The sequence below is a fragment of the Rhipicephalus microplus genome, chromosome 2 (assembly GCF_043290135.1).
Source record: "Rhipicephalus microplus isolate Deutch F79 chromosome 2, USDA_Rmic, whole genome shotgun sequence".
NCBI classification, from domain to species: Eukaryota; Metazoa; Arthropoda; class Arachnida; order Ixodida; family Ixodidae; genus Rhipicephalus; species Rhipicephalus microplus.
The window spans coordinates 83019552-83091640 of NC_134701.1; the positions used below are offsets into that span (position 1 = coordinate 83019552).

General features: G+C 44.0%; 1 long non-coding RNA gene and 4 other non-coding genes across 5 annotated transcripts; 4 read left to right on the forward strand and 1 right to left on the reverse strand.

Moving 5' to 3' along the window:
• Positions 1-12538: 12538 nt before the first annotated feature.
• TRNAG-GCC (transfer RNA glycine (anticodon GCC)) lies at positions 12539-12609 on the forward strand. Its single transcript has one exon. It is a non-coding gene; the product is annotated as a tRNA-Gly (tRNA).
• Positions 12610-13350: 741 nt separating this feature from the next.
• On the forward strand, positions 13351-13421 carry TRNAG-GCC (transfer RNA glycine (anticodon GCC)). Its single transcript has one exon. It is a non-coding gene; the product is annotated as a tRNA-Gly (tRNA).
• An 11370-nt stretch (positions 13422-24791) lies between these two features.
• On the forward strand, positions 24792-24862 carry TRNAG-GCC (transfer RNA glycine (anticodon GCC)). The gene has a single exon. It is a non-coding gene; the product is annotated as a tRNA-Gly (tRNA).
• Positions 24863-33194: 8332 nt separating this feature from the next.
• Positions 33195-35839, reverse strand: LOC142785092 (uncharacterized). Its single transcript, XR_012888847.1, has 3 exons — positions 35694-35839; positions 33686-34464; positions 33195-33469 (listed from the first exon to the last, which is right to left on the reverse strand). It is a non-coding gene; the product is annotated as an uncharacterized LOC142785092 (long non-coding RNA).
• Positions 35840-36156: 317 nt separating this feature from the next.
• Positions 36157-36227, forward strand: TRNAG-GCC (transfer RNA glycine (anticodon GCC)). Its single transcript has one exon. It is a non-coding gene; the product is annotated as a tRNA-Gly (tRNA).
• Positions 36228-72089: the final 35862 nt, after the last annotated feature.

Below are 72089 nucleotides of genomic sequence, written 5' to 3' on the forward strand. Positions count from 1 at the left end.
CACATCTACGATGATGTTTATGAATGTTTTGCTATGGTCATCTCGTAAGCAGCTACGCCCAAATATGCGTGCGGAACTGCCTTGTAGCAATTTATCAGCCTCGAAAAACCTGTTCGATGAAGTTTGCAGGCTAGAGAAAGTTCCTCGTTTACGCCGTGTCGGTCCACAAACTTCCGTTAAGCACAGCCATTTGTTTTTCGTTCCGTTTCTAAAACGAATTACTATAAGACCAAGGTGCCTTTCATGCTCGAGAGAAATTAGGCCGTGGTAATTCAAGGCCGCGATGAGCCGATGGCAGAAAAGGCAATAAGGAGAAAGCGCGCCAACAACCGCCGTAATTTTCGGCTCTAACGAGTGCCGCAACGCAATGTGCAGGATTTATTAGCCACAAACGTCGGTCCTCACGGCTCTCGGTGCATCCCGGGGTATGTTTGCTTGAAAAAAAAGACGGCTGCGCGTAAAGGAGAGGCAGTATATTATAATGCGAGGCAGCAGACAGATTGAGGCAACGAACAAATGAACGCGTGTACATCTCTCGCTGGTCGGTCGAGCCGGCACCAAGCAGTCAGCGTTTCTGTGTCTCGAGCGCAATCGTTGTCAACGCTGTGGGTGAGGAAAAAAGAAAGGAAAAAGGCCCGGGGCCTGTGGCCACCTAGCGTCATCGGGACGGAGAACCTGTACACGATCTATGCGGCCATAGAGCGCGCACGCGCGCGTTTGGCGCCGCGCTTTTGTGTCCAAGGTTGCCTAAGTGATTTCCGAGGCGAGCGGCCAAGAATACCACCGGGCGTCTTACGTCTATTCGGCGCGCTAATTGATACACGCGCGCGCAAGTGTGTGTAGTTTATAGGGATCCCGCAGGCGCAGACCACACGCATGTATTCGGTCATGATAAGGACGCGACATAAAAGCGCGCGACGCTAGAATTACACGACTCGACGGGACCACGTCACGCACTGCACTGTCTCAGCTACTACGAGCGGCACACTTGTACACCTTTGGAGGTTAAAGCTGAGATCAGTGCTGTGAAATGGGCGCGCGCGTGGAAACTGTAGCCGGTACACGAAGGAAGCATAAATGAAGCGAATCTGTGTCACTGCTTCACAAGTACATCTATGCGTGTCGATTCTGGCCAATGTTTCACGGGTTCCAATAAAACGGAAGCAGGACAATCTATGTTGCACTCCAGGGCAGACATTGCGGCGCATACTCATTGAAAACATTCGGCCACTCGTATACGCTGCGGATAGGCACAAGTATCTGGAGCGCCATGGAAATATATTGCCAGAACTTGGAGGTAATTAATTCTTCGTGCCTAACCGACCCATTTTGCCCACGGACACAGCGTGCTTGTCGAGGACAAGTATCGTACCCTTCCGGACATCTTGAATAAGTGGAGACTAGACAGATTTCCCCAAAACTTCTGAAACACGAATAAGATTTAATCGATGGTATTGTCGCGAAGTTGCATAGCTAAGTTAGCAGGTAACCCTTCGTATGCAACATCAGTTACTGTTTTCAACTTCAGTGACTTGGCTCTTTGGCAATGTGTAAACTTATTTGCACCAGTGACGTAGTTTTCTGATTCGTCTGAACTTGTCCGTCTGTACTGACGATGGTGTCTATTTCGACAAATTGGTAATCATTTATTGCTATACCTAATAGCGCCCCGCTTACCAGGTGGGGATATCACTGTACAAACACAGTTTCTGCAGTTGATGCATTTCTGTCCTCATCTTCCAGGCACTGCACAAAAACATATAAATAAACTTTGAACTCCCAACATCAATTGTCTCCATGATGGTGCTCTGTTTTTAGGCCCAATTGGTGGATACCACACTGTCTGTCATCACAAACAGCTGGCATAACGGATGTTTCTTGTTAACGTTCTAATGGGAGCCACCGTTACTGTTTGTTTAATACAATATTGCCCCATCCACTTACAACTGCTTCGGGTTCATTTGCATGGTTGTTTCAGAAAAGCTACTCCTCAAGAAACTGTGACATGCCGCCCCAGAAAATAGGGGCAACGTAGGTGAAATTTTCACAACTGGTGTGTTTTATTTATAATTATTCTTTCACAGTTTTCTTGATAAAAGTGCAGCAGAGACCCGAGTCAGAAGAAGTTCTTCTGTGCAACCGGAATACGTGAACAGCTGAAAGATAAACACTGTATTCTGTTTACCCCTTCGTCGGTTTAATTCATTGAACCGCATATTACCGTGAACCTTCATTGCCAAAACCGGCCATACAATAAGCAAACTGGTTGTAATTGTGATTTTGGAATCAGTATGGACATCGCATCCATTCCTGAACGCCTTTGTCAGTAATGAGGAAAGGGTTGTTTGGGGCCCGGAAACTGCCACTCCTGAAGAACTATTCAGGCAAATCCCAAAGAGAGTGACAATGACCTAAACATTACCAGAAAGGAGATAGGAACTCACATAGCTGATGGATATTTTGAACGAAAAAGCTTTTAATGAAAACCCTAATGACACAACCAGCACCATTCCATTGGACGTTGTTTCTATACAATCTGAAAAAAAGAAACTGAGTAATGCTGCAAATTTTGCAAGGTTAGACCTGAGGGAAAGTTCCAACAGCTAGGCTAATCCTAATTTGCAGGAATGTCTTGCAAGAAAAATTGCGTGGTACAATTTGCGTAACCAACAACGCAAGTTTAGACTTCATCGGTACACGGAACTCTACGAGTGTCTGGAGCCAACGGTGACTTCACAAGCCAGAGCTAGCGCAATCACATGACGCTGCAACCTTTAGTTTCTGTGAACACTGCTTCCGCAAGAGGTGGCGATAAGATTGCCTTCTTTTAGTTCAAGCAACCACCAGTGCTCCATAATTAAGCCTCCAGAAGAGCACTAAGTTGGGTAGTGGGTTGGCGATGCTTCCCTTATAATTTAACCAATTTAACTGCGTCAGTACCAACTCGCACAAAGAGAAAGTGGAAGAAAGATGTCCACAGGCTGGGAACTAAATCTTAATTGAGTGAAAGATTGCAAATGTAGAGTGAACATGAAGAGCCTCCACGAACTTATTGCCGAAAAATTCTCACCTTAACGCTTCAGTCACTAAGTCACAGTCTTATAATCGCGGGCTTCAATCTCCCTTCAGCCATTGGGCCACAGTCACGAAATTCAGTTCCGCTGGGGCCGGTACATAAAAAGAGGTAGAAGCTTGGGGGTGTGGTTACATTTTGCTAGGAAAACGCTGCCGTTTGAAAGAACAGTTTCCTATATCTCTTATACATATCATTGCTAAACTATATTTGGTGCCATAATTCGTACAACATGTCGATATCCATCGCTAAAATGAGTCAAATCTTAACGCCGACTGTGAAGTGAAATTTCGGTTTCACTATTATGTTTCAGAACAAGGTGACAATGTGATTCTTCACAGAGACAATGCCGCAAGCCAGTCTGGCTTGTGTAGCTGACGAACATACTTGATTTGGGGCGAATACATTTATGAGCGGGCCGCAGCCAAGAGCCTCGCGGGCAGTTTGTTTGAGACCCCATTTCAAGACACTGCCCTTCCAAGTCGGAAAGCAGGAATGACGAGTCGCTAACACACCCAAACGTTTTCCTAATTGCTAAGGCCCCCTACAGCTCTCGTGTATTGTGGTCTTTAAGACGATGCAAAGCCTTCGACACTTACAGAAGTGGGTACCCAGCGTTTTTTTGTCCCCTTATCACATTTGCGTGCTGTGCTTCTTCACGCACGGATATACACCGTATGAATGAAAAGAATGCCAGTGTCGCTGCAGAAATCGAACCCTAGTATTCTGCGTAGATATCAAGTAGTCTACCTCAGCTCTGTGTGTTTAGAAAAAAGTAATAATTTAGAGTAAAGGTACCCGACTATGGGAGAGCAAAACGCTGTCCCGCACCTCGACACTTCTCGTCAAAGAAATCCTTACGTTCGTGAAACATCACGTGTGGTTGCAGTGCTGGCTATAGAAATTAATAAACATTGCAAATGTACTCTTATTATACAGGTTAACGTCAGGTGCAGTTAGGTGTTATCCGCGATAGTTGATTCAAGTAGCACTGTCCAGTGCTATCATCCTGGAGAGCACCAGAACTTCGCATCATCTTACCACTTTTATTGTTGCTAATATCCACGTTGCTGTTGGCATCGCTAAGCAACTGTAAAGAAGCGGTTGTGTAAAACATATGCAGCTCTTTAACGCATGTCTGTGCGTGCATCTGTACACATATTTATCGCCACTTCGTAACGTCTCCCTGAATAAATCATCGCAACACAGTCACCTTCCATCCGCATGCTTCACATCACATCGATTCTGAAGGTACGTGGCGTCTGCCGATTTTTTCCTGGGTCAGATTTTGTCGTAAATACATGGTACCCACAAATAGAAACTTTTCCTTGAGATTATCTATGCATAATAAACTAAATATTTGTCAGAGGGAGACGCATGTCAGAGGCCAAAGTTTATAGCGACATTTTAGAAAAAATATAGACTACAGTATTATTAGCAATGCACGACCATAAACAATCATTCTATCATCTGGCAGAAAATTCTTATTCGGAGAAATTATTCAATCAATCAATCAATGTTTCTTTATTACCATCAGAAATGTACATTGTGAGTAAGTGCGCAGGAGGAGGCCCCAAGGTAGTAATCCACAGGCGGGAATCCCATGTTAATACAATGGAAATCTAAAATATGAATAACGAAAGAGCAAGTCACAGAACATTTCGAACTTTTTTTTTACAAAACAAAGCAAGTTAATAAAAATTAGCAAAATGCAGCAGTTATATGTTTAATAGAGACTTTTTTCAATTTTCTCCTAAAAACATGAATGTGCATTAGGTCTTTTACATCATGTTATAAAGAATTCCATAATAAAATTGATGAAAAAAACAATGCTCATTTTTCCATAATTAGTGCGAACTTTAGGCACTAAGAGGTTATGGGCGACCGCGAATCTAATATTACTGGAATTATCCAACAAGGTAATAGAAAATATGTCGATAGTGAGAGCAGTGGAAAACTTTGAAAAAAAACACACACAAATTATAAATGTACATTTGGGAGGTGGGTAATACGTCAAGCTGGCAAAAAATCGCATGTGATGGCGCTTGACGTGAAGCAAAAGTTATGAGTCGAATCGCTTGTTTTTGCAATACCTGTAACGGCCAAATGTGCACCTAATATGAATTACCCCATGATGTAATGCAATAACTGAGATGACTGTGTATGAATGAATAATACAATGCCTTCAGAGTTTTGATGGTAAAACACATTCGTGACTTGACCAATGCCCTGATACCGTACAAAATCTTTTTACAAACAGAATTGATACGTTGCTGAAATTTCAGATGTGTGTCCATTATAACTCCTAAAAATGAGGTATGATCACTTAAAGAAATAACTACTGAGTTCACATAAAGGAAAGGAATGAATGCTAGTTTTTTGTTTGGTGAATCAAAAAGCATAACACAGGTTTTGAAAGGAATAATCAACAATCTATTGTTGTTGCATGAGTCAACAAGACAATTACGGTCAGCTTGAAGTCTTGACACGAGAGTCGCTAAATCCAAGTGATGAGAAAAGAGAGTCGTGTCATAAGCGTAATGTAAACAAGAAGAATAATTAAGGCAACGTGGTAAATCATTTATGAATAATAAAAATAATAACGGACCCAATATTGAACCTTGCGGAACACCTCTTGTAATGGGGTTGGGATTGGATGTAAAATTTTCGACCAAGACCACCTGAAACCTGTTAAGAAGAAAGCTCTGTAATAGCGTTAATGCGGGACCATGCAGTTATGCCATAGTACTGGAGTTAGCGAAATAGGATGAAATAATCAATTCTGTCAAATGCTTTAGTAAAGTCGACGAAGACAAATTTTGCGATGTTACCATTATCAATGAATGATATGATTATGTCATTGAAACATGAAATTGCAGTATCAGTGGAAAGACCAGCCCTAAAACAAGCTGACAAGGAGAAAGTATGTTAAATTTGCTTAAATATTTAGATATTCACATTTCAATTAGTTTTCCCCAAACTTTATCCAGGGAGAGAAAGACAGATAGTGGCCTGTAATTGCACATGCTGAGGGGATCACCTTTTTTTAAATACTGGTACTACCTTCGCAACATTTAATTTATCCGGGAAAACACAGTTCTTTAAACAGCGGTTAAAAAAGTGGCCTAATATTGGCGCTACAAGAGATCTTACAAGTTTATTGTGCTTTGAATGGATGTTGTCTAACCCAGCTCCGGTAGCTTTTAATCCAGAAATAACTGAGGAAATTTCAGAAGCACATGTAGGAAGAAGAAACATCGACTGAGGGCTGTGAGAAAACGGAGGTACATCGTCTGAGGAGAAGGGGACTGCAAGGCTAGTGGAAAAGTGTAAATTAAAGACGTTGGCCACGTCACTGGCCGCAGTGAGGGTGACGTTGTCGACACGAATAGAGGTCGCTTTTCTGCGCGACTCAGTGGAATTAAAAAATTCTTTTAAAAGCTGCCATTTTTTCCCTGAGTTATGTCCACAATTCTGTAGTTCTTGCTCATAATAACTTGGTTTAACCTTTCTCAAAAGTGTACCTAATGGGCTGGAGTAAGTTTTATAGCGTGATTTCAAGCATGAAATAAAAGGCTGACGTTTCGTCTTGTTTATATAGGTTCTCTTTTTTGCGAAGAGATCGTATCAGTGATTTTGATAACCAAGGGCACCTGGGAGCGAAGTAGCGTCTGTTAGATGATTGCAATGTAGTTCAACGCTCAACTGCTGAATAAATAGCGTCGTAGAACCTGGTCAAGGCCTCTTTAGGATCGTTTGCGGCATATACACTGGACCAATCTTCATCGGCAATGCGCATGCAGTACTTGTCCGAATCAAAGCGATACTTTTGACGTATTATGTTGCTACAAGTGATGACCTGTTCAAAATATAGGAATACAGGAAAGTGATCTGGGATGTCACTCTCAATGACACCAGCATGACTGACGTCATCAATGTTTGTGAGGATGTGATTGATTCATGACTGTGAGCCATTATCAGAACAGCGTGTTGGTACAAATATTAGCGATTTAAACCCAAAACTATAAAAACAAGTCTTATACTTGAAAGCAGAATGGCTAGAGGAATCTAGTAAATCAAGGTTCATATCGCCCATAATTATTATATTCTTGCGCTCAGCAGTAAGTTTATCAAGCAAGCGATGAAGCGCATTACAAAAAGCATATGGGTCACTGGAAGGGGATTGATAGACAGTAGCAAGAATAGTTTTTGTAACTAAAACGTAACTTGAAAACAGGAACTTCAGCAAAACTTTGGGCTAATCTTGTAATTTGAAAAAAAAAAGACAAGCCTTGCCTATAGGAGCAAAGGACACCGCTGGAGATCGAAGTGCGGCTGTCACTCTGACGTAGTAAACGACATCACGTTACTCACCTATGCCCTCGTCAGTGCAGCGCGCTTGCTTTCCACCCCGAGTCAGTTTTTTTCTAATTTGCAGTTTTTATATGCAAATACATACGCTCGTCGCCGCAAAGCCAGACGCATTCGAGTGTGCCTAAGAGGGCCACTCACTAGGCTCCCTGATTCCAGAGAAAGAGCACAATATTTTTTCTTAATGATTCTCGTTCTTCTTGGCACACTACTGTGACGAAGACAGTAGTTTCCGTGACGTCTACGGTGTCCATGCTCTGACTCATTGATATGCGCGAAATGACACATGTGATTTGTCTCCTACACTGCTTTGTCAGGCAGGCACCCATTCATTCTACTTTGTTTCGTATGAATATCGTGCACAAGCAACCAATCAAACGTCATTTTTTGTGTGCTTACAACTGCGCAAGCGGCGATAACAGCGTGCAGCCGAGAAGCGCGAAAGCCCGACAGGCTGTGGCGCTTAGTGCTGATATCGCTCCCAGGCATTCAAGAACTAAGGGGCGAGAAGCATGCATCGTGTGTATGAATGAGAGAAGAAAATCACCCCCTCGTCTTTTTACGCAGGGTCGTGAGTGGTCCTTTAATGTGAATGAGCCCTTCAAAAACGTCGCAGCACCGACACAGTTGACTGACAAAACTGAAATATATGAAACGATTCGGAATTCAACCTCAGTTGTGCATCTTACTCAGCGGTCAGTTTTTTGCGTTTGTGCGTTAACATGTGTGAAATTGGAGATAATATGTTCGGTATGTATGATGGTGTACTACGCGGATATGCAGGCATAACAATTGGTTGCACTTATTTGCACCAGGCTTAAATGAACAATTTTTGAAACATAAAATTCCAACAACTATTCTGTTGGGCCCTTGTATATATGTTTAACCGTACGCTTGTGGTGCTTTCTGTCGCAACCGTATATCAGTGGCACTCTTTCTTGACGTAAAGGGTGCATATGATAATGTAGCTCACGATTCCATCCTCACTTCTCTCGCAGCAATGGGCATTGGTGGACGAAGGTTTCAATGGATAAAAGAGTATATAACTGGCAGGGGTTTCTTTGCGCAAACAGATGAGGGTAAAACTGCTGAACATTACACGTACTACGGAGTACCTCAGGGGGGTGTTTTAAGCCCCACATTGTTCAATGTTGTCCTCATTGGTCTGGTGAAGGTTCTGCCAAAGTCGTTGTGCCTATTCATATACACCGATGATATTTGTCTCTGGAGTGCTGCAGTTACTCGCCCTCAGGTGCGTGCACGAATATAGTGGGCAGCAACCCTAACAACAGCCTACCTTCAGAAACAAGGCCTAACTATATCAACTGTGCGTTTACACCCAAATCAACGACGCCATACCCTGTTTACATCAATGGGCAGAGTGTCAAATATGCACGTATGCATCGTTTCCTGGGCATAATAATCGACAGAAGTCTCTAGTGGAGCCCACATTGTGCGTACTTGAAGAAGAGACTGCTATCTATTGTGCATATAATGAAATTCATGTGCGGGAAAGCATGGGGAACTTCTGTGACCTCCTTGCTACAGCTGTACAGGGCCCTATTTCTGGGTCTATTGGTCTACAGCTTGCCGGTACTGACTAACACTTGCAAATCCAATACTTATTCATTGGAGAGTTTGCAGGGTCAAGCGCTGCGTATCTGCATATGACTGCCTCGATGCGCTTCTACTTATGCCACAATCGTGCTTGCCAAAGACCATCCGGTCAGGACATATAGAGCTGTGGATTGCCTCAGAGCGCACATTCGACATGCTAGCCATGTCCCCGACCACCACTTGGCCCTTCTACCCTCCGGAAGACCACGTGCTACGTTTTCAGACGTCATAGCCAAGCGCCTAAACAGCATACCATTAGGATATACGGCAGTTACGAGAAGGGCATGTCCTTTGTGGTGCCTCGACCAGCCGCAAGTACGTCTTGAAATTCCGGGTATTAAAACGAAGAGCAATCACTCCAGAGTAGCATTGAAGCAAGCAACACTGCTATTATTACATGAGTTGTACTTGGACCGAACGCAGATATACACTGATGGGTCCGTCTCATCCAGCAGCTCATCAGGTGCCGCTGTAATTCCGGCTGCAACAATGACATTCAAATTTAAGTTGTCGCATATGACTACATCTACGGCATCAGAGCTTGCTGCTATAAGGGCTGCTTTACAATATCTCGTTCAAGAGCGTCCAGGAAAATGAGTCATATTCTGTGATTCAGAGGCAGCGCTTCAGAGTTTGCAGTCTGCCATGCGTAGGAGGAATCATGAACAATTGGTACATGAAATAAGACATTGCCATCATGAAGCTCTGGCACGAGGGCATGATAATATATATCAATGGCTGCGTGGACATATCGGTATTACCGGAAATCATGCAGCCGATGATGCAGCCCACTCAGCCCATGAAGAAACCCATGTGGTCCCGATTCCTCTATCAATGAATGATGCAGCAAGACAACTTTACCTGCTGACTCGAGATCTTACACGCACGTTCTTGTCGTCTACCAGCTTCCAAAGGTGTCAATTATATGAACTGGATCCTTCGCTCAAGATAAGGCTACCATCACAACTTTCTCGCTCCGATGCGACACTCTTATTCCGCCTTTGGTTGGGTGTTGCATTCACAAAGGTGTACTTCTTTCGCACTGGTATGGCAGACACCTCTACATGTGATTACTGCGGAGCTGAAGAGACCATTGAACACGTCCTGTGCAGCTCCGCTTTCTACGACACACAGCGATGCCCTCCGGATGGTTTTGAATCAACTTGACTCCAGAATATTTTGTGTGCAGAAGATTCTAGGACCTTGAGCATTTGCCTCAGTTGTGCAGAAAGCGACTAAAGCACTGCTACTTTACCTAAAGTCAACAAACCTGAGCGACCGCCTGTAGACCGTGTGTGCTCCTCTGAGTGTGCTCGTGATTGTGTGTACCTTCTTATCTCTCTACAACCTCTTTTCTCCCCTTCATGCCTTCCCCAGTGCAGGGTAGCAAACCGGAAGGGCGTCTGGTTTACCTCCCTGCGTTTCCTTGCATCTTTATCTCTCTCTCTTGTGGTGGTTTCTACTTCTTGGCCTGGTGTGAGTTTCCGTACATACGCTCACACCAAGAAGCAGCGGGATGCATGTTCCATTAAGCCGAGAAGGCTAAAACAATCCAGGAATGATTATTGCGTGTGCGGCAAGCACGTTCGCGAAAATATGTCGCTCGTTCTCTGTCTTGTGTATCTGGTGTTGCACTGTAAACAAGTTCAGGACGGGTCTCAACCGACTGGCCCTACTTATCGTCTTACTGAAATATTTTGTGAAGTGCGTTGGTGTATAAATCATGTGAGTGTGACGTGGGACTTTCGGGGAATGTACTCATAGTAATCAACGACGTTTATTCACACCAGGCCGAAAGGCCTTTTCCAGCCATCTGCAGCTCAGGATCACTGAAAACAAGATACGATAATAATAATAATAATAATAATAATAATAATAATAATAATAATAATAATAATAATAATAATAATAATAATAATAATAATAATAATAATAATAATAATAATAATAATAATAATAATAATAATAATAATAATAATAATAATTATATTACAGAAAGTGATTGTTGCAACGTTCGCACGTCACATCACGTCAGTGAATACACCCTGCAGAGAGAAGCGCGTGTAGTTAAATCAAGGAATAAAGAAACAAATTATATGTGGGTGGAGTTTCACCTATTGAAATATATGTCTTATAAATAATCGTTCACAAATAATCCTGGTGAAAGCAACAGACAACAAAAACCATGGTTGTTGTGAAGAGTAATGTTATTGCAAGCAAAACACTCTAGACACCTTTATGAAAGCTCAAGCGAACTGATTAACTAATGACAAAGCATCCTTTCCCTTCGGTCACTAGAGACCGCTCTCAAAACTATACGGTGAGGTGGTGCTGTGAATTCTGCATGGCAGTTCGTACTGATCAAAATGTTACGTCTCGGCCGCGCACTTTCCGCGCAAAAGCAAAAGACAGGTGTGCGCCATCGTGCTTGCCTCATTAAACGTGAACGTTCACGCAATGTGAAAATCTTTCGATTTGCAGCTATAATACAAACGCAGCTGACAATAGTGAAGCGAGAACATCCACGGAAGAACAGCCTGAATCATGGGAGTTGTAGAACACTTCACACCGCTGGTACCAAGTGATGTTCTTTTATACGTCACAGAAAAATTCCGGCAAATGACGCTACGGTATTTCTTCGACTCCAATATCTCCTATTTGATGTTACGTTTCTCAAAATATACTAGTTTCAGTTTTCGTTTATTACGATTCAACTTACAAGAAATGGGACAAAAAAACGCAGATGACGGTTCCTAAGTCATTGACTGCAAATGGGACCATAGGTTAAAAACAGACGCTGGCTGTGCAGTAGAGAGTATTTGTTCCACATTTATGAGGAACACAGGATAATAACTGCATGCAGTGGCTCTTAGAAAAACATGCTTGAGCCCACTCACGCTTGCTCAGGGCATGAGCATGGGCAACAAAAGAGAATATATATATATATATATATATATATATATATATATATATATATATATATATATATGTGTATATATATATATACATATATATATATATATGTATATATATATTTCAGAAGTACTGCATATATATATATATATATATATATATATATATATATATATATATATATATATATATATATATATATATATATATATATATATATATATAGCTGGCATATGTATATTAAAAATCCTTTCGCCGGCTGGGCAGCCAGCGGGAGGACCACGTGCCGTGTCTCCGAGACACCTGGCACAGACGGTCATTATTACAATAATACGACGAAGCAACGTGACTGCGAATGCACTATTGTTTCTGAACAATCGAACTGACTGCCTCAGTATAAGAAGCTCCGCAAAAGCGTTTTTTGTGAATATTCCAAGGCTCTTACGGAGATCGAGCACTCGGTGCGGCGCGTGACCTAGATGAAACTAAATGTTGCGCTATACTACGTTCTGAATCAAGCCATCCCTTAAGACATCGGCGTCAGTCAAATAAAGAAAAAAAAAAGCGTCGGTGGTTCAGTGGTAGAATACTCGCCTGCCACGCGGGTGGCCCGGGTTCGATTCCCGGCCGACGCATGTTTTCTTTTAAATTTCTCTTTTGAGACATTCCGATTTTGAACAATATCTTGGCTGAGTAGTGCATACATAGGGTCATAAAACAGAAAAAAATAAGAAGGAAAAACTAATCAATGAGTTTGTTTCCACATGTGTTTTGAAGAATCAAGCAAAACCAAAATGCTACCGACGTTATAATTTCGAATATAATTTTCGTTTATAATTTCGTTATAATTTCGTTATAGTTGCGAATTCTCGAATCACACATAGAATCAATTTGCATGGGTAAAAAAAAAGAAACACACGTGGAACTTAACAAGGCACACTTGAGAAGGCTTCGTGCTACAGCTGTGATTGATTCGAATTGCGATAGTGAATTTTGTCTCATTTTGATCGTACAATCTGTCCTAAGTATTATCTTTTTGCTTAAAAAATACTACTTTAAACATTTGACAAGTGCCGTCAATGTAGATTGAGTATGCGACCTTCTCAATTGGCAGCGCAACTAGACAAATACGCAAAAAAGGTGTGACTAGCCGATCTTGTGGTGACTTTATATTAGTTCAATAAATAATTTTAGATGACATACACCATTTCGATGAGTTATAGCAGGTAAGCCACTTTGCGAGATCGAGTAAATGTTAAACTTGGCCGTACGTATTGTTGACAGAATCTGACAGAGAATCCGACGCCGGTTCAGTGACCTAAATTAAGCCTGTGGACGGGCAGTGACCGAGGCAATCCTTGGCGGCCTGGACAACGGCGTCGGTGGTTCAGTGGTAGAATACTCGCCTGCCACGCGGGTGGCCCGGGTTCGATTCCCGGCCGACGCACTCTTTTCTATTTTTTTATTTTTTTCAGTACTTACGGCGTAAAACGAAACGTGCATGAAGAAAACCTGAATCATAACTCAAGGTAGCTGGTGACTATTTCACTCAAAGGGACAAACATACGAAGATTTGGGCTGTGCTTTTGCGAGAGTTATGATGCGTCACTATTTACTTGGCATGATCGGCAAGATCGCGATTTGAGTACGGGCTGTTGTCGCTGCATTGTATAACACACGCGGAATGCGATGGCACTGCATTAAACTAAAATATATGTTTCCTTTAAAAACACTCACCTCGTACAATTTATCATGGTGCCACATACTGAAGTGTTTTTGTAGCCCGGCCGTTGCTATAGAGCGCGTGAAACCTCCTTGATTCTTTTATGTTCCCCAATGTCTCGTCAATTAAGGACTTTTGAAATCACATAGGAGGAGGTCGGAAAACTTACAAATCAGTTTGTTAGGGACATTGACAATGATAGCATTGTAAGCGATTTATTTATTATTTAAAAAAACAAACAGAATATTTGTAAAGGCGGTGACGTTTACTGGTATTTTTATAACACAGAAAAACGTAGAGCGCCGTCATATATGTATGTTGCTGATGAACAAAGTTGTGCTAAACGCAGAGTGTACTTCAACCTCACAACTCATTGGATGTCTTTTCTGTTTAACTTTTTGGGCGTAATTTTCTCACTTCGCTGTCACAGCAGTTGAATACATGCATGTATGAAAGTTGTCCCAAAGATATTCGGTGCAGATAACGTCATAAAAGATCAAAGAAGTGGTGAAATGAGTGATTCTTTACTAGGCTTCTGCACAGAGTGTGAATAATTTTACGCATGATTTTATCCTTCACGTGTGAGTTGCATGACGACCAATATGTTTTTGGTAGTCTGATGAGTAAACATGTCTATTACTAACCCCCCCACCTTAGACCAAGTGATCATGTCATAATGACGCTATCATAATGTAACAACAATGAATCCATCGGACGCCTCAAAAAAAGAATACGTGGGTTTCTGTACCACATCATTCACGTGCTGCGTTTCGCTCAATGTCACCATGCGGCGACACACTTAGGCAAGCCCGTTGTCTTTGAGGACTAGAGGCTGAAGGTGTTGCGGTTTCTGTCGACATGTTGTGAGAAGCCAGGGTGCTGATAGCTATGTTTGAAACGCAAATGCTCCGTTGGTTTGTGTAATCATTTGTGTTTAGGTTCTAATCGTTTGTTCTTTGCTCGGTATAAAGGTTACGTGTACAGCGAAACATCTCGCTAAATATTACCAACGTCAGTTTTCTGTGTGCGGTATAGAAATATATGTAGAGGGGGGGGGGGTATAATATTTTTGTAAAGTTGTAGCAGACTATAGTGTTCTGAACAATGCACCACAACAAAAAATTATTCTAACCAGACACATTTTGAAACTATAACACGTCTCACACAATGAATAAAAAATACTCTGTAGAACGCGGCTTCGATACCACACAGGGCTCGAAGCATTACTGGCCCGTGGCTTACTCAACACGCGGGGTTGATGATATAGCTGAAGTAGTGGTTCAGAACAGCAGTTGCCGAAATATGTAAGTATGTAAAAGATTTCTTAGTACATGGGGCATCGGCTGTACGCTTTCCTGTTGCGGTCGACGGACGCTGCAAAACGGCTCCACTTGTGGTTTTTGTCGGCACGTGCTGCATTGCAGTATTACCTTGGCAAACATCACCTGAGCTACCTGGCCTACGTGAAAGTGCGCTACAGTGATCCGGTGCCTAAGGTCCGTGGGTGATATAGAGACCTCACGGGTGTCCTCTATAGCTTGTGCTATCTGTCAGAGAAAAACTATAAAAGGAACTGCTGAGCATGACCTCCGGGATGGTGGGCGTGCGGCGCGTTCCTCTCCGGCTGGGCCTGTAGCTTCGCTCTCCAGCAAAACCAACGAGTTTCGCCCCGCACGCCCGGGTACCACGAGGGACGAATTCGCTGTGGATTCCGGTGGTGGCTGATACTGCGGCAGAAAGCAGAGGGCACGAGATCACAGCGTGCGCTTTTTTTTTTGCATACGAACAAAAATTTCCGTCAAAAACTACTGATTGCACTGAAGACAGGCATTTATTTTATATTTCTGCATTTATTTTGGTGCAGTTTACAAAGAAAACTCTGTCGACTGCTAAATTGTTCTGTTATGTATTAGTGTAAGCAGGTATCAGTTATGTTTTGACAGAATTACTTTTGTGTCATTACAGTTCGTTTTGTCTCGGTTTTAAATACCTCAATTGTATAATGCATTCATTCTTTATGGAGACGTGTATGAGCAAAAACTGGGCTAATTATCGACGTTGAAGCATATTGCGCTCCTATTGTGACGTATCATTTTACCATTTTATCCTGTATGGGTATTTATGAGGTGGTTGGTCAACAAAAGTATAGTTACTCTCTCGATAACGGATTGCCCTGGTCATGTCACTGAATTAAGGTCATAGTAATTTTGCAAGAAAATTGTAGAAGACCTTGATTAGACAATATACACTTACTGCCCACGTCATTAACAGTGAAAGGGCTGATTTGACGTTGTCTACTTGTCCTTCATCTCTATTTCGATTATGTTTTGGTATCACAATGGCACTGTGAGTATCGTAATCATTTATTGTACTCTCAAAGGAGCACACGTGCAAAATAGCGTCTTTCTGAAGAAAACTGAGTATTCGTCGAGGTAGAGTACTCATTAAAGGAAAATTCGGATTGTCATTGCTATGTAACGCACAAGTTTTCATACAAGATAACCAAACTATGAACTTGTATTGTATTCTCCTTGAGCAAGCAAAATATTTTGGCGTTCATTCTTACATTGCCCAACTTATTCACTGCACGCCGTAAAACTCACAGTGCGAATTGGTAATCATATGTGACAAAAACGTCCCTGTAACCAGCCCGTGGTCGTCGCAGAACCGACGACGTACTTCAGTTAAGGCGTTGTCCTCCCTGTCGCTTGCTACTGTGGCAAGGTGTATGTAAACTGGTAGCGTTACTTCCATAGAAACCCGTTTGCTCATTATTTGGCGGCTCGTTGCCATTGTAGCCATCTGCGTATGAGAGGACAACTAATAGCAAACAAAAAGTAAAAATGAAACATGACGTCGAAACCAAACGTGGTAGCGACGTCCTGCATTTGGCCTGCATGGCGCGAAATTTATTTTTTTAGATTGCTGACCTCTTATGCGCCCTTGCTCGCTGACTGCGTGCGCGAGAGAAAAAAAAGACGAACAAAAATTATTAAGGAAGCAGGTATACGCTATTAGCGAAATAGCGTATACTAGCAACATGCACTGTCAACTTTGCGGATGAATAAAGTGTGAAATCACGAGCATAATAGTAGAATAAGTGAAAAGTCACGTTGTCCAATCACAGAAACCACTGAAGTGAGACAGCAGCCTTGAGAATATCACTTTGACAGCCGTAAAGTACAGCGTCCTTTTGTTTCACGTGTCGCATTCACCGTCACCAAAGTCTGAGTGCCAGCGAAGGCAGTCAGTTGTGACAGAAGCGGCAATTTACACATTCATTTTCAGAGCTAGTCAAGCTCTAAAATGTCAGGCTAATCAACCACACATAGGCAAATAAACTACAAAACTTTGTAAATGAATTTCAAATATTTCTTCGCAAAGCTCACTTCGCTTGCCTGCCCCGCCGCGGTGGTCTAGTGGCTAAGGTACTCGGCTGCTGACCCGCAGGGCGCGGGTTCGAATCCCGGCTGCGGCGGCTGCATTTCCGATGGAGGCGGAAATGTTGTAGGCCCGTGTGCTCAGATTTGGGTGCACGTTAAAGAACCCCAGGTGGTCTAAATTTCCGGAGCCCTCCACTACGGCGTCTCTCATAATCATATAGTGGTTTTGGGACGTTAAACCCCACATATCATCATCACTTCGCTTGCCAGAATTATTGGCAACACTGTCTGGGTGACGTCATGTTTGGCATGTCAACGGAAGTGACGCAGCTGATGCCAACTTTACTTTGGCCGCGACAGCATTTATTGTGGTGGCCACGAGGTGATGGCGGAGGTGTTTGGCACGGGTATTGCAGAGGAAAGCTTTCTTACTTCCTGAGTGGTGTTTGGCCAGTGCTTTGAAACCTCCCCGCCCATGTGAGCGATGCCTCGCTAGCCTGGCCATGTGCCGAACTGAACACAAGCCCAGATAGCAGATTTTATGGACACAGCCTCCTTCTTCCCCCATTTAGGACCTTCTACCAAAAAAAAATTAGGCAATCAGCCATTTAAGCAACTGCAAGATGACGTGTAAAGCAAATGTATAGTGAACTTTGGCATACATAAAAATACGACTATTTGAAAAAAGATATTGTATCAAGTTTTGCTTTTGGTTCTTTGTCGTCTCCTCCCCTAGTCACGCTTCAGTTGTCAGTGGTCGAGAGCTGATGCCAGTGGCAATGGTTTCGACTCCTTGATCAGAGTTTCGTGACCTGTGTAATTTGACCTTGACTGCGGCGCGACGGCAGGTAGTTGTAAACAGCAACTGATGAAACTTCCCGGGTGAGTGCGAAGCGTTGTTTGCTATGCGAGCGCGGCTTTCGCGCCAGCGGGGATTAGATCAGCACGCTTGCGAGAATTCATGAAACGGTGTTACAATGAAAAGCATTGCTACTTGCTTTTTGTTGTAGAAAGGACAGAACACTATTTTTCCACAAAGACTGATCATACATATGATGAACGACGTCCTTTCAATGACCTTGCAATAACTGTCACAAGCTCTATTAGAGGCCTATGAACATACCATAATCGAGTTTATAATTAGCAACAATGTAATCGCCACAGGTGCATTTATGGGAAGAAAGTGCAGCACAGCAGCTGTTGTGCCACGCGGCAGTCTCGCGGGCTCGGAGGAAGGATTCCAACTAATCATGAGTGAGATTTGCCCCTTATACCAGCCACGGTGGCCTATAGTGGGTTATGGCGCTCGACTGCCCACCCGAGGTTCACGGGACCGAACCGAGGCTACCACGGCCGTGCTTTTGATTGAGGCGAAAATTCCCGAAGCCCGTTTATTTAGATTCAGGTGCATGGTAAAGACCCCTAGGTGGTGAACTTTCAGGGGTATCACAATCATAGCATGGTTTTGACACGTTAAACCCGACAAGTTATCATTTTAGCTTTGCCTCATATTAATATTAAAGTATACACAATACGGATTACTCTTTAGCAAAATTGCGTGGTGTGTGGAGTACCACAGCAGCTTTTCACATGAGTGGTGTTTCAGTGTGCTATTTCTTGAAAGTACTGAATAAGCATGAAGACACGCAGGAATTTGTCCTAACTTTACTGCTCTATGCGAATGAGCCACTGAATATACGGTAGGACAATAATCAAAAGAAGGTATATGCAAAATAAATAAAGATTTCAATTTGTTGACAGCTTTGTGTATGCTTTGCTTGTGTATATTTCTTTAATATACAGTATCGCAGGCTTATTTCAGTAATTATGATCTGGTGAAGACTACTGCCACACTGCACAATATAAGAATTATGTATAGTGATTAGTGTAACGAAGTGGCTCTTCTTTCGACATTAAAACGTGATTACCGGTCACTTGCTCTGCGATAAAAAAGTGCGCGACCCTTCCAACCTACCAATGGGCTTGACCAGCAGGGCTCTCAACAGCAACAAATAACAAAACGAATGCGTTTTATTAATCTCATATTAAATGTTGTGGACAATGAATGAATGTTACAACGCTAAAATAAACAGCGCATAGCAACTATTGAATCCGTAGTTTTACTCTGAAACATGAAGCAGTAGCTACACTTCTTCGACTCTTGCTTCAGAGCTTGACGTTTTCAGTTGTTGCTGTTTGCACTGATGTACATGTTAGGTATCATTGCGTTGACTGTAATATTGCTCGATTAACCTTATTCCTAAATGTGCTGTTTTTTGGGCGAGCTGAAAATTCCTACTTGGAAGAGTAGCTCTTCATGGAAATGCCAAGGCTCGACCAGGAACAGCCTTGCTGCTAAAAAACGACTCTCAATAGAGAGTTTCTTGTACATCTATTTTGAAACACAACGCCTATCGTAATACAGCGCTAATTGAGAGGTTAATGGAGCGCTAATGCATAGTTCTTTGTGTAGTTTTAAGGCCCGTGCTATGTTTTCTGTATTGTCGTTTTTGTGTAGTCGTTGGCGTAGTTAATAATCCTACGCTAAATCCTACAATAAGGTCGTTATTGTATAGATTTTGGTATAATTACAACTCTACACCTAATACGTAGAGTCGTTCGCTACGCGGAGCCTGGTGGATTGCGTCGTACGGGCAACACAGCTATCCCCTCGACATTCGCTGTGAAGGCCGAGCAGCATACCCGTAGCATAAGGTGCTCCATCATTTTCTTCAATAACTGGTAAATATCACAGCTCTGCCGCAAATGCGAAGCGATGAACGTCACAGTAACAAATTGGAAGTTCACGCACAGAATAGCAAGCAGATTGAAACATTGCCCGCGTTTCTCTCGCACAAATGACGCACAAAACGTTCACACGGGCACAGATGAACGCGAATAAACGTCCTAGTTGTTACTTCGCTGGCTCTGAAAAGCGCGCCTTTTTCACAAACGGACACTGTGAAGCAATTGAGGTGACCTTTGTACGCCCAGTGACCACAACAGAATCATACCGGTAAAAGTCCAAAGCCAGCCAAGACTTACGATCCTCCCCACCACGAGATATGGGCGCGAGTGAGCATAAGGCCACCTCCTCTCTGCGGGGCAAAGTACGCGTGAGAGAGGAGAGCACGCGCCGCCGCGTTGTGACGATGTGGCGACGAACGCTCATTGCACCATCTTGCTGGTAATGCTAAAGCACAATTGTTCCCGCCCCCCCTTCCCGAGATGCCCATTACCAGCAGTAAGTGGTAGATATGAATAGCTAGCCTTTTGAATGGTGAAGAACGAGCTCATCAGTGGATCAGTAACGCCTCACATTCACGTCTCAGGGGTCCCGCGTTCAATTTCGTGGGCCGGAGACTTTTTCTGCGTTATTTTTCTTTCTTGCGTTTTCATATATATATAAATATATATATATATATATATATATATATATGTATATATATATATATATATACATATGTATACACTGTATATATATATATATATATATATATATATATATATATATATATATATATATATATATATATATATATATATATATATATATATATATATATATATACATATACACTGTATACACTGTATATATATATATATATATATATATATATATATATATATATATATATATATATATATATATATATATATATATGTATATATATATATATATATATATATATATATATATATATATATATATATATATATATATATATATATATATATATACAGTGTATACAGTGTATATGTATATATATATATATTATTTTTCTTTCTTGCGTTTTCATATATATATAAATATATATATATATATATATATATATATATATATATGTATATATATATATATATATATATGTATATATATATATATATATATACATATACACTGTATACACTGTATATATATATATATATATATATATATATATATATATATATATATACAGTGACTGACAGTGACGTTGACACCAGCGGCAAAACCCAGCCAGATTGTCCGTAAAATTTCTATCGCAAAAAAAAAACAAAAAAAACACCTGATCATGTAGGCATCTAGTGGTAAATAGTTTTTGATAGTTCTCTGCAGAGTGTCCCAAAAGAAAACACCTTGCCAACAATCCAGAAAAATGTTCGATTGTTTCAGGTTTAAGACAGAGAATAGTGCGTTGCCCATGGTACAAACAGACGCTTTTCGTGCATTAAAGTTATAACTTCTAAACTTCCTGTATAGAGCTTAAAGAAACATGATTTTTACCTAGATGGGACAGCCATCTTTTTATTCGGTCCCGTACATTTTTGGCCGCGTCCAAGAGGATACAAACTTTTGTAAATTGGAACCAGTAAAACAATGTCAAAAAGGTCTCTATACTACTTTTTTCGTTTTACATCCGCTAAATGCTTGCTAGGAAAACGTGCCAATAAAGTTTGCATGCACCTACGACTTCTCTTAGATAACAATAAAGCGCCCCATACACGTACCCCGAGGTGACAATGAGTGCGCGTAGAACAATTTCAACCTTCAGGTGAATAACTGCATGTAGAAACAGATTCCTTGTGTCCCGCATAAACATAAAACGACTTACGACCTGCCTTAAAAACAAGTGTGACAGACTGAGACCACCAAACCGAACACGGCGAAAAATATTAGTGAAACCTTGTGAATTTACAGCAAATAACTCCCTCTGCTTTGAATTTCAATGAAAGTAACCTTCATGCTTCACAAACGAACACGTGTTTACATGCTTCACAATACAACATGAAAAAAATTCGGCAAATCCCACGTACCTGGATATCGACGTTATGAGAAGCATGTGGAGGGAAGGTGACCGTGTTTCAATTTTATATTCAGTGACATTCGTTTATTCGTTTATTAGTACCTAAAGGGTCACGAGGGACATTACATGAGGGGTGGGCAAAAAACGATGTCATAAAATGACGCTAAATATATGTACATAAGTTGCACACACAGACACATGTTGAAGAGTTGCAGATGTATATATAACCATCTTTGCACTTGCGTGAAGATGCCAGCTGGGACATGCGCATTAGCCACACGAGAAGCTGATATGAAGCGTTTATCTTCGCAAGGATGCTGGGCCTGGACATACATAAATAAACATAACTTTACATAAGTTACGTAAATTAACTTCAGCGCGTGGCAACTAACAACAATTTACGTTAACCCGACGTGACGGCCGTATTAAAGGAGTACATACGTAACGTTTGTAAAATTGGGTAGGCAGCACTGCAACCACTATTCACGTTTCATGAAGATTAGCGTCTATTTGAAAATTAGTTCCGAGGCCTGGTGTAGCTCTTTCGTAAAATGCTTCCTTGCCACGCAGAATGCTTGGGTTTGATTCCAACTGGGACCCTTACGTTTATTCTTTGCATTCGTTGGGTCGACGCTACCGATGTCGGTTATTTCTTAACGCGAGCGCATTAAAATTGGTCATGCGTGTTCTCATCGTTCTTGGGTAGATACTAAGTGTCAATCACCAGTGGCACATACCCGCATACCAGCGGCCCTTATCCTTCCGTGGGTATGTGCCACTGTCTGTCGGGAAGTGTTTGACGACGTACGCGACGGAATTCATGTCTTGACCAGCGTGTCACATTCGTCAAAACATCTTACCCTTTCATGCTATATTTTGCTTCACGGCAAGTTGAGGAGGTGACCACGAGAGCACCCAAACGTAAGCGGCTAGATAGATAGATAGATAGATAGATAGATAGATAGATAGATAGATAGATAGATAGATAGATAGATAGATAGATAGATAGATAGATAGATAGATAGATAGATAGATAGATAGATAGATAGATAGATAGATAGATAGATAGATAGATAGATAGATAGATAGATAGATACGCTCAATGTCGCCGAAGTTCGCTAAGAAATGCGAAGGAAATGCTTCGCATTTCTTACGGCCGTAGTAATGAGTAGTACAAGCGTACCTTGTCATCAGGCTCCAGAACATAAGATTATCATAATGACTTCATTGTTTAAAGCCAGTCGCCCACAACGAAAGGCACACACGCTACTGCACCTTTAAGGCCACATAGTGGGTGCATAGCAAGTTCAAAAATATGTCATTCACGAAGTGTTTTAAGTACACACCCTGAACAGGATATCGCTATTGCGTTTAAATCTTACAGGATCCCACAATTTTATTCCCCTCCTTCTAAAAGAGATGGGCCGTGCAAACGGACTAAAAATGAAATTCACGACACCACCTCCATGTTGCCATGTTTCCACTTCCTGTTCCTTTTGGAATGAATACGTACCAACTAGTTCAACTATGTTTAATTTTTGTTTTATTCCTCTCTCAGGTGGGCTTCAGATTGGCCTCCACCACCTTATCCGAGACCGAGACCCTGTCGGTACGTTTAAAAATAAACGATACTGCATTTCCTTGGGTCTCTTATATTTAAATATATTACCTGAGTAAAGTAATCCCAAAGAATGTTAGCGGACTCCAGAATAAATGAGACGATTGTTTTGAATGCTATAACCTTGGTGTGCTGTGCTTGTTTTATTTGTTTTTAGTTTATGTACAAGTTGTGTGGACAGTGAGATTTCTTTTTAGATAATATATATGGGATTGATTTTGTGTGGACAAGTAATATCTGTGCGCGAATTATATATTTTTGCACAAGTTGAAAGTTTATTCTCAATAATGTATCGCAACGAGCAGTTGTGCTGACCAGCACAATTTATAAATGGGTAAATATCTTGAATGGTGAAAACACTGGGTATAACATTATTGCTTCAATACCACTGGAATAACACACTGTAAATACCACGTAGGGTGTGAACTCGTACTGGCAAGTGGCTCAATTGAAACGCCACCTTTTTCGCAATGCTCGAATTAAGTATGCAAGACGTCTAGAGCTGGATGACCAACTATGGTGACCCCCTTACGTATATCTGTGTAGTCTATGTTATGCGCAGCAATGTACCATTTTAAGCGTGTTGCTGTGGCACAGATTCAACGCCTGGTGAAGTTACAGACAGACGTGTGACAAGTAGGCACAGATTTTGTTGGGAGTCTGCACCTGCGAGTCCCACATATGTTTGTTATGCTTCATCTCCAGTTCTAAAGAATACATAAGTAGCCACTGGAGAATTATGCAAAATCTATTGAAAATGGCTCAATAGATTTAGGAACATAGCGATGTGATAATTTGGGAGGAATTCCATGATAACATCCCCCATCTCTAGCTGCATCCGAACAGACTATCTTGTTTTCTTACGCAAAGAGAGGAAAATTGCGTAAAGATACTAAATGAAAGAAGTTTAACATAGTACTATCCCTTACGAATAGCTCCACTGGGACATGCTTCAATCTTCATATGGACATTTCATGCTAATCATGTTCCAACCGCATGGTACAACGCACTGCATGGTGAGCTCGACAACTAATAATTCTGAAGCGGAAGCTATACGCCTTGACGAATAGTGTACAGAATTTCGAAAGGCCGACAATGTGTGCGACGTACCAGTGTTTATCGCGCCTTGAATGCACTATTCTTTCTGAACAATTTATCTTACCGCCCAGGTATATTTCGCACCGTAAAATTGTTTGTCTCCACTTACAATGGCATTCTGAAAACGCGCAGCCGTCGCGTTGGGAGGAACTAGATTAAGCTAGATGTTGCGCAATAACACGTTCAACTTGGAAAGCGCTGTACGTAGGCGTCGGTGGTTCAGTGGTAGAATACTCGCCTGCCACGCGGGTGGCCCGGGTTCGATTCCCGGCCGACGCACTCTCTCTGTTCAATTTTTATATTTTTTTGCGGGAGCCATTCTTTAAGCTTCATCATCAGGCCATTCTCGGCCACCTAACAACAAGCCCTTGAGGAAAATTGTTATTCATTACTTCAGGCGCTGGTTGACAATGCCACTCTAAATAAATGAATTTATGAAGTTTATATACGAAACTTTGGGCCCTCCTTTATTATTTTCATGAGGCATTTGTAATGCATGGTTACGTAAGTTGATACATGGCGTAACAGGTTAGGCTTTGACGTGGCACTGTGGTGCTTCAATATTTCAAAACAGGAATACAGAAAAGTATCATTAATTTATTTTTCGCTGCAGAACTTTGTGATACGGAGTAGCCGAGGCAATACGCACCTCAATCTCTCCACAGCAAAACAGTTAAAACAGAACAGAACAGACCAGGAATACAGAAAAGAACGCAGAATATATTAAAAAGAGAAAAAAATCTATAATACAAATTGAAACATCAAATAAAATGTCTCCAACTGTCCGAATGCCCATCTGTCTCAAATTATGTATTGCAGTGTATCACCAGATTATAACCAGTGCATATAGTGGAGTACTAGGGGTCATTAATCGGTCCCTCCTTTCTTTCGCATCGTTTTATTCGCCTATCTTTCTCTCTATTTATAATGTAGCCAACCCGACGTTTTCAACGTAAGTTTTACTGCTTTCTCTTATTTTTAATTTTCTGTCTTCCTTCAGATAAGGACTAGAACATTAGTGATTCGGCATATGCGCAGTGCATCCTGGCACGGAGGCTAGCCAATCGGTGCCAAATTGAATGCGAAAGAGTTTCACTACACACTTTTGGCTCAATTTCGGAAAGAGAGAAATAACATTATTGATAATAAAGCTTTGGCAATCCCGAAAAATTACGTGATTCTGAGTATACAATAATATATTTCACTTAAGTAAATAAATCATGAACTTGATTGCAAGAGTATTGTCCATAAAATAGAAACTTTACCATGAGATAACCAACAAACTACGTTGCCAACAATTGTAATCCATTGTAAATTACATTACTTTGCCACGTAAAAATGAGCGCCGATCTACATTGGTTCTTTTTATTAACACACTGAAGAAAAAAAAAACAGCAAGAAGAGTATACGAACACAGAGTTGCAGAAAACCATTAAGTTATTTTTCATCTTGTATTATTTATTTATTTTTGTCGTTTTCAAACATTTATGTATTTTCTGCTTCTCTGTGTTATTTCATCTTTTTGTTTGAAGTGCAGGTTTCTTAATTAAACATTTCCCTCAATTAGTTGAGCAAGTTATGATCTCCGAAGAAGGAGAAATTTTCTTTTTCGTGTGATGGTGTTCACTTCTTAAAGTGAACAGCTGTTTTTGGAGCGTCAGCGCTACATATTAACTCCAATTTTTTTTCATGAGATGACGCTTACAAAGGCTACCTAATCGCTGTGGTTTTAAGAGCATTGCCCAGTTTGCGTGCATTGGGGAACTTACTAACTGCCTTGACGCTGATGTAGAAATAGCGCTGCGATGTTACGGACATCAATCACAGCAAAGTAGACGAAGAAAGTGCTTAATAGCGCAAACGACAGAAGAGGATAGAAGAGACAAGAACAGAGTGCTGAACTAACAACCAAATTTTATTGCAATTGACAACTGCAATATATAGGAAAACAATATCTGCGCATAACCATGCAACATCAGCAAAATCGGACATACATGTGCCAAACTTTCTATTTAATAAACAGCCAGTCATATCAGGGGACCTTAGATAATGATAACGAAATTCACAGTGTGCAGAAAAATTGAAGGTACGCTAACACAGGAAGCACCAAATTGTTGAATGTAGAAGGCTTCGCTAATCTCGCGCTCGCGCTGATTTTTATATCGCCCCATAATCATACACTTGTCAAAAATTGGCTGGCAGCCACACTTTTTACAATGGTCCACCAAGTGGCTGGGAACAGAGCCTTTTAGAAAGTAAGCGTGCTCCCTCAAGCGATCATCAATGCATCGGCCTGTTTGGCCAGTGTAACAGAGCCCGCATGTAAACAATACCTTGTATACAATCGCTAAAACACATTCAACATAGCGCGCAGCGTGTTTCTTAGTCCATTCTTCTTTCTTAGGTCCTTCAATATTAACTCTGCGACATAGCCCAGCGATCTTGTCGCGTGCGCAGAACACAACTCGTACACCTATTTTGCCAGCAACCTTCTTTAGCCTATGGGAAACCTCGTGTACGTAGGGAATAACAGCCATGCTGGAATGTGATTTGTTTAGTAGGCAGTTGCTTTGTCCCTTCTCAGGCACTCTTAGTGACGTAAGGAGAGTCTCGGCGATTGACGTTAGCAGGGGATTAGGAAAACCTGCTTGTTGAAGGCGACGAACTTAGAAAAACTACATTATATTTGGTGGTGACAAGAGCAAGTTAGAGCTGCCTTTAGTCAAGAAAAAGCGATGCCACAGAATCGAAATTTGGGCTAGTTGGATATGCACGGTATAACTGTCGGTTCAAGCGCACGAATAAACAGAAAGGAAGCGAGGACAAGTGCGTTGTTTTTTGATAGCCTGTTTATATATTCTTCTCTTTCTCATAACCAGTTTAGCTGCGAGAAAGCGCTTGTCCGCTCTTCCTTTCTGTTTATTCGTGCACTTGAACCGACAGGTATACCAAGCGATGCCACGCTTGACTAGCTTAGACCGGGCGGACGTAAAAAGAAGAAGGCTTTTCTTTGAGCGTGGCTTGTACCGCCAACAGACATGGTTAACCAAAAAAAGCATGGTGGTATTTTTTGCTTGCCCAGGTGGCATTTTGCAACCCAGGCGCAACATTTTGCAACCAAGGTGGCATTTTTAGCTTGCCGGATGGCCCAAAGCTGGTCGGCCAGCTCATAGCTGGTGAGTGCCGCCTCCCAGTGGTACCGCAGCGGACGCTTCCGATCCGCAATAGTGGTTGCAGCCGCGGCGGTGGCCTGCCCCTGCCCTCGCGCGGTGGTAGCAGCAGCAATTGGCCTTCTAGTTCATCTCTGCTTAACATGCGTCGCGAAGGGAGCGCGAAATTTTATTTACAACATGCATAAAGTACATTGTAAAAAATCAGCTTAGAAAAAAAGCTGTTAGCATACAGTAGAAGCTAGGGAGCCGGTAGTAGGCAACAGCAGCAGTGCAGACATGAGCAGTAAGTAGAAACAATGTGTTTCGTTGTTGTAGCTTAATTATTGCAACACGTTCTTCTTTGGTTATATACACAGACACACACACACACACACACACACACACACACACACACACACACACACACACACACACACACATATATATATATATATATATATATATATATATATATATATATATATATATATATATATATATATATATATGCGTGCTCAGTTTTAACAGGACAAAATACGTGTGAATAATATGACCGCCAAAAAAGTATTTTTCTGCTACAATGCAAAAATGAGTATGAAAAGATGCAGCAGTGAAAAAAAGAAAAAAAGAGCATGCATGTTATGAATACATTGTAAACAATTTCAAGCTTTACGCATAAATTTGAAATTATTCAAAGAGAACGACATCAAGCAAATGCGTCCATGATAATTACGTTTCTGTATTTATGCGTTTTGTAATTGATTTAAATGGTTGGGTACATTATAGCTCTGGTTTTGAGAGTACTAGTTTGTTAGATGGCGCTTTACTAACCACTTTTCGTATGATCGTATAATTTGGGTGTTGGGTCTTCTGCGAGAGCTGGGAAATAGTTTACAAAGTGCGCATTCTATTTATCAGCTAAATGCAGCTGATCTAGGAGGTAGTATGCGTAAATATCTTAGTCAGCAATATTTATGTTTTTTTGAAACAGCGCTATTGTGCGATGTAAGCAATAAACCTTATTGATACAACAAATAGCTTTCATTTCAAGCAGAAATAGGCTGTTATTATTCTGTTTTGCAGCTTTAGCCCATACTAAGATTTATTATCTTATATGTGATCGGAAAAAGGAATCGTGAAGTTAGAACATTACACAAGGCGAGAACATATGACGGCGTTTAAAAAAAAACGAAAAGTGCAGCATACCCCTTATTTAAAATGAGGTCTATGTGTGAGTTCCACAGTATCTGTCTCGAAAACACAACACTCTAGGTTTTGTGTTCCTGCGCCACATCAAGACAGTGGCAGCCTATGTCTAAATCTGTGTAAAACACACAATTGTTTTTAGCAGCGAAAACAAGAGCTTTTGATTTTTTGACGTTGATTTGTAGACTGTTGCACCAGAACCACTCGTGTACTTTGGACAGCACATTATTTGCTTGTGTGAACACGTCTGGTTGGGTATCAGATGAGACAAACAGGCTATTGTCATCTGCGTACAAAACAAAACCTGTCGAATTCTCAATAAAATATGTGTCATTCATGTATGCGTTAAATGAAAAGGACTCCAAGATGCTTTTTTGGGGCACACCACTCAGTAATTGGCGGAAAGTTGACGCCTATCTATTTACAACTAGAACTATTATTCGCCTACCTAGCTCTTTCATGGAAGGATTTTAACTTCATTGAACACTGCTGCAGCCCCATGTATAGTAGTAACATTTACTAGAGTTCAAAAGCAGCTCCCGTCTTGTGTAGGAAAAATTTTGTCTGTAATACTTCTTCAATTTTGTGCTTTGGAAATTAACAATCGTTGAGCTTCTACGCAGTGGATCTCAGGTGCATAATTACTCTTACGCACTGAAATATTATAATAATGACGCCGAACACCCCTTTCATAAGCCGTTAGGACGTCTTGTGCCTGCAAGTGATTTTACAGGGAAGTGAACAAGCAAATAAAAGAAAACTTGAAGCATACACTGAACAAGTGGTCTCGAAAAATCAGTTTCAGAGAAGTTCATGGCAATCGCTTTCTTTAATATTTCACCTAGCTACTTACAAATATGTTTATTCGCAACTGATTTTTGCACAGCATTCGCTGCCCGCATGCAACGTCTTGTGATTTTAGCCCACCCAAGCCTTCGGGTGGCTTATAATCGTTTATGACGAATAGTTTTGACGCAAGATGTTTCGCTCAGTATATACTGGTCCAGACGATAGAACTATTTAAGAGCGTTTTCGCAGGACAAGTGCGATAATCAAGACGGTGGAGGAATTTGTATTTTAGCATACTTTGAAAAACTTGTGTCAGACTACGAATCCTTCTGTCTCACACTGTTTTTTACATGCGTTAGTTCTTGTACTGTATAGGTTTACATTAGTCCTACGGCTATAGATAGAACTATCACAAAGGAACTTTTTTTTTATGAGGACTGCGTGTAATAATTATTGCAATATCTTTCAGACACTCTTAAAACTAATGTAATCATAGTTACTGACAATACCATTGTCATTTGAACCTTCATGTGATAAAAGTGCAGTCAGCAGCCGTTATGTCACGCAGTAGCCCCACGGCCTCGCAGGAAGAATTCTCGCAAAAAAGAGCTTTGTGCCCTGTACATGCAAGGGTAGTTTATTGGTTAGAATGCTCGACTGCTAACCCACGCGTTGCAGGATTGAATTCTGACTGCGGAGGTCCTATTTTTGATCACAGTGAAAATGACCTAATCTCGTATACGAAGATTCAGGTGCTAATTAAAGAACGACTTGTGGGCTAAATTTCCTGAGCCCTCTACAACGGCGATTTTTATAATCAAAATGTGGTTCTGGGGCATTTAAGCCCCATCAAGTATATTATACACATTGTTACACGTTTATTCTTCCGAGCATCGTTCATCCGGATCGCACGCGTGGTTTGGTTTAACGGCGATCGACTGGTATTCCATACATCATCACAGCTTTGAAAACTATTTTGCGATGCCTTACATTTTCATAGAGAAATGATGGCTTTACCTTCTGGTGCAGTTTCGTATTAAAATTAAGAACCACTTCTCTAATGAAGCACGCCAGCATTCCCTTTTGCTCAGCATGGCAACAGCTCGTGGGCTCCGTTTCACTTTTTGAGCACCTGTACGTCACTCTCAGCACGGTTTTACTGAAGGCCAGTGAAAAGTGCCTCAGCTGCCAGCCCATGTCACCGCATTTCTTATGTAGAGGTTGTTGACGAAGTTTCGCTGACAGACTTAGCATTCGTTCTTGCCTAGACGTTCCTGCCCTTGGCCTAGTGTACCAATGGCATCCTTTTCAACGAATCGGTAACGCAGGTTTGAAAGCAGCGCTTGCCTGTGTCCAAGACAAGGTTCACATTGAACTGACATCAAGTTGTCGGCTTCCTGTAAATCTTGTGCGGAGAAGATTAGGGTCGACAATGTTGTTGCTTCCTGCCTCGTGTTTTCTTCTTACAGCGGTTGAGTGAGTGCTTTCCCAGCCACTCTGAATAGCGGACGCGCGTGTATAGCCTTGCACGCCAAGCTGCCTTCTGATGTTTTCGTTGTTCGCGAAACCGTAACGTGGGACCGTTCGCGTACACAAGAACCAATTAGAACTAGCCAGGCACCTTCTGTCATTCATCCAGCTACTTGGGAAACTCCGCATACGGTTGCACACTGAATTTTTTTCGAATGAATTTCAGTGTTCTCTGGAACTCGATAATCGCGAAGACAGCTAGTGGAACGTGAGAAAGGCTGACGCAGTAAGAACAGCGCCTATATGACCAGCTGATGGCAGAGGGACGTACAGTATACTAACGAAGTGAAATGCCTAAATATCGGACTCACAAGCTCCGACACTTGATGGCCCGCTCTATTTCTGCCAAATCCCGCCATTGTGAACTCGGCTCGTAAATACTTAAAGAATTTGCGATGTTTGTAGTGCCAATGTCACTTCTTGAAGAAACTTCTTGGGCCCATGACTGAATACTTCCGCCAAGACGGTAGATATTAATCAAGAGTGCCGTATGAGTTCGCCAAAACGCAATTTAATACTTGACAAAGCCCTGTGATCAGTCCGTCTTATTCTATGCATCAAGAGTTTCATATGCGTAGTGGATATACACGAACATAATCGGAAGCACATGGATTGAGATGATGCTGAATTGAATAACTGAGAGACAAAAAAGTGTCAGACCTACTTCATATCCAGCGCCCGTCTATATGTCGGCTATGAAATGTTGCCTCCTCACGACTTCGTTGTAACGCTCGATGGTCTATTCCGCTACGGCGAAACATCCTTGGTGTAGCGGTATCTACGAAGACCATTTCTTTGCGAAGCTCTTTATTTTTGTGTTTACTCTGCTTTGCCTTCTCTTTGTGTCGTGCACGTGGAGCATATTTTTGGGTAATGCTGTTACTTAGAGCTTAATTAGTGTGTCTCCGGGAATGTCACCTTTGGTGCCACAATGTGTGTGATAAGTGATGGATACTTTATACGTTTAGAGACAACAGCAAAGCATTCTATAACTGAAATCAGAAAATTTTAACTAGAAAACTAGATGACAATGGTATCTGTGGCATCGCCAGCTATTATAGATTGTGCCTTTCTACACAGACTCAGTGCATTGCCATTAAAGAGCTCTGCTAGTTATATCGGGAAAATAAAGCAGGAGTACCGCAAGGTAGCGTATAAGGACCGACTTATTTAATGTCTGCAAGTGATATCACTCAAAGTGTTAGGAATGCACCCATTGTTCTGTGCGCTCATAATGCATGTTTGTGTGGCTCTGACCAAGAACTTGATAATATTTTGAAGAAATCTCACATTATTCTTTCTAATATATCAGTATTATCTCCTTATAACACGTTAGGAATAAAAAGCTAAGAATCAAAGGCATATTATGAGGAGCTAGAGGCAAGCAGTCTTGTTTCAACTTAAAATTATTCTTTGAATTTCTGGATAAACCAAAATTTTGGGCGATACGTTTTCAGAACATCTTATTGAACACTTCACGTTGAACTAGTCAAAAATTATTGTCATCTGACGCAAGTGTGCTGTCTCGCTGTTGGCACATTTTTCCGGGGAGAGTGAAATTGCATATTACTTATTTCAATCGCATCTTAACTGTTCTGCGCTTGTGTGGGTGATCCCCACAATAGGTAGTATTTGTGCATTTGTTCAACTTCAAAAACGCACGTTTCGATATATAGCGAGTGTACAAATTTTTTCATTGTTGCGCCACTTTTCCAAAGCCTAATATATTTCGCGTGGAACGTTTTCACGAATACCGACTTTTTTATTGATTTTGTTTTGGCTCCAACAACGTCGTATCTTTCCTAAAATATACATCAAGATTTTCACACGAAAAACCTTACTCGCGCACTCGTGGCCAAGACATTGTGATTGATGTCATACAGGCGCACAAATTATTTCATACTGTCACTGAAACATATAACGGCAACCGTTGCTCAATAAAATGGAAACAGAAGATTTATTCCAAACACTTTGGCACACAAAATTTACGGAATACTTTTGCAAACATAAATGGAGGTGTAAACAAAACAGTTCTCACAATTTCCAATTTACGTCTTTTTATTTTTCTCCCGATCAATCTTTCAATAATAATTGTGGGTTTGACGTCCGAAAACCACCAAATGATTATGAGAGGTGCAATAGTAAAGCGCTTCAGAAATTTCGGCCACCTGGTCTTCTGCAAAGTGCACCAAAACGTAGGCACACAGACCTCAAGCATTTTGATTGATTGATTTGTGGGGTTTAACGTCCCAAAACCACCATATGATTATGAGAGACGCCGTAGTGGAGGGCTCCGGAAATTTTGACCACCTGGGGTTCTTTAACGTGCACCCAAATCTGAGCACACGGGCCTCGACATTTCCGCCTCCATCGGAAATGCAGCTGCCGCAGCCGGGATTTGAACCCGCGACCTGCGGGTCAGCACCTCAAGCATTTTCGCCTTCATTGAAAATCGAGCTGCCGTGGCCGGCATTCGATCTCCTGACCTCCGGGTCAGCAGCCGAGTGCCTTAGATAGACCTCTGTGGTGGGTTCTGTATTTCAATAAACAGCCATGTTTATAATAGTGATTTTAGTAGTGTTGTAAATACCACTGGTTTTTTGTGTAAAACAAGGTATTTTGACATTTTCTCTCACTGAATGTATTACATTTCCATATTTACAAATATATTGTGTTACATTTAAATTCTGCATTTTGCCTGAATACTTGCTGAACATGTGTATGTATGCTAGTTTTGATGTTACATTCGTCATGTGAAGGGCCATCGGGCTCTTTTGAGCTATGAAATGCAGCTTTTCGCCTAAAACTTTCCCATGCATTTCGTTAGAAAATCAAAACATTCTGTTCTTCAGTTGTTCTTATGCGCTGTATCTATTGAACTTTGTCTTAGATTGACGCTCATAATATGCAATACGTTTCACGTGTACCAGCCAAAAATTTTTTAAATAATTTTTTCAAAAAGCTTGTAACCATTTTCTTTTTTATCTTTTCTGTATACGTGACGAAAACTTTTCCGAGCGAAACCTTGTGAGTTCCGCATAACACGCAAAATAATCTTGTCAGGGACAACACAAGGCCTTTAGGACCAGTAGTGGCACTGAAATCTTGCTTCTGTCTTTCCAGTGGCCATTTGTGGAATGCCACAGCAGGCCCTGCATTGTAGTTAAGAGAGATGCAGCATTTTATGGTTGCTCCAAAGGGAACCTGAAAAATACACAGGGTGAAGAGTTGAAGGTCCCCCAGTAAGCGTGCCGCTATTAAACGTTTCTGATGTGACTCTCTGTGTTTCCGAAGTAACACAGAGTAGTGAAAGCATTAGCAGCCATTAGCGTAAGTTGCTTCCGGAAGCATGACGTGCCTTTAACTTTGTAAGGTCTTCCGGCTGGATACGGCACGTTCACGCGAGGAATTTCTCAGACCCCCACCAAGCAAGAGCGGAAGGTAAGGATACATGATCAACAATGTAGTGGCTGGTTGTGGTGGACCTCAGCGACTCATTGTGTATGCATACCAAAGCAAGGATGTCGGCCCTTGAAGGTCAATGCACCATCATGGGTAGGATTTATGACGAATATTTGCGTTACATCGCAACAATTGAGTCACGCATCATGAGAAAAAAAAGGAGTAAGAGGAAACCTCGCCATTGATTACCTTTTATTCAGGCCTTCAGTGTGTGAGATGAATGTGTCCGCCAATGTCTATTCAAACCTACGCGAGTGCCTCATATTTTTATAGCGTCCTTCGAAGTCCAGGATATATACAGATATGGTTATACACCTTGGTATCAAAGCAAGGAATGCTTTGTCGGCGCAAGAACTTGTTTGATGACCACGCACAAAGACGCACTTTCCAAATTCATCATCATTACCAATGATGATGAACCTAAAGAAGGAAGGTCAAGTTTGTGCATGTGCTGTCAAAAATTTGTCGGGCACCTGCAACAACCTAATAGAAAGATTTCTTAACGATGTTGAAGACCAGGAAAATAGTCAAACTTGCCCTTCCATATTCAAATAAGAATACACAAAAGTTCAAGCAATGTGTTTATTTTGCTTCTTACTCAATTGTATTTATCCCAGAGAGAAAAGTGACATTGGGGCACGGTACACTGAACTCGCCTCCTTTGTTAAAATTATGAAGCCCACGAGTTTGATAACTGCTTTTCACAGTGACGATACCAAGAAGCAGTGGTGGTCTAATTACTGTCCGTATCCCACAAATACCAAATCTATATATGGGGCAGCGTAACTTAGGTCAGCAAAACACGAATCATTATTATGAAAACTTTTCATGGTAGCGTTTACTAGTAGCTTACGGCTCATCTCAACCCTGGGTAAGGCGCACACACAAACACGAAAAAACAGAAACAAACGCTAACATGGCAGGCTCCTACTCGCAACTGCCGTTTATTGAAAAAAGAAGCAAATACTTACATATCGCTTCTGTCACAGACCTCGATAGTGAAACAGTCTGAAACTAAAACAGTCTCAAATGCATCCAGTCTTCAAGAGATTCAATGCGTAGTAGTGCGATTACCCGCTTTACTGAGAGGCGTCATTGTAATTTACCTCAGATCCTCAGATCAATTGTTCCCAAGTCAACGCTGTACAATGAACAATTGGCGTAGAGAAATTTGAAGGGCCCACATTTTCCATGTTGTAGCAACGTGTGCTACTCTGTGAATGCAGTGTTCTTTGTTTTGCCGCCTCGGTGTATTTTGCGCTGCAGAAGCAATTGTCGCGGCCTACCACGGCGCCAAGAGAACGAGCATTCAACGCTGCGAATGACCTATATAAAGGTGGACGTTGCGCAATCACACGATCAGCTTTGCATGCGCTAGACGTTGGCGTCGGTGGTTCAGTGTGTAAACAGGCAATAAAGAAAGAGAAAAAAAAAGCGTCGGTGGTTCAGTGGTAGAATACTCGCCTGCCACGCGGGTGGCCCGGGTTCGATTCCCGGCCGACGCAGTTTTTTTGTTTTTCGTAAAGCCACCTATTCTTTGCCACAATTTTGTTATCACTCACAGTGTTGTAACACTAAACATGCGTGGCGAACTTCAGTTATCGATAAAGATGGTAAACGAGCTTGCCCCAAAATGCAAAGAAAGACACTCAGGTTCGGGCTGCTGTCGTTGAAGAATATTACGCCATACATACGTGACATGACAGCTCAGTGACTTTAGTATAGCATTGTCCAGCTCGAAGGTTGAAAAATACACCAAAATCATTTTAAAAATTAACAGTTTCAAATATACATTTGAATACTAAGAAGCCAAAAAAAAAAAACACGAAAGTTCCGCCATAACCATGTGTCATACATATCTTTCTGAAATTATTTACCTCAATTTTGCCATATGAAACCTGCGCAGAGCGGCACCCTTATTTTGTATTAGGCAGCATTCGAATCGTTAGCACTTCTTGAAACTTACATTCTTTTTTTCTCTTTTTATTGTTCTCCTTTTGCTATATTAGAGAGTGGGAGATACACTTTTCTAGTTAACCTTCATGAGTTCTGACTTTTTGTTTGATTCCTTGCTTTCTAAATCCAAAAGATTAACATAAATTATTCACCAAATCTTCACAGCGTCCCCGGCATCGAGGCTGCTCAATCTGTCACAATACGAATGCAAATTACGTGTAAGAGATCCTTTGCATTCATCTTTTGCACCATTCAATGTATCATTACTCGTCTCTGAAACAAATAAATTCAATGAATGATATTCTTTTTTCTCCTTACTCAATAGTACTGATGAGTGTATGCTACTAAGAGCTCACACACTAGATTTATTTTTTTTGCAAGATGTACTGTAAACAAAGTAATACCCCCTTTATTATTTCTCCCTCGACGAGCTCTTGTGCTGTGTGACTTCGACATTTATGAGTGGTTCCACTTCTTACAGCTTCCCTTGAAAGAGAGCTTTTTTTGTCATGGGTAATTATTAGGTATTATTACCGTAACGTCAGCGTTGAAACACCCAGTATACAATGATCAATATGTTTAAAAAATGTTTATGAAAAATGCCGAAAACGCTTTAACGTGGTCACGCAGTAGGTGTTATTACGAACAGTGTTGTTTTTTGCACATACATTATTGTTTTAATCCCAGTTTGTCAATATCTGCGATAAAATGACACGGCTACCACCCTTGTAGTGTCAGCGGCATCGCTTTTGGCTTGAATATTGCCTAGTGGCACATTTCACATTCCCAGTTTCATTACCTAATTTGTTGCAATTTCTCTAGTGAGTTTTACTCACTCAAACAGCACTTCAGTGAGTGAATCATCAAGGCCAACATTGTTGGAAAGGACTTGCAAAACTAGCAGCTTATTTTAGGTTCTAACAGGATCACATGGACAACTCTATGCTGCTCAGATAAATTTGTAATGTGACGAAAATATTGCAATGCCAGTGTTTTTTGGCGCTTCTTGAAAACGACCACATCGAGACTAGTGTCACATAAAGTTCAAAACCTATCTAGTCTCACCAACTAATATTTGGAAATCGCACCACATATGCCGAAAATTACTTGGTTTAAAAATACTATGGACCATCTCACCGAACGCTGATGGGATGCGAAGCAGCAGAGGTGGTCACGGCACTGACCCGTTTGAAACGGGCGTCGACTCGGGTGCAGGAAGAACAGTTTTAAGCGAAGCTCTGTGTAGCAATTTATTTATTTATTTATTTATTTATTTATTTATTTATTTATTTATTTATTTATTTATTTATTTATTTATTTATTTATCCCCAGGCTCAACAGACATTACAGAGGGGAGTGCTAAAAATGCAATAACGAAACAAGTTTGTAAGTACCAGAGGCAATACAATGTTCCTGGTTATACAACAACAGATTAAAACAGAAAAAAAGAAAAAAATTAAAATGGGAAATATTTATTTCGCGTATAGCAAAATAGAAAGATACAATCTTTTTTAAAGGATAAAAATAACTTTTCTAAGTATACAAAAAGCATTGCTACACTTCAGTTGAACAGCTACAACATATACTAGTAACAGTGAAATCTTATTTATATAAGTGTTCAAGATGAAAACTACTACCACATACTCAAAAAAATTGGTTAATAAAGTCGCAAATGCGTCACGATCTGAAATCGTTACAAACGATTCGGGATGGCAATTCCAATCGCGTGATGTGCGTGGTACGTATGATTGTCGAAATGACTCTGTTTGAGACGTTGAGATTCCAACTTTATGAGCCTGATCTAAACGACGAGTAACGTAATGCAGCGGAAGGATTTGTGAATCGCGTGAGTATGAGTGGTGATAAACTCTATGAGAAAGGGTTAAGTGGAGCATATTACGGCGAGAAGCAAGTGAAGGTAACTGAAGGTTAGATTTCATTAGTGTGATGCTCCTGTTTAGATTTTAATTAGCAGTTATGAAGCGAACAGAGTTATTTTGTACCATTTCTAATGCATGCACCAGACTATTGTGGTATGAATCCCACATTGATGCCACATATTCAATTTCAGTATGAACTAGTATTTTATACAGCATTAGTTTGACAGAAGAATGTAATTTTTTGAAGTTACGATAAAGATATCCGACCATGCGATCAGCGTTACAAACAACATATTTAATATGAGTATTCCATGTTAGGTCGATACTGATAAGGGCTCCGAGGTACTTGTATGAGTTGACACTGTCTAATTGTGTGTTATGAAGGTTTTAAGTAGGAAAAGTGGTGATATTCCTTGACACGCGCATTATTTACATTTTTGACTGTTTAATTCCATGAGCCATGTGTTAAGGAGAGCAGTAAGGTCCCATTGAAGAAGGGCAACGTAGTAAGGTCCCGTTATTTCACGAAAAATCCCGCAATCATTGGCAAAAAAAATGAACAGATGAAGTGACGAAAAATGACACATCCATATTATAGATTAGAAAAAGAAGTTGACCAAGAACGGAGCCCCACGAGAATGTATAGCACCTTCCTTGGAATTACTTTCATTAGTCGAGACAAATTGTGAGCGGTTAGTGAGGAAACTTTCAATTCAGGTTACAAGGCAGGGGTTAATGTTAAGTTCTCTATTTATAAATGAGCAGTTTGTGGCATGCCTTGTCAAAAGCTTTAGAAAAATCGAGGAAAATGCAGTCGGCGAGCAAACTGTTGTCAGGAATGGTGTTTAGTTTATGTACAAAGGGGTTAATTGAGTTTTACAAGAGTATGATTTGCGAAATACATATTGCGATTGAGTGAAAAATGAGTGTGACTCTAAATTATTTGCAAGGTAAGAAGTTAAAATGTGTTCTAATATTTCACACGGTATACTAGTGAGAGAAACAGTATGTAGTTTAAAGGAGAATGTCCATTACCTGATTTGTGGATTGGAACTACCTTCCCGACTTTCCGTTCAGATGGCAGAGCACCATCGTTTAGAGACTGTTGAAAATTTTTACTTAGTATTATGTATGAATAACAAACAGCATTTTGGAGGAATTTGACGTGTATTTGATCGCTACGCGGTGCCGATGATGGTTTCAGTGGCCTAAAAATGCTTGCAACATCATCGTAGCTGAAAATGACAGGAAAGATATAATCGGGCTTTAGGGTTTCACATGGGGAGCGTTGGTGGTGGCGGGTAAAGAAACATAATGATTGCACAGCGCAAGACTACAAGTAATTACGACGTAACTGCTCGTTGTTGATTCCCAATCACCAACTAGCACAAGCATCTCCTTATCAGGTAAAGTAAACGTTTTTGAAAAAAAAGTTTTTCAGAGCATTGGTCGGTCGGTATAGCGTTACCGCTAAGATCGGTAAGTATTGTAATATTGAGGATTGATCACGCTTCAAAATTGTTTTAGGTTTGGACTTCAATATTTTAGGTAATTAGTTGCTTAGAAGACGATATTTGACAACGTTTAGGGCCTTCACCTATTCATCAGCGCACTGCTTGTAAGCTGACCAACAAGCCCTGTTATTACTAAGTTTAGCCAACATTAAAATACGTCTTTTTAGTAACCAAGCGTTTAGGCTAGTCAATAAACCACGTTTATTTTTTAAGTTGAAGCAGATCGCGTAAGCAGAAATGTACTTATCTGTTAGTTCAATAACCTTAGCAAGTAATATGCTGCAGTTCGACTGAATGTTGAGATAGACTAAATCACTCAAGAAATCATCAAAAAATACAGCAAGTTCATTGTTGATGGTAAGAAACTTGGCCTTGTTGTAATCTAGTAGTGTCTTAGTTGTTTTAACCGCTTTGGGTTGCGCAAGGCAAGCTTTAAACGAGAGAAGGCTATCATCACTTATTCCAGGCAGGTATGCCACATCAGAAACAAGATCGGGTTGCGTGGTCAATACAACATCGAGCTTATTTGAAACAAATGGTGTTATCCTTGTTTGCTCTACAATCAACTGTGCTAGATAAAATGTACTGCACAGTTTTAAGAAGTCTTGCGCCATAGTCTGTACATGAGTTTGGGTACACTGTGACGGGATCATATTTCGATAAGATATTAGGAATATTGAAATCACCAAGAAGGAAAATTTGCTGTGTGGTGTAATCGTGAAAATACTATTATTTGCATAATGCAAATCACACACAAACGTTGTAGTGAAACTTTGGGGTGATAACAAACACCCAAAATTATTTTTTGGTAGGCTAGTGGTACAAATGCCCATACAATCTCCAAACTTGATGCAGTTTGAATGCAGTCTGAAAGCCACCTATTATTTATTGCCAAAATCATGGCATGACCAGAACGATTAATGTGGTCACAATGGTAAATAGAGAAACCTGGTGAGTTGGCCAATGAATAAAGGTCCCCGCTTGCTGGCTGAGGCCACGTTTCTGTCAATGCGATTATACCCGGTTCGTATGTATCAAGTGCTGAAACCAACAAAAGGCCGTTTGTTGATAATGTTTTTGATATTAGTAAAAAGAAAGGATATATTGAGTGGTTCTTGTTTGCCGACGATGTCGCTTTCCTATTTCACCACATGATTGGACTGCCCGGTACCAGGTGCGCACTGCGAAACATGTTTTGTGTCGCCGGCCGTAGCAGTGTGTGGTCGTAATGATTCGACTTCTTTTACACATTGGCTTATCGAGTCGTAGATGTACTGCTCTTTGTTCATGAATAACTTTATGTAACGCACTTCATATGTGTTTACGCCAAGTTGATTTCCAGCAAACTCGAATACATTTCGTCTCACATCACGTGTTATTTCCCAGAAACAATCGGTCACACTCATATCTTTCTCTTGAAGGGCTACTCGCGCAGAAAGCACTTTTTCTTTAAATTTGAAGTCTGAAAACTTAACAGTTATTGGCCGACATTTGGTTGGTGCGTACGAACCCTACCAATGAGCCCGCTCGATGGCGTTGTCTGGTAGCGCATCGAGCGTGCTTGTTAGGATGGACTTTATCTTGGATTTTAATTGTTGCCACGATTCTTGAAAGTCTGGAATACCTTGAGAGATCACGTTATTGGGCCGGGCCTTAGTACGCTTGTCAGGGCCCGGATTAGCATCAATATCACCAGAGGGAAGTAACGGGTAAACAAGCGAAAAACAGTTGTATGCAATGTCGGCAAGTACTTCGTGGCACGGAAGCACAATCAAACTTTGGTTATCACTTTTCTTAGCATACAGGGTGCATGGTTTACACACCTGTAAAATGCAGAAACGTGGAATTTCCAGCATGCTGTCTCGGTACATGCCTCCCTGCCCACTGAAGAAGCTATTGCAGCGCCACCCACTTAAGTCCAGTGCTGGTAGGGACGTCATCATCGAAAAAGGCCATGCACAGATGGTTGGGGTGATGATGCTTGCATCAGAGTTTGCTATCTTTCCGTGCTGGGAGTAAGACGGCTGGTAACGACGACTGTAGAGCGGAAGCAGCCACACAACTATGGAACACGACGGAACTTCCAAAGCTGGCTGCAGCCCCAGGAGTAAACGTTTGTTTGAAACGCAAAGACGCGGGAGGCACGACGCGTTGCAGACGCTTGCGCTCGGCTTCCTTGGCTTGCTTCTCATTGGTGTTACCCAAGCGCCGTCTGTATTCTTGAACGCGATCGGTGTTCTTGACTCGCACGTCGTCGATGTCGCTGGTCTTCCACTGCCGACAGTTTCGTTCGGCTTCCCTGGTTCACGCCTCGTCGGTGTTGGCATCGCCATTCGCGAACGCGATCAATTTCGCTAACCCTAGCAACGCCGGCGACATCCAGGAAAGGTTATGCGCACAACCGCGGGAAGCATGCCGTGACGGTGTCTCGCTCGTCGGCGCGATTGTGCGGTGAGCAGCGACTCGCTGTCCATATTATCGGCGCAGCGAGATTCTCCAGACGCACGCACCGACAGTTTCGCGGCTTCTTCTCACCGACAGATGAAGAGAGGTTCTGTGGGTGAGATTATGCCCACGTGAGGAATTGGCTCGAGCGTTTCGAGAAAAGGAGAGGGTGAAGCGAGAGAGAGCTGACGCATGGTGGCTGCACGGCAGGCGAAAGAGAGACGTTACCGCGCAGTGCTAAGAGGGCGTGACCTACTTGGCACCACTTCAACACTTGCAGCAAGGGTAGCACTGCTAACGGAGGGACAGCGTTACACAGGCTAGTCAAAGAGGTTCTTCGTATCTGAAAATAGGTCGAATGTACAGATCAATGTGTGAAGGCACCTAACAAACCACTACTGCAGGTGTGGATGCTAACCAGAGTTTCAGAGGAGCAGCTTCTGTTCTTTGGGTACTTCGACGCAAAATATTTAGTCTGTTTAAAAAAAGCTTGTTATATCGTGGGACACAACATATGAAACCAGCATCTATTCAACAAGCACAATAACAAACAAATGACACAGCACAACATACATAACACCTTTAAACAAAAGTGTCCAAGTGTGTAACGTGTCCCTAGCACATATAACTAATGAATACATACGCTACATATATGCACTAATCACAATATATACATTGTACATGATGATATATGTACAGAATTTACAAGGCTTGGTGAAAATGTTAGCAAATATTTTACTTGAAAATTTTATGAATATTACCTAAAGATGTTATTACTTAGTTGTCATTATTATTACATAAAGATGTTAGCAAATATATTACAGAAGTGTTGCAGTATGCAACAGGTATCAGGATGCATGCAATTTATATAATTTACAGTGTTAGAATGAAGTGCATATGCACAAAAACTACACCCGTACGGGGCACACACAAACAGATAGAAGCAGTAAACACATAAAGATTACATGCACTAATCAGACACTGACAGGTGACCTGGTTATAGGAACTAGGCCAGGTGAAAAACTAACCGAACACGTTTGTCAACTACGGACAGAAAGCGGCATGACCATTGTCGAAGAAACTCTTCCTCCTCAAGGAAGAACAATTCCTCCAACAGAAACAGTAAAAGTTCTGAGTATAAGCATTTTAGGATCGGAAAGAGAACATGACGACGATGATCGTCTGCAACAGCCTTGCACCTATTACGCCACAAACAAAAAAATTGACGGCAGATCCACGAGGTGAATGATGATGAGATTGGGCGAAACTCCTGGAAGTAATACCGTGAAATTTTCTTCCGTTAGTTCGCCTGGCGATATGCGCACTTCCACGCCGCTTCACATTGTCGAACGTTTTCAAGATCTGCTTCACGACGTTGACGTGCTGCCTTGGCCTCTCGTTCCCGTACGGAAGGATCTTGCCGACGCTGACGTGCTGCTGCAGCTTCTTGTTCACGTACGGCGGGATCTTGCCGACACTGCCTTGTTGATGTGGCTTCTTGTTCCCGTACAGCAGGATCTTGCCGACGCTGACGTGCCGCTGCAGCTTCTTGTTCACGTACGGCGGGATCTTGCCGACACTTCCTTGCTGATGTGGCTTCTTGTTCCCGTACAGCAGGATCTCGTCGACGCTGCCTTGCTGATGTGGCATCTAATTCCCGCACGGAAGGATCTTGCCGACGCTGACGTGCCGCTGCAGCTTCTTGTTCACGTGCGGCAGAATCTTGCCGACGCTGCCTGGCTGATGTGGCTTCTTGTTCCTGTACAGCAGGATCTTGGCGGTGACGTGGCGCAGCTTCCCGGCGCGCTTCTGTCTCGCGTGCTCTCACTTCAGGGTCGTGTATGTGAGCGCGCGCCGCCGCTGCCGTGCGCGCCCGCCTTTCGGCGTCCTTATTCATACGAGCACACACCGATGGCGACGAGCATCGGCAACTACAAACCTGTATCGATATGGTTTTGATTATAAAACCATTGCTCTAGAAAACACCTGGCGTCTTTCGTTAAGCAGCAGGCGTCTTGTTTTTGTTTTGCTTTAGAAACATCTGGTGTCTTTTCGTTTTGCTTTTAGAAAACATCTGGCGTCTTTCGTTGGTATATTTCATCAATCAACGGCGTTTTGAACAAAAAATTTTGTATTGTTTAATCACGCACAGGAGAAATATCACCAGGCACTACCTTGTAGGTAAACGATGGCTGCTAATGGGAATGAGAGACAGCAGAAGTCGGCTTTTAACACTTCTACTTCTACTAACGTTTCCTACCGGAACCTGCCAATGGCTGCTAATGGGGAAAGAGAGACAGCAGAATTCGGCTTTTAGTAACGCGCACGCTGCAAATTTTTTTACTGTTCAACAACACACAGGTGATATCTCCCACCAGCACCACCTTGGAGGTCAAATCGTAAGATTGGTTACACACTTCGACTACGACTACGATTACGAGGGACGAATGGGTGCCGCTGTAAGGAGCTTCGCCCCTAAAAGCTCCCGCAGCTATTCGAAGGCGTGCTAAGCGACTACGCGAGCAGTGACCAAATATGACAAGGTGATTAACACCTAGGACACGAAAACCAGTGTTAACGGCCTTCCAAAACACCTTTGCAATGACACACTGCTGCAGCATATGCTGGTTACACTCCTGTAACGGGCAAACGGGCAGTTAGGACAAGTGGAAGAGGGGACCATGCCCCACTTCTCCTGTCCGTCCCGTGTTGAGAGTACTCTCCATTCGAGACGCCACATGAAGTCACGGAAATGACCAGTCAAAAACAATGCCGTTATCGCGCTCCACGAGACATCTCTCGATCGTGATAGTTGGATTGGAGGAACAAGAAGAAGCAGAAGAGCCGCCGTTGTATCTACATTGCGACTTTTGAGATTGTGCACATCAGGACGAACCTGCTGTGCGTGTCGATAAAATGCTACTGCCGTCGAGTAAAATTCAGGCACGTTAAGTGTCTGCGATGCAGAATTAAACCGCGCATCTGGTAGTAAATAGTGTGTCTTCGTGCCTAAGAAATAGCAGGCAAGATCACTCACGGCACACTTATCACCATGCAACAAATGAAGTAAAAATTGTAGGGCAAGCAGCCGGCAGCGAATCTACACGGATGGGAACACGAATCCACCGCCGTTTTTCGGTTTTCCAAGTGCTACACGGCAAACCAGCTCTGTTCCACCTGACCAGAAAAATGAGCCAATGAGGGATTACAACGACCTAGTTATTCATAATGGGGGCTGTAAGACATGAGATGTGTACCATGCATGACCATAAAACAGTCTTTGCTAAATAGCTTCTTTCGAGCATCGCTAAATTATACTCTTGTGCTTCCCGAACGTGTCGCTCTACAACTTCGACTACTGGAACCCCCAAGGAGGCCGATATATTGTAGCAACTATACTCAAGCCCCAAAAAAGCGAATGAAGTAACTTTTTTGAAGACCGAAAAAGGGACTTAGGCAGGCGTCTGGGGAACCGGTGAAGAAATATCGACATTTTGAAAATTTTAACGCAGCAGCTGAAATCGTGGTGTACTCAGCGAAATTCTTAGTCTGTGGTATAAACTGCCCTCATTCTTAAAATACAACGTGATGTCATCAGCAAATGCTGTCACCTTCACGATACCACTACCTGGAAGAGGAAGGCTTTGAACGTATGGATCAGCGATTAGCGAGCGAAACAATGGTTTGAGGCTGAGTACAAAAAGTGCAGAAGATAAAGGACAACCCTGGAGAACACCACCGGTAACAGAAAATGGGGCACTCTCTGAAGCATCAAGAAACGACGTGCTTTGTATACTTCGCTATGGGCTTCTAAGAATCTCAAAGAAGATTTGGGAGAAGCCAGAGGCTGCCATTACGCTAAATATAATGCTATGTTTGAGATGATCGAATACCTTTTCTTGGTCAAGTGAAACCAACAGTCCCCGAGCTGTTGTTGCTGACGTATACGTAATTATCTCGCACAGAACAAAGCAGAGTCTGTGGATTTCTCTTCCAGGAATAGAGAACGCCTGATGATGACCTAATAAGGAAGGCATCAGGCTTCCCAAACATCGATAGATAACTGCTGCGAAAGCCTTGCAATCAACTTTGAGGAGCGTAATTGGTCTCGACTCCTCTGGGCGAACCAACGATGGGTCATGGGAATGCTGTCAGGGTAATCAAATTTCTCAAAACAGCGGCGATCAACACAATAAAAAGTAGCACCAATGTCATCGAAAACTTTAAATAAAACTCAACAGGCCACCCGTCCAGTCCGGTGGTCGAGCCACGCTTCATGGAAGTCAGTGCCTCTTCCACTTCGTCAGCTAACGGGCTTGTACAAAGTTGTTCAGCTACTTCTGATGAACTTAAAGGAAGCTTACTCAATATTGTGGCTGTCTCGGCAACGCAGTTGGTAAGAATCTCGTGGCCTGATTTCCAAGTGGACTCGACGGGATGAGAAACGAGCTTTTCGCAAAGTGCGTAACCTCAGAGTGAGCACATGGATTACGCCTGTAACGCTAATCAGCCGCCGTCAACGACGACGCTGCAATAAGGTGTTGAAAACGACCCCGTAACTCTAGCTGCCATGCGCAAATCAAGGGAGCTAGTAAATTAACCCGAAGAGCAATACGCAGCTTTGTGGCAGTGCCTGCTAGTTCTTCGGACATATGGCGTCTAAGAGCACGCCCTGCTACTTAGCAGTGTAAACGCTACCGTGTCTTGAGCGCGTCCCACACCTCCGGGCCAGATCCCAAAAGAGAGGCGCGAAAGATTCTAGATAAACTGTAGCGTCATGCAGAATGCGGATGTCAAGATGGCAAGGTCTCACTGATGATGAAAAGGGAAAGTTAGCCTCGAGCGTCACTGGTCAGTGGTCAGATATATAAACAGAGGATGATAGTAATGTGACTACATCGGACTGCGATACGTCATAAGCTAGTGCACTAGGCACAGAGAAACGATCCAACCGACTAGACGATGTGCTCTGCCGCCAAATCTAGGCATACTGTAGTCCATGCACTAGTCTGTACTCATCTATCAGAGAGGAATGTTAAACCATACGACGCAGCTTCGGCGCGTGCCAATCAGAACGACCCTATCCTGGGCCTTGTCAGCTCGCGTGTCTAATGCACAAATAAAATCGCCGTTGAGTATGGCATGACGACCGTCTAAAAAATATACGCCGTGGTGACCAAAAAAATCGTTTGACATCTCTGCTTCAGCTGGCCCATAAATACACATAACACAAAGCTTGGAGGATGATAGGACGTAGTCAATAGTCAATACCCTTACGATCCCGTCATGGAAAACATGATGATTGCGCAGAAGAGCACTGTTAAAATTGCATTTTTCAACTCCCCTGAAACAAGATGTTACGTAGCAAAAGTAACAGTCTAAATCAAACGCCGTTGGAATGCACGAACGTGGCCAATGATAAAAAGTTGGTTTCTTCTAAACCTAATATCACAATGTTCTGCGCAGGTTATGCTGATAACATCGGCTTTCTTTACTGCGTTACGGAACCATAAAACATAAAAAATGAGTTTCAGGGTGTCAGCCATATTTACATGTTCGTGAGTGATTGACCTGGTCATGCTCTTTTATTGAAACACGAGGATCTTTCCGGGGAAACTGGAGTGCACACGCTACAGAGCACATTTCAATCCTCTATAGAAGGTCGAGGTTTCTTTGGTTGCTGGGACTCGGAGCGGCTATTCTGGGTGCCGTCCGAGCTTGTACCAGACTTCTGAGCACGCCTGACATCTTGCGGGGCTTGTATTTTCACACCACATCCGTATGGCTAGAAGAGAGTCCGATGCTACTGTCGACTTCGAGGCTGAAGCTGCTTTCTAACGAACCAGATAGTGGTATTTTCAGAGTGAACGTTGTCACCGCCTCCAAAAACTTTGATCGCGGAATGTTTGTCGGGGCGCATCAGTAAAAAGGTCCCATTGCGTCTTGCTACTTGTTCAAGAAAGTCGCGAGCCTGGGTTTCAGAAAGAGCCAGAGAGAGAGAGAGAGAGTGACTTTATTTAAACATACCCTGAGGAGGCTGAGAAAGGGCCATTCGACCCTTAATTCAACCTGGAGGCTCCACCCAGGATGGCGCTGGCAGCCGAAGGCTTGTAGCGATGTCCCGGGCCCTCTGGACCGCCTGTAGTTGCAGCTTGTATTGATTGCTTTTGAGGGCTTCCTGCCAAGCCTCTTGGGTATTCAGTTGTGCTGCGCTATGGGTAGGGCACAGCCAGAGCATGTGTTCGAAATTGCAATAGGGATGGTTGCAAAGGGAGCATGTGGGTAGTGTGTCGGGGTCGACTCTGTGTGAGGTGGATGGTATTATGTACGTACGTGTTTGTAATCTTCTGAGAGTTAGAGCTTGTGCTTTGTTAAGTTTTGGGTGCGGTGCTGGGAAGGCACGTCTTTGTCCCCGGTAATGTGAAGTGATCTCGTGGTATGTGAGTGCTTTGTCCTCACTGCAGAGATTCTCGTACCGCTCACTCATCGAGGGGTCGTTGTCCACGGTGCGGCGTGTGAGCTCACGCGCCAGGCGGTTGGCCTCTTCGTTGGGATTGCAGTGGTCGAGTCCCGGTAACTGTCCCATGTGGGCTGGGAACCAGGACACGTAGATTTGAGCTTTCTCTTCCTTAACAAGGGTTTCTTTGCTCTCGTACTCTCGTATTACGTTGACGGTGAATTTTTTAGTGCTTCTAGCTACGAGGCCAGCCGTGAACGTTCGTGCCGCCGTCTTAGAGTCTGTGTATATTGTGGAGTAGGCTTGGCAGCTTTGCAAGGCTAGCGTGATCGCCATTTCCTCGGCTTCGTGGACATGGCTTGTTTGGACGGTTGCCGCGTTTATGAAGTTTCCGTCTATATCAACGACCGCTATGGCAAACGCCTCTCTGCCATAGTAGCGGGTGGCATCTATGAATAGCGCGTGCGTGTTGTGTTTTTTTGCCTTGTTTATGAGCGCCCTCGCTCTGTCTTTCCTTCGCCCTTTGTTGAACGTAGGGTGAACGTTGCGGGGGATTGGCTCCTCACGTCATTACCAAGTTGTGTTCTTTTCTCTGGTTGAAAAACTGGGCAAATGCCTGCGTCTCGTAGGATGAGATGGCCTGCCTGCGTCAACGACAGGCGTGTGATCTGTGCCACTCTCTGTGCCTCAAAAATTTCTTCGGCTGTGTTGTGCAGAGCAAGTTGCTCGAGCTTCTCGTTGCCTTTGCTATTGGGCAAGCCGAGTGCCGTTTTCAGTCCCTTGCGAAGCATGGAGTCGACCTTTTTGATTTCAGCCTTCGTAAGTTTCAGAAACGGGAACGCGTATGCTACGTGACTTACGAGAAAGGCGTGATACGCCTTCATGATATTGTCTTCTTGAAGGCCTGCTCTCTTGTTGGCGATTCTAGCAATGCCTCTTGAAAAATTGTTCGTGCTTTTTTCAAGGCGCTTGAGTGCTTCTTTGTTGTGGCCCTCCTTGGCGCTTAACGTTAGCCCTAGTACTTTGACCGTAGATACTTGCGGTATTGTTTGGTTGTTCTCAGCTTTGAGCACTACTTGCTGCTTCTTTTCACCCGAATTTCGTCAAGGGTGAAAAAGCGTTAGAGTAGATTTAGTGGGGGAAGGTGCGAGTCCAGTTGGCTTAAGAAATTCTTCAGTTGTAGTCAGTGCTTGTTGAAGAATTCCTTCCAAGGCACCATATGAGTGGCCACATGGGACCCATATGGTAATATCATCCGCGTATATGGCATGGTGCACGGATGGGATTTGAGCGAGCTTCTCCGACAACCTGTGCATCGCCACATTAAAGATCATTGGCGAGAGCACTGACCCTCGTGGGGTGCCAATATTTCCGAGTCGTTCGGGTTCGCCGCATTGATCTCCTATGCGTATGGTGGCGGTTCGGTTCGCCAGAAAGCCTTTAATGTAGTTGTAAAATTTCTCGCCGAGGTTCATGTGCGATATTTCACCCGGTATGTGTTCATGTTTTACGGTGTCAAAGGCCTTGGTGAGTTCCAGGTCTAATATGGCTTTGGGCGTGTGAAGGAGGCCGTAACATATGTGTTCTCTTAACATCAACATGGCGTCCTGTGCGGACAGTGCCCTGCGGAAGTCAATAATGTTGTGTCGAAAGAGCCCATTGCTCTCAATGTGGTCCGTAATACGGTTGAGTATTCATGCTCAGCTACTTTTCCAACGCAAGATGTGAGTGATATGGGCCTTAAGTTATCGATGCTAAGCGGTTTTCCAGGTTTCGGGATGAGCGAAACTTTGGCACTACGCCATTCTTTGGGCACGGTACCCGTTTTCCATGCCTCATTTATCTTCTTAGTAATGATTACAATTGCTTTATCGTCTAGATTCTGTAGCAGTTTATTGTCGATTCTATCTGGCCCTGGCACCGATCTGCCATTGAGTTGTTGTAGAGCGTACCGTATTTCAGCTTCGCTGAATGGTTCGTCTAGCTTTTCTTGCGGTCGACCTCCATATGAGGGATTTTTGTTTACCCAGGCTACTGATTTGCTTTCCTGTGGGAGATATTTTTGGCCCTAGCGATTTGAGGAGAGCTTGGGATCCACCACTATCCTGGGCGTGCTTGTGCACCAATCGTTCACTTTGCAGCTGGGTGCCACCTCTGGTGGGTTTGTCGCTGTCCGCCATAAGGTGTTTGAGCAGCTCCCATTTGCTTCCCTTCCTCATTTTGCCATCTGCTTCGTCACATATGTTGTTCCACTGCTGGGCGCAGAGTGTTTTGGCGTGAGATTCGATTTCGCGGCCAAGGTCCGCGATTTTTGTGCTTAAGTGTCTGTTGAGCTTGTTTTTACGCCACGCGTCTTTTAGGTCATGCTTTTTCTGCAGCAAACTGGCCAGGTGAGAGTCCATTGCCTGGATGGATTCATCTGTCTCGACTTCTTTGGTGGCCTCATTCGCTGCCATTTTTAATTCATTTAAGAGGGCTTCATATGATAGTTCTCTATGGCCCTTCTGCTCCCGTATTTTACGGAAATGGTCCCAGTCTGTGATTTTGAATTTTCTTGGCGCTTCCACCTCGTTCTCAACGGTAATTTCCAGGATGCAGTGGTCGCTACCTAGGTCTTCGGCGAGGTTATCCCAGGTAGCTCTGACGTTCTTGATGAAGGTTAAGTCCGGCATTGTGTCCCGCTGTACCGAATTACCTCTTCTTGAAGGGAGGGCAAGGTTGTTTATCAGCTGCAGGTCCAGCGCATTCGCGCTTTCTGCTAACTTGGTGCCTTTACCTTCGCTTTTTAAGTATCCCCATTCGGTACTCCTGGCGTTAAAATCACCCGCTACTGTGAGCGGATTGTCACCCGCCATTTTTACCGCCGAGGTAAGTAGTCTCTTGAAATCTCTTTTCTTATCTGATGGAGGACTGTAAACATTGAGCACAAATATGCTTCTTTTAACGGCCCTGTATGGTAAGATTTCCACCAGTACCGTTTCCAGGCCTTTTTTGTATACGGGGGCGTCCCTTTCGGTGAACATTACGTCCTTCCGGATGAAGGTAGCCACTCTTCGCGTCTTGTTCTGCTCGGTGTGCAGCGTCGGCCTGGCTACCCTGTACCCCTGTAAGCCAATGCTTTTAGCAGTTTTGCTTTCTCCACATTCCTGTAGCAATATTATATGCGGCTTTTTTTACAGGCTAGCAATAGTTGCGTTAGTGCTGCTTTTCGTTTCTGAAGTGAGTTACAGTTCCATTGCCAGATCTTAATCTCGTTACGGTCAGCAGCCATTTTGGCTTGGTAGCTTGTGTGCGTCGCGGCTCGTTATTTCCGCGAGATTGCGTGCTTTGACTGGTCGGACTTTAGCTCTAGAAGTTATGCTCGGCATGCTTGCCGTAACCGCTGGTTTGTCCGCGTTTAGCTTCTGAGGAGCACCTGCCACAGGTGGGTTGGCTGCCATCTTCTTCAGGCTCACGAGCCTCTGGTCAGCTTTGTCAGTGTAAGTCTTAAAGGTTTCCATACCATCTCGATCTCCTCCATCGTGTCGCTATCGCTGTCTACGGCTTTGCGTTTGTGTGTGTTGTGGATTGTTTGTTGTGAGCGTGTTGTCGGTGGTGCCGGTGAGCTCGACAGATTAATTCCGTGGCAGCTCTCTATTCTAGCTATTGAGGCCCGGAGCTCTTCAAGTTCCTTCTTGAGGGCCCTGTTTTCTTGTTCAAGCGCTACAATACGAGAATCGGGAGCATGCTCTGGCTGTGCCTTACCTTTGGGCTGGCTACTTGTGCTTCGTGATTCACCTGCAACCCTGCTGGCCCAGGAGCCATTGTTCGGCTGCTGCTGCTGCGTGGCTGTTGGTCTCGTTTTCGATCGGGATCTGGAGCACTCCCGAGATGACAGGCGGTTGTCGGATCCCGACAAGGTCGAGGGGCGCCCTCCGAAACGAGAACGGTCTCTGGATCGAAAACGCCTTCTGGATCGGGAACGCCCTCTGGATCGGGACCTCCCCCTGGGTGGAGATCGGTGATAGACGCTCGAGGCGTTCTCCCGTCCCGGCCCCTGGTTGTGGCAGGGTTCCTTAAACGTGACAGATGTTGGTGTGTCTTGACGCTGTTGTTCTTGCTACTCTTGCTTTCTGCGTCTTCTTCTCCTACTCACTATGTATGGAATGTGGAAGCGTCTTTTGCATTCGCGATCTCTGGTGGGGTGATTTCCATCGCAAAGCTTGCATTTCGGCTCGCAGTGATGCACGCCGTTTTCTTGTAGCGTTTCTCCGCAGTTGTGACATTTCTTGCTCGTTGCGTTTGTGTGCCGGCCAACATCGGCGCGATGGCCGACTCCTCCGCACGTTCTGCAAACATCGACTTGTCGCTTGTCCAGCGAGCAAGGAACCATGGCGGTTCCGCATATCACTGTGCTCGGAACGCGACACCCGTCAAAGAGAATTTCGACTACTTTGGTCTTTTTAATGCGTCTTGCCTCGAAGGCAGTGGGATTTCGGTCGTGCACAATCAGGCGTTTGAGCGTTGCATCGTCAAGGGAGAGGTCAACGTTCTTGATGACGCCCTTGCATGTATTATCGGGCGCGGCCACGTATGCGGCAACTTCGAACGATCCTTGGTTTGTGTGCAGTTTCTGCATGTTCACGTATGATGTAGCATTTTTTGGGTACGGCGTAGAAATAACAATGATGTTTTGCATATTGTTGGGGCAGATCGTGTCCTCCCGTGCTTGTTCGTCGGTGATCTGGGCGGCCATTATGACGGCTCTCGCCAGCAGAACGAGGTCGACTCGGGCTACGTCCAATCCTCCTCTGGGTCTCATAATTACCCTGATCTGGTCCTTGGGTAGGCGGGGTAGCCTGGAAGCGGATACCATACGGTGTAGTGCCGATTGACTTTTTTTAAAGCCCCTGGGGTGCTTGGGCTGGTTGCTGTGCCCGACCGTCCCAGCGGCCAGCTCCTCGTTCGGCGGAGTCGTCTGTCTTCGGCGTCCCATGGCGGTGGCTCATCCTGGTCCGTCGAAGATCTCCGTGCTTACTCCCATTCCCTCCACGGTTATGGTGGAAGGCATTTTAAGTGCTTGGTTGTCGGCTGTGACGTACGGAGGTTGATCCAGTAGCTGGCGCGTCTGGCCGAGCCCTTGGCTACGTGTAACGTACTCCTCGCCAACCCTAGGTGTGGTTAGGGTTAGCGGGGACGCTCGCCGCGTCGCAACTTTAAAGTCCTAAAATATGTCTAAGAATTCACTCACTGCCAAAAATGGCGTCTCAACTGAAACCGCAGAGCTTCCTTGTTCGAATAAGCACAAAGCCAAGTGATCTTGGAGAAAAGAAACGACCGAAAACATTTAGAAAAGCAGGAGCCGACGTTTTCACGTCCGCGCTCCTCGATGCCCCCTAGCGATCTCCTCAGAAAGAGCCAATGGGCGGAAGGAGCCTGGCGAAACACCAGCGCCCGTAGACCTTGTAACGTCGGCGTCTACTGACCACTCAGCTTCTAGATTTAGCGATGAGTTTGGTGCGTCTGTGCCTACAAGCGCTTCTTTTTTGGCTTGGGCCGACGTCAAACATGGCACGGCATGTTTGCCTGAGACAGACACGAGGTCAACCACGGTGGCTTTCCTTATCGGTTAGATTGGCAAACCTGGCGCGCTGGGGTTGGCCAAGCTAGACACTTCTTCTTCGCCGTTCAATGTAGCTCTTAGAATCGAATTCTGACGTTCTTCTTGTACAGCTCTGGGTTCTCGTTCATCTATTGCTGTTGGTGGCACGGACGGAAAGGTCGCTGCAGCAGCATTCGAATACGAACGACGCAAGGGCAGACGGTGGTAGGGCGGCCACCTTCATAACCTAAACAGGGTAGGTCGCAACCTTCGCTTTCGTGTCCGCGCACACCACAGCGACCGCAGAATGGTGCTCTGCACTCTGCACGATAATGACCACTAGAACCATACCGATTAAAAACACGTTGCAGGTCGCGGTAGTCGAATGTGACTCGATCACCAGAAATGCGAAGATATTTTGGGACGGGATTTGAGGGGACTCATTTCCATCGGGAGAAAGCGTGTGCCTTTGAGAACTCCACGTCTTACGCTCATGAAGCCAGCGGTCATAATCGATACCTTGCCGTATGAGCACAAAGTGAGGACAAGCACGTAGTTGAAGACGAGTGTTGCTAGGAACAGGCAAGCAACGTTAGTTACCTGCAGGGCGACAGGAATACGCTCGCCACCGATGGTCAGGTCGCGAGCGTCGACGATGAAAGTCATGAAACTTGGAAGCCATGCTCTTGGCAGTTACTCGAAAGTTCATGAATCCCATGTGCTGAATGCAGTGTACCTCAGAGAGGTCAACTATTGTGACCGTCGCGTCGACGAAGGTCTCCGGACTACTGCCCGCAGCGACAACAACGTCGAAGGCCTGCGCCTTTGAAGACATTCACGACGTTGAATGAGCCATGGTTAGACGAGGTGAACATGCCTGACGTGGAACACGAATGGACGTCGTTGTTGTTGTTGTTGCCCCTTCGCACTGGCACATACCCACTATGGGGGATTGGCCATGAAATCTAGAAGTATCCTATATGAGATATATTAAAAGGTTTATCCTTAATGAAAAAACTAATGATGTAATAGGAAATAATAATTAACTAAAAAGGAATATTAAACTAAACAAATAATTGAAGATTGAATCAAGAAGAGCAAAGGTGAGGTAATACTACAGTGGAAGACAGAAATTTTGAGTAGACCAGACAATCGAGCTTATCTCACCCGGTCACAATCAAATGAATATGCAAATTTCATTCAAAATTAGACAAGTGTCTTCAGAAATATATTTAAGCAGGCATTATTATGACATGCGCTTTGATTCTCGAATGAAATTGCATACAGCATCGAATACGCTCCTGTGGCAATGTCCCAAGCTAAAGGCACCGAAACTTAGAACATTATCTGCAGTTAATGGACGTCAACGGGATCACTTTGTCTTCGTCTTCGTCGTCATCTGACAAAGCATCTGTATTACAGGCTTATCTACGAAATGAATCCAGGGAAATTTTCCTAGATTTCGTTGTGTCTGTCCACCGTAACGATAACCCAAACAGCCCCAAATGATACGCAGTGCCCACCAATATTGCTCAAGTTTCAGCGTTCATACTTCTGCAGACTTCAATTAAAAAATAATTATTGCGCATATCTGAGGCACAATGACAACACGCCAGTATTCCATATGTGTGTTTTTATACAAGAGAAGGCATACATAAGTAATTCTTAAGACCGTAGCGTTTATCACGCTACGCCAACGATGCAACGCTATGCTCAAAAAGGCAAGTGTTTCCAACGCTTTGCTAAGGCGACACGGCGGTGGCACCTGCCCACCGCTTTGCGTTCTACACCTTATCGCCTCCGAGACAGGCGCGCACGCCTTCCTTCGTATTCGAAGGTAACTGCCAGATATCGCGTCTGTCTAACGTGCCTCGATGCGCTGGTTTGCCTTCGCTGCACAGATTGATTGATTGATTGATTTGTGGGTTTTAAGGTTCCAAAACCACCATATGATTATGAGAAATGCCGTAGTGGAGGGCTCCGGAAATTTTGACAACCTGGGGTTCTTTAACGTGCACCCAAATCTGAGTACACGGGCCTACAACATTTCCGCCTCCATCGGAAATGCAGCCGACACAGCCGCGACCTGCGGGTCAGCAGCCGAGTACCTTAGCCACTAGACCACCGTGGCGGGGCTTCGCTGCACGAATTGAGACACTAACGCAGCGCTTCCAGAATACAATTCACCGATTCACAATTCACCGAATACAATTCGCCGACGTCAAATGAGCGCATTTTTCACTCTCTCCAGACGCAAGACGATAGGCTTGCGTCTGGAGAGAGTGAACAAAGCGCTTTTGTGTTGCGTCTGCGAGACTTGCAGTGAGACATGCAGATGATGAGCCAATTTTTTTTAGAGGTAACACAAATTTGAGAAAAGAAATAAAAAAATTATGAAACTGGTTTTATCAAGAAAACTGGTGATCAATGTGTTATTGAGCCTTCCGTAATTATCTCCAAACACGAAATAGCGTTCTTGGTCGATCATGTGTAAGTTTTACTTTTTCGATTAAATGGGGCTGGGCTACATTTGCTGATAGTTATCTGTATAACAGAGCATACTTGTTATTCCGGTTGTGCAGTGTGTTCATCATTTTTAACCTGCCAAGTTTTAGTCGCCCTAATATCTTTCATTGTTGTACTGATTTGTAAGAAGCATGCGCACGGAAGCGTCTTTCGTGTGAACTAACGTGTTAAACTGTAACGAAGTGGTTTTCGTGTGACCGATATTTGCCACGCGCGGCTGTATAATCAATTATGCATTGGTCCAGTTTTGTAAAGAGATCGAATTCATGAATGTTGTTATCACTTGTTATAGGCGTGTGGCTTCTGGACGGTGTTGACATGTGGCACTAAGGGAAAGCACTTAGATCAAATCAAGCTCATTTAGTAGTTCAGCACCGGTCTTGCTCTATTGCGTCTTTTGTCATGTATTTGTTGCTGATTTTTTTCTCAAATGTTGCACCAACATGCCCAGACAGAAACACTGAATATATACCACGTCCTTGTTTTAAAAACTGACGACACAAGTGCTTTATTGTTCGGGCCTTTTATTATTGTCTCTAAAAGTATTCAAGTGTGAAGAGTAGGAATATGTCACATACATACAATTGCAGTTTAGAAATTTTAGTCACCACAGTATGCAAAGCACCTGCACATTGTTACATCGCAAGCCAACCTTCTGACTGATAGGATGTTATAGTGTAGCATTTAGGTCTTCTTGATTGATATGCTGTAGTTAAAAATCCAATAATAGGAGCTTCCCCAAGTCAGTCACTGTAATCACTGTAACCGTAATGTGCCAATCAATCACTGATGGCTCGTTTGATTTCAAAAAATGTCAGTTGCGAGGGATGTTTATTCCGATGTCAAGTACCAAACAATATTCATTCCCCTCAACGCACATACAGTTATGAAACCCGGGAATATAAGAGAAAAAAATCTCACCATATCGACGGAGGGAATGATGACGAGTGGTGCGAAGCGTCTGTCGGTCCGTCCAAGCGTCTGTTTGTCTGTCTGTCTGTCTGTCTGTCTGTCTGTCTGTCTGTCTGTCTGTCTGTCTGTCTGTCTGTCTGTCTGTCTGTCTGTCTGTCTGTCTGTCTGTCTGTCTGTCTGTCTGTGATGGACAGCCGGATCGATGGACGCTCCGCTTCACTCATCTACGTTCACTCCGTGGATAGCTTGTGTATGTTGCAGCCGGTGAAATACCGGTGACACTCCAAGAAGGCATCGTCGGCAGAGTCGTGGTGAGCGCGTCACCGGCGGAACTCTCACACCGATTGCCGGCAAGCCTGTCATGGTCGAGCGAAGCCTACTTCGAACCACCTCAAAGTTTTCGACGGTAAAACTCTAAGAGCTTAAGATTAGAACAAAAGTAAGCTGATGATTGTAGCAGCTTACTTTTGTTACCATTAAATTATTCTTCAAATTTTTTGTAACTCAGCTCTTTAAAGCGAAGCATTCACGGCGTTTGATTGAGGAACTAGACCGATGTCCAGCGTGGTTCAGCGGTGCGAAATATCTTGAAACGTTCTCACTAAACACCAACCGGTTGTGGCGAATTTTCGCTGCACTGATAATTTCGTTTCCTGCCGACAGCTGCTTACATAGTCAGCCACACGAAGCACTGGTGTTTCACATCGACGTGCAAACAGATGCCCGTACTTACACACAAACACACACATGCACGCACTCACGTCACGACGAAAAGAGGCTTTTGAAACTCCTATAGGGAGTTTTTAACCGCGTGGCCTGAAACTCCGTGCGAAGTTTAACAAACTAATGTCGTTCATAAACTTCGTCATTACGCAGGAGGCGTTTTACGACGACATGTGCCGAGTTCACGCTGTACCAGGGAGTTATTAATTTGGGTAGGGAAGTTTTCAGGGCTCATAGGCTGGAGAAACTCCCATCTCGGCTAATTTTTGCTTACAATGCAATGTAAGGAGCTTCGCTCCTATACATCGCTTAACATAGTTGTCAGGAACTTTGATGATATCATGATAGGTAGAGTTTAACGTCCCAAAACGACCACATAATTATAATAGATGTCGTATTGCAGGGCTCCGGAAATTTCGATCACCTGGGGTTCTTTACCACGCACCCAAATCTGCCCACAAGGTTCTACAGCAATTTCGCCTCCATCAAAAATTTAGCCGCCACCGCCGAGATTCGATCCCGTGACCTGCGAGACAGCAGTCGAGTGATTTAGCCCCTATAGTATTGCGATGAAGCGATCTGTTGTCAGGAACTTTCTCAATGAAGCAATCGAAATTAATAGACACAGTTCATGGTTGTAGTCGTAACCAGTGCACGTAATGTTTGATTAGAACACGTGGTGTGTGACAGAGGCTGTGGTCCTAAAGATAACCCATAAGTTACCATACCACAACCTAGTAAATGAAGTTGCAGCTTCATTAAGCACAGGAATGATTATGTGTACAGGACATGTCAAGGCTGGTAGATTTACATGGTTTCAAGCAAAAAAAAAGAGAAACAAGAATAATGACGCTATGAGCAGGCAAATGTGAAGGGGTTTTCCATTCTTTCTGGGATTCTGGCGCTTCAAGCGATTTTCTCTATATTCGGTTTTTATTTTTACCCGAAGAACACATAAGTGTTCCGATGATGACTCCGTGAAGGACAGCTGTTTGGCTAGACAATGACGTTAGGGTAACCTAACCATTCGCTTCTAGAAAATAAACGAGGCCCATTGTACGGACAGGTAGGGGCCTGCCTGGGAAAGGAGAGACTTTTCGATCTTCACCCACCAAAAATAAGGAAGACATGCTTCATTGCAGTTAAAGAAAATAAGCTGCGCGTTAGGCACTTCAGCTTACGAATTATGAAGAACTCTTTGCTTAATTCTACAATGCAATTGATAGTCCTATTGGTTTGAATTTCTGACTTCAAGAAGCATGATTGGTTTTAATGCTACCATTCACAAAAATTCAAGAACAAAAAATTGGGAATCCTTGAGCTACGCCTTGAGGACTTGAATGCAGTGGCGATATTAAAAACCTAGTACGTACTTTTATAACTCAGTGTGCACCTTTTATTGTATGATATACTTCGAGAACTTTAAATGTACATCACTGCAATGTAATTAATAAATGTGAAAGTGGCATGTGTCAATGAAACTTTCGCATATGACTCCGTTCTGTGTAATGGGTAGCATGCTTTAAACCACGCACGATTTTAAATGCTTTCGAACTTGCCATGCAGCCACAACGTTGTCTTTAGGGGGTACACGCTGTAATGCAGGTAGCTCCAGTTAATTCCGTCGCATTTGCATTGAGTTTGATAAGACCAATTTTGTAAAGTTTTCATATCGATATACAAGTTTTCCATCAAAAACATAATCCGGCCAAAAGTTCTACTCCTGTCTCATGTGGCAAGTTAAGTGCACTTCGATCGAGTACACATAACCACGAGTGTCATTTTCGCGCTTTCACACGAGCTGTCACACTCGCGTGACACCATGTCCAATCGCAGAACGGATAAGCGCGGCATAAACAATCATGAATATTAAATATGACTATTTTAACCATGTGTATTGGGGCTGTACTGGCAAGGATAGCAACAGCGTTCGTCCGCGAAGTGAGATATGTTACAATTAGGGATCCATGCCTTCGGATAAGTTAAAAACATATAATAAGCACACGCCTGTAAAATGTTTCAACCATTCTGTTTTATTAATCAACTCCCATTTTAACACAACAGCGTTAAAGAGCCCGTTTTGCAGAAATTCCAGCATTGATCTCAGCTTCGGCGTCGTTAGTTGTGAGCGAAAAATCACGATATGCGTCACCTAAGTATCGATGATGATGCAAATAAAATAAATTACGAAAACTCTTGGATCAGAGTTGGGATCAAACACGGGTTGTTTGGGCCCGAGGGGAAATTGAACATGCGTCATTTCAGTGTCAAGTGGATGTTCTACCGCACGGCCAATTGTCTGCTTGTGAATACATAGAAAATTACTTCCTCTGCTTGGAAATGCAGTGAAAGTGACACATGCTTTATAACACACGCGTCCTGTATGCATGCTTCACAACACCACACAAAAAATTGCAGTAATAATGCGTGCTACCAGCGCCCATGGAAATTACGCGTCAGAACATGTGATTATCATAATGACTTTGTGATTTAAAGCCGGCAAGACACTACAAAACGCACACACGCTACTGCACTTGTTCCCTTAAGGCGTAAAGGGCGCATAGCCGGTTCGAAAACGGTTCATGCATTGAGTGTTTCAAGTAAGCACTATAGGTACAGAAGTTCGCTATTGCGTTGAACTCCTTAGGCGAAACTTTAGGATCCCTTATTTTTTAATCACCACTGTAATCTTGTTCCGCTTTTATCGAATGGACATGATCTGAGCCGTCATAGACACGAGGGGGGGGGGGGGTCAGGGGCCTTGTGTGGTGATGCAACATGGCTACGCCATCGGTTGACCCATTTGGCTAATATAACATTCACCTTAGTTTTACTGTGACCCTACGGAATTGGGCTCATGGATCTCTCTGACTCTTTCGAATGAAGTGTCCGGTGGCACGCACGATGCCAAGTACTGAATAACTGTATAAGAAATATGAAAAAAGCCAAAAAAAGGGCAAGATGGAAGCTTGCGATGGAAATCCGTAAAGAGAGCTTGTGTCGAGACTAGTCTTTCTCAAAACTAGAACTTATTTTTAGCGCTAGCGTGTCTACGCTTCGTACCCTATCCCCAATACATAACGAACTATATGAAGATCATGCGAAAGGTATTGGGTCGACAAACCCTCTTATGAAAAACTGCCTCATCACCAAAATCGACGAGTCACCGGAGCTTCGCGGATAACAGGCAGAGACAGTTTTCGCAACCAAGTTTAGCGAGTAGCTTCCTGGTGTTGAGATCGGCGAGCCTGCATGTGCTGCGGGTGCCGAGACGGAAGAAAGGCGGCCGCCGATAAGGAGGAACGCAAAGACTCCCGGCTGTTTTTCTTGACTTGGGAGGTGCGTGGTTGTATTACTGCACGCAGCACTGCTGTCGCTTGTGCCGGCGCGGAAATGCGCCACGTGGCGCCTTCGTACACCGAGACCCCGACTTCGAGTTTCCACCGAAGACGGACCTTGAACCTACATGCTGTGCGTCTCTGGCTGAGAGGTCACCGACGCTAAAATCAACGCCAGATGACCCAGCACGTGTCAGTGAAATTGTCTGGCCTGCGGCCACCGTTCGTCAGTGTGGGTGGTGGGCTCGAGCAGCGACACGACGCACTCGTTACATCCCGTTCGCTGACAGCAGGATTCCCCGGATGCGACAGCGTGGCTGGAACACTACCTGTTTTTGGTTTGTGTGTGTGTGTGTGTGTGTGTGTGTGCGTGTGTGCGTGTGTGTGTGTGTGTGTGCGCGCGCGCGCGTGTGTGTGTGTGTGTGCGTGTGTGTGTGTGTGTGTGTGTGTGTGTGTGTGTGTGTGTGTGTGTGTGTGTGTGTTGGGGTGGTGCCGGCAAAATAACCCTCAACATTGATTATATGATTGGGTGAAAATGTTTTCCCCCGCTTCCCTAGGTCTGGCTGGCGTCTAGGAACTGCGAAGGGACAAAAAGTGGCAGTGTACTCCGGAGAGAGTGCCCTCGACCAGATCGCAACAATGTAGGACGGCATCTTCGTCTAGATGTTCGTCGTCTGGCGAGAAGTGCTCGCTTGTAAATAATATAGAATAACCCTCTGTACAGTTTTCTTCATCAGTCTCTTCATGCTCGACGTCTTTCTCCCGAGTCCCTCGGTGCCGGTAACGGCGAAGTCCTAACACCTCCGCAACAGATAGCAGTAGGTGGGATCCCTGGTCAAAACCCTTGACTTCAATACTAGGCGTAGGACTAGCATGATATTGCCGCGACAGTTGGCCACGTTGAATTAGCCCGCCGCAATCATCGTGGCACAAGCACAAGCAGGACACGGCTGGCATGCGTCACGTGTTCGTGCGCTCGGGCTACGAAGAAGAGGAAGACAGTTGAAGCTGTGCAACTCAGCTACACGGACTTCGACGACCTTAGTCATTAGAATCGTGGGCACAAGTTCGCCCTAATAGAGACTTGTTTTTTATCCTGTCTGCCTCGGTATCTGCACATTTCTGGTGGTGGTGCTGGGTAATGAATCGAAGCCCCGCGAGCTCAAGACAGCATAGCCCCGACGATCAGGGTGTCAACCCCGTGGAAGTGACTGCTGTATACCAGAGGGCGACCACCGTGTATTTCTGGTAAATGGGTGCAGCAACAAAAGCGTTACTTCAGATTTGCGGTTGAGAATAAAAGCATGGGAGCAGAATGTCTTAGTCTACACCGGTGCTGATTATTCAGTGATAAGTCACAAGATGGTGAAGAAGCTTAACAAAGTTGTGACACAGTGGAGTGGATCGCAGATACGCACGGCAGGCGGTCACATTATAGCGCCCCTTGGCAGATGCACAGCAAGACTTCAAATACAGGCTTTGTTTACATTGCCGATTTCATTGTGCTACCAGAATGTTCAAGGGAACTCATCATACGAATGGATTTTTTGCGAACTAATGGCGCCGTAATTGACCTGCTTAGGTCCAGCGTGTCGTTTTCGACGGAACAAGCTATACCTGAGGAGGAGTCTGAGAAACGACGCCTAACTACTCTATGCGTTGTTCATGATGACGTAAGTGGGCTCCCACACTGTAGTATAATGCTGCTCGTAGAGAACGACGTAATATACAACCACGAAGACATAGCGGATACTAATGTAGGGCTGTTTTTGAACAAATGTGTCTGCGTAGCTCAGGGGTGCACGCTCACTTGACGAATGCACGTTCACTTGACGAATGGGACTATAACACGTTCACTTGACGAATGCACGTTCACTTGACGAATGGCCATGCAGATGTCCTACTCACAAATTTCTCCGACGCACTTCAACACATCACTCAGACCACGGCTATTGTCTATTTACACAACTTCTGTATGGCGACAAAACTATGCAGCTTAACGACGTCAACCACTCGACCAGTGGCCTGCAACATCGACACATCCATTGCCGTCCACCAGAGCCTTCCCGACAGTCAAAAGTAACAGATTTTTGCCTTGGTAAAAAAATTCTCTGATTGTTTTTCAACTGCTTCGAAGGTCCAGCGCACGTCAATTACGAAACAAAGAGTTATAACGCAAGACGACACGAGGCCTATATGCCAGCATCCAAATCGAGTCTCACAGAAAGAACCAGAAATTATCAAGAAGCAAGTGGAGGAAATGCTTTCGGATGATGTCATCCAGCCTTAGAATAGTCCATGGGCGTCTTCCGTAGTGCTCGTTAAGAAGAAAGACAACAGACTTAGATTCTGTGTCGACTACCAGAAACTGAACAGCGTAAATAAATGGGATGTCTACCCCTTGCCACGTATCGAAGATACACTAGATAGGCTGCGATTCGCAAAGGTTTTCTCCTCCTTGGATCTGTAAAGCGAATTCTGGCAAATAGAGGTCGACGAGCGGGGCCATGAAAAACGGCATTCGTAACACTAGATGGCCTCTACGAATTCAAAGATCTTCCATTCGGCCTCTGTTCCGCGTCAGTGAAGTTCCAGCGAATGATGGACACTGTCCTCACGGGATTGATTTGGCAGTCATGCCTAGTGTATTTGGATAACGTGGTGGTATTCTCCACAACGTTTGACAAACATCTACAGCGACTACGCACAGTATTGCAAGCCATCCTGCCAGCAAACTTGACAATCAAACCCGAAAATTGCCACTTCGGCTTCGAAGTGCTGCGATTCCTTGGACATGTCATTAGTTCTGATGGTGTTCGCCATGATCCCGAAAAGACAGCCGCTGTTCAGGGGTTCTCTACACCCAAAGACAAAAAATCAGTGCGTTGATTTTTGAGAAAGAGAGAGTGAGAATTTATTAGAAGGCAGAGAGGTCGGCTTGAGCTAGCTTACTCTAGCCTGCTACTCTACACAAGGGATAACGGAAAGGGGAAGGAAAGAGGGATGAAGGGTGATGATGGAGACAAGAAGAGGTGGTGCGTATGTACAGTAGCCACTTAGTATAGTACCCTACAGTGTAGTATCTAGTCCAGTGCTTTTTATAAAGTCTAGAACAGCTTTTGTAGCACTTTTTTACACTTTTTGTTCGTTCATTGCTGACAATATGTGGCTTTCACATCGTCCAATGCGTTCGTCCGATGCTTGCTAACGTTGCAGTTATCATTTTTATTTGCGCCACGTATAATGTACAGTCACAAAATATGTGAGCTATCGTTTCGCGCACTTGGCAGCGTTCACAATTTGGGCTGTCCACACGGTCGATTAGGTGGGTGTAGTGGCGAGTGAAGGCGACGCCCAGGCGAATTCGGTGCAGTATATTAGCATGTGTTTGGCTGATTTTATCTGGAAGACGAAAAGTCATACCGGGGTCTGTTTCTCGCAGGCGCTTGTTCCGGTTATCTGGTAGCGACCAGTAGGGGGCAACGCATTCGTGCATGAGCGATCTCAACAATGTGTTGACGTCACTTCACGAATACGGTACTTTGACGTACATAGGAGCGTTGTATACTGCCGCTCTTGCTTCGCTATCGGCTGTTTTGTTGCCAACCAGGCCGCAGTGTCCAGGAATCCATTGGAGAGTAATAAAGTGACCGCTCCTGTGTGTTAAGTCAAATGCTTGGACGATTCCTAACGCTAACTCGTAAAATTGGCCTCTTCTTGAGCAAGAATGGATAGCTTGAAGCGCTGATTTTGCATCAGACAGAATCGTCCATTTACGTGGTGCTTGGTCGTGCGCAAATTTTATGGCTTATTGTATAGCAAGAAGGTCTGCAGCTGTCGAAGATGACCTACGATCTAATTTGTACTGTCGGGAAATGCTGAGTTGAGGGATCACGGAGGCTGCAGCTGAGGCGGATGAAGTTACATATCCATCGGTGTAAATGTGCACAGAGTCGCTGTATCGGTCATGCAAATGTGCCAAGGTGAGTTGCTTGTGGGCAATATAGGAAACACATGACTTATACGAAATTCCACGTATGTGAAGGCACGCCAGCGGCTTAGTCGATGTCCATGGAGGCACTTCTGGGATTACGGCAGGTGTAAAGCCTGAAGGGATCCTGTGTCTATGGGTATCGAGGCATCGCGAATAGGCACAGCCTGGTCGGTCCACTTGTAGCGAAGACAACGGGTGCAGTGCATGTCGGGTCAGCAGACGAAGGTGCGCTCGAAGAGGCTCACAGGACGTGTAAACCTGTATAGGGTAGGTGGGGGACTTCTCTATAGTGCCAGAGGTTGACGTGCACCATGGCAGGCCAAGGCATATTCTCAGTGCTCATGTCTGAAGGCTCTCTAAAGTACGAAGGCACGTTGCCCGCATGCAGGAAAGTACAGGTGAGCTGCACCGTATAAAGCCCACAAACAATGCCTTGTATAACTGCAGAATACGTTTCTCTGAACGGCCCCATCTAAGTCCTGCTGTAACACGAAGAACATACACAAAACTGATTACTTTGTTTCGCAGCACAGTCACATGATTTGACCAGGACAGGTTGCGATCAGTGATGACCCCTAGATATTGGTGGTGCTTGACCGCGGGAATCACTGCTCCGTGAGCGAAGATTGGGTACCGCGACATTGATTATTTCGTAAATGCTAATGCAGCACATTTTGCTATTGAAAGTTCCAGGCCCTGACGACACAAGTACTTAGATGTTATTCATGTGCCTCTTGTGGTAGCCTTGCTCGCAGTTGTGGTCGCGTTGCTCCAGATGTCCTTATGCATATGTCGTCCGCATATGCACAGATTCCGACAACGTCGGGAAGCTCAGCTTCAAGGCCAATAGGTGCTATGTTAAAAAGCATGGGGCTCAGGACGGCGCCTTGCGGAACTCCACGGCTTACGAGGTGCTTGGCCGTGTCACCGTCAGTTGTCGACATAAAAATGGTACGTCCTCTAAGATAGCTCACTATCCATGCGTGTAGTCGGCAACCTACGCCGATGTCTTCAAGTGCGTCATGAATGGCCTCATGGTAGATGCTATCGCACGCACCCTTTATATCTAAGAAAATGGATCCTACCAACTTTCCTTTATACAGAAGAAACTAGATCTACAACACCATCTATAGATGATCGACCTCTACGGAAGCCATTGAGAAAATTTGGTAAGCCGACATTATTCTCCAGCAACCATTCCAATCTTGCCAGCACCATGCCTTCCATTACCTTACCGATGCAACTGGCTAGGGCAATGGGTCTATAAGAAGACAACATGTGCAAAGACTTGCCTGGTTTCTGTAAGGCCACTATGTGGCTGCACTTTCAACTCTCTGGGGCTGTCGTTGTTTCCCACGTAGAGTTGTAGAACGACAAGACAGCCTGCCTTGCTTCCTGACTGAGGTGATAAAGAGCCAAATAAGTAATTCCGTCAGGGCCTGGTGCGGACGACCGTCGGGACGCAGAAATCGCAGCGTCGAGTTCGTGCATTGTGAATGGTAAGTCGAGAGGATCGTCGCTGGATGGCGGTGAGGCTAAACACGAAGGTGATATCGGTGATGAGGACATACCTGCGAGTAAGTGGCAGTAATCTTCTGCAACCTCTACTTCAGGTCGACCTTTCTTTACAGCCAAACCTCGGAAAGGGAACAACTGTTGAGTGGGCGTCTGAAGGCTTCGGACAGTTTGCCATATTCGAGACAGGGGGTTCCTGGGATCAAGAGAGCCACAAAATACCCTCCACCGTTGCCTACCAAGCTTATCGAGGTGTCGTAACACATGTCGTTGTGCTTGGCGTGCTGTGGATAGGTCAGATGGTGATTTCGTCCTCCTGTATTTCCGCTCTGCACGGCGACAGATTGCACGAAGGTATTCATATTGTGCGTCAAGTTGTGATCTTCGTAGCGACACATTCACAAGTTTCGTATGCGTGTTTAAGGCTGATGAAATGAGGCTTTCTATTTCAGATATAGATTGAATGTTCGCGCACTGAGCATTTACAGAAGCTTGGAATCCTGGCCAGTCTATGCTTTTCACAGGTAGGGGAGCCGAACGACGGAACCCTTTTAGCTGTATATATGGAGGGAGATGGTCACTTCCATGTGTTTCAACGTCTACGATCCAACAGGTAGTAGGCAAGATACTTCTGCTCACAAAACATACGTCTAGACAGCTGCTGTACGATGCGCCACGGAGGTAAGTAGGTGAGCCATCGTTAATGGATATCAGGCCCTGATTGCGCACAGAATTGGCAATGTCCCTACCCCGGGTGTTCATTGAGGCAGAACCTCACATGGGATGATGTGCATTAAAACCCCCGCTAATACATGTGGTGGAAACAGTCCACGTGGCTTCTAAGAGGAATGTATCCACCAATGATTGATATTGAACGTCGCTTGTGCTTTATAGATAGGCAAATATTGTCGTTAGAAGCATGAGGAGCCACGGCATGTCTCACGTACGTTAAATCTCGACGTACGCATATAATTACTTTGCTCGCATTTTCGATCATCACGTGATTACAAAGTGACGTATCCAGAAATCCGAAACGACGACATCATATTCGGCTCACATATTGCAACCAACGGAAATTTTTATTTGAACATCCGTTGTCGAAAATGAAACAATCGGCTTCGCAAACCTCGTGCATTCCACTGCATTATAGCAGAGGGGCGCACACGTTCATCGAAGAAATTCGCCATATTGTTTATGTAAGGGCCAGCAGTAGCGGTTCCAGCACGTTGAGGATCTGCACTGCTGTTTTCGCTCCTGGCGTGTGTAGCTCGTTGAGAATGGCATGAATAGATTTTAGTAGATGCTTCAGCATAGTTTGGTTCTTGTCAGTGTCGTGCCTATCATTTTCCGCCCCCTTTGAAGTTGCAGCCCATGATGTGGTCTTTTTTATTGCTCCGGTCGGTAGCTAAGGCCACTCAGTATCTGAAGCATCGGCGTGCAACGCGGACGTTGGTTCACTTTCTGCATCCCTGAGACGTGGTGCGTACAACATGGGTGTAGCGGCCTGATAATGCGCACGGGTATGTTCCTCTGTTGCTGATGGTGATGCATCACTCCTATGTCTACTATGCTTTCGCTGGTGCCTACGTTTTGGACGACGTCTGTGTCGGCGGATGGACGTGACAGCCTCTCTGTGTGTCGAATTGTCTCTGACCAGCCTCCGCAGGACGCGAATTTCTTTGATCTTCGGGCACTCCTTCGACGTTGCTTCATGTACACCAGAGCAGTTTGGACATTTCAATGGAACAGTTGTATCACAGTTTTCCACCTTATGAGGTCCGCCACACCGTTGGCAAGTTGTCTCACTTTTGCACACTGCGCTGACGTGTCCCAACTTGCAGCACTTGTGACACTGCAAAGGCCATGGCACGTATCCAACCTTCACGCTAGGGGGCAGAGTCTCAGAATCAAATACTAGTTTGATGCGAGACTGCCCGAAGCGGCGTATTGTCACGATTCTGCCTGTCGACGTCACAAGATTCTGGAGGTCAGCGTCTGTGATATCGGCGTCGACGTCATTTATCACGCCAGTCGTTGTTCCTTTCCCATGAATAAGGAACGCGCGAACTGAAATACTTCCGAGCTGCGTGACGGCCTTCAGCCTGTCAAGAATGGTTTTGTTTGTCACATCAACTGACAATATGTTTTTCCTGCTATTTACGCGAACTTCATTCACTTGAGCAGGTGCAACTCGCTCGAAATAATTAGTCAATGACTGCCTGTTTAGTGAGTTCAGGTTGTCTGATGTAGAGATGGGTACATACGAGATGGTGAAACATCGCTTGCCTTTGTCTAGCGCCGGTTGTGGCTCCGCCGTTGATGACGTCCTGCGAAGCTTCCTTTTCAACCGGCGGATATGCAATGTCCTGAAGTCCGCTTCCGATTCCATCTCTTCCACTGATGAGCTCTCGGTAGAATCATAACAAGGAGCAGGTGCGCCAACGTGGTCACCCACATTCGGTCCATCCTTATGCAAATGGTTAGGGCCCGTGGTCTCGTTGGATGGATGGTCCCCCATCCCGGGGGGTGACGTCCTCCGTTCCGCTTGTTCAGAGAAAGTCTGGAATTCTGACAGTTTAAGAAAAAACGAAAGTTGTTCAAGGCAGAATTATGCCAGAACGCACTTCTTCTTCCTCCTCTTTGGACGCCCGTAACTCACGTTGATTTTTGGGTTTATGTGCCTACTATAGGCGATTTGTGGAAAACTTCTCAAAACCTCTTACAAATCTAACAAAAGACGACGTGTCCTTCGCATCGGAAAGCGCAAAACAAAAAGATTTTGACGAATGAAGAAAACAGCTACAGGGCTCGCCAATACTTGCCCATTTTGATAAGACAGCCGACACTGAAGTGCATACCGATGCCAGCAATGTCGGCCTCGGCGCCATCCTGGTCCAGTGGTCATCAGAAAATGGTCAAGAGAAAGTGTTAGCCTATGCCAGCCGCAAACTATCAAAAGCTGTGGCAAACTACTCCGCAACTGAAAAAGAGTGCCTCGCAGTCATCTGGGCAATAAACAAGTTTTGACCCTACCGTTATGGTAGACAGTTCAGAGCTGTCAGTGACCACCGTGCTCTATGCTGGCTGGCAAATCTCAAGGATCCGTCAAGTAGACTAGCAACTGATAGATTGATATCTGGGGTTTAACGTCCCAAAACCACCATATGATTATGAGAGACGCCGTAGTGGAGGGCTCCGGAAATTTCGACCACCTGGGGTTCTTTAACGTGCACACAAATCTGGGCACACGGGCCTACAACATTTCCGCCTCCATCGGAAATGCAGCCGCCGAAGCCGAGATTCGAACCCGCGACCTGCGGGTCAGCAGCCGAGCACCTTAGCCACTAGACCACCGCGGCGGGGCAGGTAGATTAGCAAGATGAAGCCTTAGGCTGCAGGAGTATGACATTACTGTCGTATACAAATCAGGAAGGAAACACAGCGATGCCGACTGCCTGTCAGGCTCTCCCGTCGATCCAAGTGGGCCTGAAGAGGAAGACTTCCCGTTTCCAGGCGTTGTCGACGCATCCGAAGTTGCTCAACAACAACGAGACGACCCGGATTTTCTGGCGCTTATACAACACGTGCAGGGTCTCAACAATTAAGTCCCTCGTATATTATTCAGCGGACTATCCACGTTCTGCCTTCGAGGAAGTGTCCCTTACAGGAGGGACTTCAAACCTATTGGTGAAATGTTTTTACTAGTCGTGTCCACAGCCATGCGAGAGGAAACTCTGCATGCATGCCACGACGAGCCAACATCTGGACACATGGATGTAAGCCGAACATTCGCCAGGATTCGCCTGAAGTACTATAGGCCCAAGTTGCTCGCATCAGTGCAGCGCTGCGTGAAAACTTGTCGTCAATGTCAACGACGCAAAACTCAACCGTAAATTCCGCTGACCTTTTCTAGCTAATAGACCCTCCGGATGCCCCATTCCAACAGCTTGGCATGGACTTTCTAGGACCTTTCCAGACATCGTGTGTGGGCAAGAAATGTATAATCGTTGCTACAGACTATCTGACCCATTATGTCATCTGACTCATCATAGCCACAGATTATCTGCCCGTTATGACCCGTCAATAAACAAGCCGGGCTTCCTACATTCTTCGATGAGCGATTTTTCCGGGTTTCTGCGCATGTGCTTTTTTTCTGTTCTTTTTTCTCTGCTTATAGTTCTCGAGTGCTCCAAAGCCTTCAATTTTACGGCCTGCTTGAAGTTCTCCCATTTTTCTCTGAACGTCTCCTTACTGAGAACTTTCATTTCTTCAACTTCCGTCATAACTTCCGCCAGAAAATTTTCGTCACTCAGCAAATTCGAATTCAATTTTCATAGTTGCCACTCGAAGGCCCTTTTCGTTTCTTTCGTGCTAGCTACTACAAAGCTAACCAAGCAGTGGACGCTAAATAAAAACGCCACTAACACGGTATGCCTTGCAAAGTGGCACCAATTCAACACTCATGTATGCCCCATCCTGTCGGGCGTGACTGGCTGCCTGAAAGTTGGTCTACTGCATAGTCCCGC